The sequence below is a fragment of the Pleurodeles waltl genome, chromosome 7 (assembly GCF_031143425.1).
Source record: "Pleurodeles waltl isolate 20211129_DDA chromosome 7, aPleWal1.hap1.20221129, whole genome shotgun sequence".
Taxonomy (NCBI): Eukaryota; Metazoa; Chordata; class Amphibia; order Caudata; family Salamandridae; genus Pleurodeles; species Pleurodeles waltl.
The window spans coordinates 252,018,189-252,090,277 of record NC_090446.1 but is presented as its reverse complement, the minus strand read 5'-3'; the positions used below and the strand labels follow the sequence as shown (position 1 = coordinate 252,090,277).

Genomic DNA, 72,089 nt, shown 5'->3' with positions numbered 1-72,089 from the left:
ATTCAGGGCCTCTTTAGCTCTGGGCAGGCAAAATGGCATCTTACTTCTTATGGTGACCCCAGGGTCCTGGCCCACCCAGAAGTGTTTGGAACAACTGGGCAGTAGAGCTCCACATGCACCGATAGCACTGGGATCAAAAGTCAAATTCTTCTGCTTACATCTCGAGCCCTGTTGGACCGTTTTGCATGTCTTGGAATTATTTTGCTCCTGGTGGCAAGCCGTTGCCCTGGAACACTTTTGCAAGCCTCGTAGCCTCCATGGAGGTGAACTTTTCAGGCAGCAGGTTCCACTGGCTCCCTGTGCCAGCCTATCCCCTTTTTCTTTCTCTGGGGTTTCTCTCCTTCCTGCTGCAGAAGCCCAGTTCTTTTCCTCCAACTAGTCCTTAGGGAGTGTAAGGGGACCAGCTTCCCTGGTCCTGTGGAAAGCCCCACTGGCCCTGGGGGCATCTGTAGACAGAGTCCTTAGTCCGGGTGGATATCAGGAAGTTCCCCCTTCCAGTTGTTAATGGCTGCCAACTCTGTCAGAAAAACAAAATCAAGAGAGAGCGATCTCCCCCTTGTGCAAGACCTTTTAAATGGGTGCAGAAGGTTCCAGAAGTGAGGCACCTCTTGCCTATCCTGTCCTGCCACATCACCCCTCTGCCCCTGTTCCAATCCTCTTGCACAGCATGCTTGGACAATTCAAAATGACATCACCCAGGATTCACTGGTCACATCTCCTCTGGGGGCCTCAGTTCCACCCCTCGCTGACATCACTGACAGGTCCTTTCCCACTAAGACTTTAAAGGTAAGCCCCTACTGAGTTAACTCCAATTATCTGGGTTTCCTCCTTTGTTCAGTGGTCTTGGACTGGCCCATCCCTGGTACAGTGTGAGAGCTGACTGATAGATGCAGAACCTTTATCCCCACCCCTTTCCTCCTCAGAGCTGAGTCAAGCAATGTTAATTGCTCCCTTTTTTGTGGGGTGGCCTTTTTTCTTCCTGCTGGAGAGAAATGTAAATACCTGGGACAGTAGATTGACTAAAGGCCTGGGCTCTTGTCCTGAGCTGAGGCAGAGAAGTATGCCAATCCTGGATGACCCATAAGCTGCACAGATATAATTTTTGAACTCACATATACGGGGTTGGCATACAGATTCCACCCCAGTTTGATATGTCATTGGCTTCTGCGCCTAGCTACCTATGCGTAGTTGCTGGGCTGAGCACAACAGGAACCTCCCACGTGCAGCTCTCACACATGTGCATCCATGTTTGTATGTAACCAGCCAAGTGCCCTTTACCTTTGCTGTATCGCAGTGGCCTTTTCTTAAAAGACGGACACTGGCAGTTAACACATTGAGTACGTTTACCAGGAGTTTACCATGATTTTACTGTGGTGGAGCTCACCTACAGAAGAAAGACCACATACCAGGTGGTCAAAAAGGAAAGAAATCCATGTGGATTTGATGGGCAGAACCCATACCCATACCCTTATATAACGTACAGGCAATGTGTAAAGTATTTATGCAGCACACACTAATAAAGTGAAAACACAGCACAAGAAAGACCCACACCAATTTAGAAAAATAGAGTCAAATTTAGTAAATTATTTGACAACAAAATGACAAGGATGCAGCACACATAGAAAGAGCAAAAAACAAGGAGAAATAAAAGTATTTCTACTTGTTGCACCAGGGGGTGTAGTTAGTTTTTAGCGCTGCCTCAGGTTTACAGTTAATTGTAAATCTGGGACAGCGTCATAAAGCAATGGGTGTTCTGTGGGTACGCCCACAGCAACACCCTTTGCCGCAGAAAACTGCATGTGGCGGCCCACATTTACAAGGCTGCATTAAGCCACGTAAAGTGGCTTAACGCCACCTTCTAGATGTGGGGCAGGGCACAGAGCCACCGGAGCATCGCTAAAAGTGATGCACCCGTGGCACAAGGGCCTTGTGAATGAGGTCCATAGTCTAGCTAGACTGTGTACATGTCCCTCAGGGCCTGGTATTCATGTCCTGATTCACAAATTTAAGCATGTGTTGCAGGAGTGTCAGCGTGAGGGAAACCCAGATACTGGGTCATTTGGAAAGTGGAAGGAGTACATAAGTCGCTATTACCTACCGTGCCCCCGTCAGTCTCCCACTTCTCCTCCCAAAATCCTCGGTCTCGCTCCTTCATGCACCCTCCAGCTAGTCAAGTCCCTCTTCTGACCATAATAGGCACGTCATGTGTCTTGAAACATCTGTCTTTGAGTAAGGCGCCTACCTAGGTGGTGTCTAAAACACCATAGCAGTATTCCTTGCAAGATGCTTGCTTTTGTGCATATTGCTAAATGAAAACAGAAAAATAGAAAACTTTTACCGGTTGATATACCGTTTAATGGTCGCTTTTCTCTTTGGTCCCTTTAGAAAAGACTTTTCCATCAGAGCTCCCCGATGTCCCTTTGCTGGCTTATTAGGAGGTATGCTAGGCGACCTAGTTGATCAATCAATCAGTCAGTAAAAGAGCCAAAAGCTTTCAATGATTCAGTGTCATTTTCCCGCTCTAAAAAGAACTGGTCCGGAAGCATTGACAGTCAGGTGAATGGGGTAATGGTTTTTAAGTGCTCATAAACTACTGTAACTTTTATAAGTGTTTTCACAACACGGAATAAAAAATGAACTTGTTGACGTGCTCCTTGTTTAATGATACCTCGAGGCATACCGGTGTTTTCCACATGGAAAACATATCTCCCCAAAGAATGCATTAACACAGTGCTTGACTAAATTGTACAACAAAAATGTGAATTAGTTCATTGTAGCTTCCAAAGAAACAAATACGGTCCGTTTGGTTCTGTCAGCAACTAAAGGACATATTTATCAATATATCAAGCAGCGCAGTGTCAACTTGCTGTGCTGCGCTGTGTGACAGGGAAAGAGCAGAAATGTAACTAACAATGTAAGGACAACTTCCTGCAAAAACATCAATCCTGAGAGGTATATTCCTCTTTCTATGTGCACTGCAGAATGCAGCACACATAGAAAGAGGAAGTAATGAGGAAAAATAAAGATATTTCTCCTCCTTACACCTCAGCTGGGGAGGCATAGGTTTTTGGTGCATTCCCAGGTCTACCAGTAATGGTAAATCTGGAAATGTGCCAAAATCCATGGGTGGATGTGTGGGAACTCCTATGCTCCACCAATGGAATGCCTTCCCAGTGCAGAGTAATGCAGAGCAGCAATTTGCACTGTGTTGCATTACTCTAGATTTATCAAGCCAATTAGGGCCATGCAAGGTTGCCTTGTATGGCTTGATGAATCTAACTTAAGAGTTCCGTGGCCCTTGCACCACATTGCATGATGCACGAATGACACAACTCTTTGATAAATATGGCTCTTAAGTTATAAATTAATTTAATTTCCAAGCATTTTTAGATTTTAAAAGTGAATGCTCATCTCAGCGCTAGTGCAGCTACTGAAACTAAGGGGCTGATTTATTAAGAATATATGCAATGCACAGCACAAGGCAAGTTAAGGCTGCCTAGAAGCAAAACGAATGCTGATTTCACTACGAGTGGAGGCACTGAAACTAAGGGGCTGATTTATGAAGAATTCATGCAACGCACTGCAGCAAGGCAAGTTAAGGCTGCCTAGAAGCAACACTGACACCATTGCACCAAGGCTAGTTTTAGGGCTGGTTGCTCCTAGTGTGATAATTGTTTTTTTTTAAAGCCCCCCCCAATTGATTCCATCAATACCACCCTCCAACAGTACCCCTCATCTCTCTGTAGCCCCTTTGTCACATGCGTTTCATTTGTTTTAAAGCACTGGTTGAAGTTGACTTTACTAATAAGAATGTGAACTCTTTTTAGCAACATTAAAAATAGATAATGAAAGACAGGGGAAAAATGTAACATCTTTCTGTAACCAGTTTGCTTAAAGGCTTTTTTTGTGGTATTGATATCCAGAACTCCACCTGTCTGTGACCAACAACACTGTGTAAACCTCCAGAGGGTCAAAGCTTGCTCATGATTAGCTGACTATTCTATCAATCTTACTTTCCTGCATTTTTCTGGTGGCTTTCTTTCCTCTTCTGTGTTTGCCGCTTGTTTGGACCAAAGCTCTATTACCTTTGTCATCGCTGAAGCCTTCCACTGCTGACATCATGGAACTATTTAACACTCCATGGGGGTGCAAGTCCTACTTATAGTTCCTCCCTGTCATTGTCTCTGAAGATAGAGTGTGCTTTATCTGCAGAGTAGACTTGGGATTGTGGCGACCTTCTAAAGTAAATAAGACCCAAAGCATTTTTTTATTTCTTCCAACTAGCAAAACATCAAATGCAAATGCCCTAGTGAGGGCCAAATAACTGCATATTGTATTTTGTGCTGCTCCAGAGAGGGCTGGGGCACCAACAACAAATATCAACATGCTCTGGGAGCTGCCAGAAGTGTGGGAGCTCACATAGGAACCTTTCTTTTAAAATATAGGCCTAGTTTACAAGAATCTGACACATCATCTCCATGATCTCTCCATGACTCAACAAATCATCCTCCTGCTTCTACACCCTTCGCAAGCTATGCAAGACTTTCAAATGGATTCCCTTAGAAACAAGAAGAACGGTCACCCACGCCCTCATAAGCAGCAGACTGGACTATGGCAACGCCCTCTACGCAGGGACCATAGCCAAGCTTCAGAGAAAACTCCAGCGCATCCAGAACGCAGCCGCACGTCTCATCCTAAACCTCCCTCGCCACGAACACATCTCCGCCCACCTCAGATCCCTACACTGGCTGCCCATCAACAAAAGGATCATTTTCAAAATCCTTGTCCACGCTCACAAAGCCCTCCACGACACCGGACCGGCCTACCTCAACGAACGAATCAACTTCCAAAGACCAACTCAACAGCTCCGCTCCGCCGACCTCGCCCTCGCTACAGTTCCCCACATCCAATGCACCACCTCTGGCAGCAGATCCTTCTCCCACCTCGCTGCCAAAACCTGGAACTCCCACCCCACCAACCTACGCAAGACCCAGGACCTCCTAACCTTCAGAAACCACCTCAAAACATGGCTTTTCGACCCCCGAGCGCCTTGGGACCCTACCGGGTGAGTAGTGCGCTTAAGAAATTTAGTTTGATTGATTGATCAGCTCACAGAGCTGCATGGCGCACTATTCACAGATGAGTCAGAGATGTTTATGCATCTATGGTGCTCAAGTCACACATTGCTGGACCAGCATCAATAAAATGACACTACTCCTGTAATGACAGGAAGGCTCCCATGTTAAAAAGCCCTGTGTCACTTTAAAGCCTGATCAGAGCAGGCTTTAAAATTCTGACGCAGTGAAGTTGCAGAAAGACGCAGTGAAATGTTGTAAATTTCACTGCTCCAGTTCTGCATGGCCTTTTATGTGGGAACGCCAACATGCATACATTATATCTGGCATATGCATAATGTGGCGTAAGACATTACAAACTGGTGCCATGGTTCCATTGGGCCAGTTTGTAAATGTGGCGAACTGTAGGGGTCTGCTTAACACCCCTACAGCATAAAAAAAAAGACACAACGGTGGTGGTAGGGGCTTGTAAATGAGCCTCATAGTTTGGCCTGTTATGTCTCCCAGGTAATTATAATCATGACCGTTGGAGAAGTACGCATTTTTCAAGGTGGGACTTTAACCTTATGGTTTCAGGGTGCAGGGGATCTTATTACTGGGGCCAAATGCTAATTAGCATCAAGTGGTAAGATAAATAAAATACTTATCTCTACAGCAGTGAACAAATACTGTAGTTGTGCTAACTGGGCAGTAAGTGCTTTTGTAGAAATGTTTGAGACAGATTACAGTTGAGCCAAATTTTATGTATTTTGTTGGTGCTTTTCCCATGGCAGTGTTCCTCTTCTCAAAGTTTGTTGGGGCGATTATAGTGGAGCCATGTCCTTTAAACTATATTGGTGGCTTTCATTCCTTTGTTCAAAAATAGTGCTGCAAGTGATCAGCTGGGGTGAGGGAGCACCCTACAAGGCCCTGCAAGGGACAACAAAAATGCATATCATGTTTTGTGGTGCAGTAGAGAAGACAGGGGAATTTCTAATAAATTTGAACTTGCTTTGAGAGATGCAAGGCGCACAGCACCCTCAGAGGAACCTTTATTTTAATGCATGGTTTGCTGCCCTATGTTTACCAGTGGGTTACATTTATGACCATGGAAGAAGTTGATCAAACTTCCAAGTGTTTCTGAAGTTATTGTTTTTGGTTTTACAGTTGTAGGCTGTTTTTCTTGGATTAAAAGATTATTTGGCAGCTTGTATGAAAACAGAAATGAACGTATGCCAAAGAGTCATAGTAAGGCACAAAGACTGCAGTTACTTTAACCAGATAACTGATGTCTTGACAGGAGGCATTGGTGGTGGAGATTAGAATGAAGGCAATAGGTTGCAATTGCACTAGACAAGCAACATATGTCCTTGCAGGAGGCTTCGGGTATACATATGAAGCAGTGGATCCCAAAGTCTGCATTTGCACTAACTGAACAACAGATGTTTTTGTAGGAAACTTGACAGAAACCTATTCAGTGGCGACCAAAGGCCAAAGCTGTGATTTGGATGGGACACTATCTCAATTGGCAACAAGCACTGGAAAAGCCAAAAAGTTGTCTAACGCCTTTTAAAAGAAATATCTATTCCTTTTTTTGTTGTTATTCACCATCCCTGTTGTGTATATACCATTCGTGATTGAAACTGTTTTTTTTTTTTACTTTTATTATTTGTTGATCTTTAACTGTGCTTGGTACTTTCTTTGATTTGTAGATTTTATTTCGTTGCTGTGCCAATATTAACATCTTCAAAGTCCTTGCTTACTAATATAATGCAATTTATATACAGTTACAAATAATTTGTACTATTACTAATAAACAAATTTAAAAAGGGCTCTACTATATTCTCAAGCAGTTCCTTTCCTTTATAGGTAAGTGAGTCCGATTGGCATTGCCAATGCTTTTTCTACCACGCTGTTTGCCCTTCCTGAATTGTCTTCTATTTTTTAGATCTTGTTCACTTTGTATTGCAATAATTTACAATGAATATCAATTGAACAGATATCTAGGGGCATATTAACTAATGTTTCACAGACACAGGGCAGCAAACAAATTTGCTGCACTGTGTTGCGTGAAACATAGCGAGTAGAAATGCTCCATATTTGCATAAATATAGAGCATTTCTGCTCTGTCCTTGGGCTGGTGCACATTGTGCTGCAAAGCACCAACACAGGCGCTATTACACCATAGTGTAAGGGTGCCTGCATTACAGCCAGGATTGCTGGATTGTTTTGTGTAGAAAGGCATAACTTGCTCCATAAAACAATCCTATACAATCCTATTTAGAGGCATTTCCCTCTTTCTATGTGTGATGTATAATGCATCACGTAAGCAAAGAGAAAATAACGAGGAGAATTTTTTTTTCTCCTCATTATGTCATCCTTTGGAAGGTGTACCAATATGACACAATCTCAGGATTAGAAACCTTTGTAAATCTAAAATAAAGTTGGCTCCATGGGTGGATGTACAGAAACACCCATGCTCCACTGATAAAACACCTACCCAGCTCCATGTGTGATTTAATGCAGCACAAGCCGCTGTGTTGCCTTACGTTTCTTTAAATCGCCTCTTGTTAGGGTCGAGCCTGCGTTGCATGCGCTCGCGCATGCATCTCACAGCGAGACTCTTTAGTGTTTAGAAAAGGGCTCGGAGCCCTGTCAACATCACGTCAGTGTTTTTTATTGGTTCGTGGGCTTGCCTAATAAAATCTGCTTTCTTTCGTTAGTCGAAGGCACGCATACGGCATGCCTTTTCCGGTGGCTAGCCCTCCTCGAGCGCAGCGACCAAGTACAGAAAACATGCGAGGCTCGCTGTTTTCCATCGGGCTCGTGGACTTCTTTTTCTCTAATTTACGAGCGCGATCTCGCTTGGCAGAAGTCGAGCGCTTTACATAGTTAATTGCACTTTTTCGTATAAATGCACTTTTGCCCGATAGGTGAAAAGTCGGGTTAGGAGTTTCAACGCTATCAGCTCTAAAATGAGCAAACGCGAGACCCGTTGCATTGCAAATGCTTGTGTATCTTTGTGTTGTCCTTGAGTTGCAAAGGCAAAACACAGGCGGAGTAAATTTGGGTCCATGTTGTAAACATTTGTGAAGTATTTCGCTATTCTAAATATGTCAAATGTTATATCACTGTGAAATGCCAATATTTGCATTTCAATTAATGTAAAGTTCTCTATTGCTATCCAGTGAAGTGGGTAGTATGTATACATGCTAATTCTACGCTAACAACTCTGCTAGATAAAGTCAGTTGAGGTGAGCAGATTTAGAGTGTCAGTGTTGCTGCAGAGTGTGCCAAATAAAAAGGCTGCTCTCCATCTAAAACTTGGGAACTTCTGAGAGTTCACTGCTTCCTTTTCTGCGTGTATTTATGTATGTATCAATACTTACACAAGATGCTCTCCTTGTTTATTACTTCCTTCAGGTTGCCTGATGCAAATCAGTTCAGCGTTCTGCTGATAGAGAACATTTCAATAAACTGATTTCCTACACTTCAAATCCTTCATTTCATTCCTCCTGTCTTTTTAATTAAGTAAATCTCAGGAACATATTAGAAGTGCTCCATACATACTTATCGTGTCCTTTGGTAAATACTGGAGAAATGTACTTGCAATTAGGGAACATCTGGAGCAATTCAGATACACTACAGATGTGTTACACCGTAATCCAAAATATTTGCACTGGTGCTTACCTGGAAATATCTGTAAAATCTTTGAGGCGATCAGTTCTCCAGAGAAAATATTTGTGAATCACCTCCACAATCGTTATTTACTTTTTCTTGCATAGGGGCAGGTAACACAGAAATATGACACTATACTTTAGCTATTTTTATATACTAAAGCAATGGTTCCCATACTTTCTAAAACCACAACCCACCTTTTATTAAGAAAAACTTTTACGACCCACCTACCTTTAATGGACATGACGAGGGGCAATTTTTTAATGTAACTAAAGCATTGTGTGGTACCGCATTGTAATTTATAGACAACACATTTTCCATTAAAATTGTCACTAACTTTGCACAGGCATACAGTATTACTGACAAAACTACATAGCAGTCAAATGATGATTTGCTGAAATCAGGTGTCTGTGAATATGTATCATTTGTGCATCACCAGCTAATTTTCTTGGTTTGTTGTGGTCCTATTAAAATCTCTGTTTCCAGCACACTTCAACATTACAGAAAATGTGCTTCATTTTAGCTCTACTAACTGCTGAATGCATACAGTTGATTTACAGGTATGTAAATTTGTTGTGTGTTGCAAAAAAACATCCTACAGCCTTTCCTTTCACACTCCCTGTACCCCAGAAAGATTGTTACAAAGTTCACTTTATAAACTCCTCTCACTTTGCAGTCAGAGAATAAATAGTAAACACCAATCCCATGTTAAAAGAATAAGCAGTAATTTGGCAGACAACATAGCATGATATTAGACTTCTGTCTTTGAAGAACTGCAAGTGTGAAAAGATAGGTACAGAATTTAAAGGCATTTTTATTTATTGCTCTGACTTTCCTGACCCATCAAAAATCAGCTTGCGGCATAACAGACAGTTTGAGAAAGGTTGTACTAAAGATTTGCCCTGTATATTTTAAGAAACTGTCAGGTCCAGCCCCTGGACCTAATGGCGCAGCCCTAGATAGTTGTTAAGTGCTTGGGTGCTGCGGGCGAGCTGGTCTCGTCCATGCACACGGTTCCCATGAGCCTCGGATGAGACTAGATCGTCCTGCATCCGGCCCACACACCCCAGTCGGGGATGAAGGGGCATCACTTCCCCTTCCAACACACCCGACCCCCCCCCCCCCAGTAACGTCTGATGACGTCAGCGAGCAAATCGCGCGCTGGCCTCATCAGAGGTCACCTCGGATCGCGCTGGAAGCATGCTTTCAGCGCGATCCTGGAAGAGAAATGCATTTCTTCTGCCCGATCGCGATACCAGGGACTTTTTTTTATACTTACGTATAATGGGAGCGGCCCCTTGGGCAAGGGCCGCTCCCAATGGGGGAGGCAATTATTGTTAGGCCTTATCTGCCCCCCCAGAAGCAGATCGGCCTAATAAAATTAGGCCGATCTGCCCCCGGAGGGGGGCAGAAACCTCTGGACACCAGGGGTACATATATTTTTTAATTTACTTTATGTTTTTATGTATGGGAAGTGACCCCTTAGGCAAGCGTCGCTAGCCTGGAGGGGAAATTGTATTTAGGCCATTTCTGCCCCCCTTGGGGGTAGATCGGCCTATTTTAGTTAGGCCAATCTGCCCCCAAGGGGGGCAGAAACCACTAGACACCAGGGATTGGTGTGTGCGTATGTGTGTGTTTTGTTTGGGGGGGCAGCCCCTTGTGCAAGGGTTTCCTCCCCAAGGGGTTACATTACTGTTGGCCATATCTGCCCCCCTTGGGAGCAGATCGGCCTATTTTTGGAAGGCCCATAAGCCCACCAGAGACCAGGGAAGATTTGTTTTTCAAAATAAGAGGGTGGGTATATGGCCATACCCCACCCCAAATAAATGGGGCCAAAGTTGTTCTGCCTACCAGTGGGCAGATTGGGCAACTACCCCCAAGCCACACCCCCAGGGGGCAGAAAGTCTACTAGATGCCAGGAAATAAAAAAATATATAATAGTGGGGTGGTGGCTAAAAACCAGTATGGGCCTGGTTATGCCCCCACCCCAACTGAAGGGGGTAACAGTCTTTCAGCTCTCCCCCGCACACTAAACTATCTTATCCATTGGCAAGCAAGAGGAGATTTGATTATTTGGGGTTTTGGCTTTACATTTGGGCCATGAGAACTTGGTAACTCTCAAAATCGTCCCACTTGGAATGGTGAGGGCTGCAAATTTTTTACTTTGGGACGCGGCCATATAGAAAAATCCACAAGACCTAGACACATCTGAAAACTAAACATCTGGTTGATTCCAGGGTGGTGTGCTTCACATGCACCCGCACCATTTTCTTACCCACAATGCCCTGCAAATCTCCAACTTTGCTGGAAATCACACATTTTTCTGACATTTATGTGATGGAACCTTCCAGAATCTGCAGGAATCCACTAAATTCACCGATAAAAATTCTGCTGCACTTGTCAGCCTAAAAATGTTTTTTTTCAAACTGCCCTTTTGGACTCGCTTTGGTTCCCCCTCAATTTCGACATGTCTTTGGCTCTTCCCTGTCACAGGCACTTGGCCCACCTACACAAGTGAGGTATCATTTTCACCGTTAGAATGAGAGGAACGTTGGGTGGTATGTCTCGGTTCGGTGACCCCAAACAGAAATGTGGGAAAAATGTGATTTTTTTAGCTACATTTGAAGTTTGCTGGGGATTCTGGGTAAGAAAACATTGGGGGATCCACGCAAGTCACACCTCCCTGGACTCCCTCGGGTGTCTAGTTTTCAGAAATGTCTGGGTTTGGTAGGTTTCCCTAGATGGCTGGTGCCCCCACCCCCAAACAAAACAGGCAGTTTTGTATTTGAAAATTATGATGTGTCCAGATAGTGTTTTGGGGCATTTCCTGTCACAAACACTAGGCCTACCCACACAAGTGAGGTACCATTTTTATTGGGAGACTTGGGGGAGTGCTGGGTGGAAGGAAATTTGTGGCTCCTCTCAGATTCCAGAACTTTCTGTCACCGAAATGTGAGAAAAAAGTGGTATTTTTGGCCAAAGTTTGAGGTTTGCAAAGGCCACAATCCAAAGCTAGTCACTTTGCAAAACACAGCACTGTTTTCTTTGGGAAAATGTGATGTGTCCACGTTGTGTTTTGGGGCTTTTCCTGTTGCAGGGCAAAGGCCTACCCACACAAGTGAGGTACCATTTTTATACAGACACTTGGGGGAACGCTGGGTGCAAGGAAATTTGTGCCTCCTCTCAGATTCCAGAACTTTATGTCACCGAAATGAGAGGAAAACGTTTTTTTTTTCAAATTTTGAGGTTTGCAAAGGATTCTTGGTAACAGAACCTGGTGAGAGCCCCACAAGTCACCCTATCGTGGATTCTCCTCGCTGTCTAGTTTTCAAAAATGCGCAGGTTTGGTAGGTTTCCCTAGGTGCCAGCTGAGCTAGAGGCCAAATCTACAGCTAGGCACTTTGCAAAAAATATGTTAGATTTCAATGTAAAAATGTGATGTATCCATGTTGCGTTTCCTGTCGCGAGCATTAGGCCTACCCACGCAAGTGAGGTACCATTTTTATCGGGAGACTTGGGGACACACAGAATAACCAAACAAGTGTTATTGCCCCTTGTCTTTCTCTAAATTTTTTCCTTCCAAGTGTAGGACAGTGTGTAAAAAAGACATGTATTTGAGAAATGGCCTGTAATTCACATGCTAGTATGGGCACCCCGGAATTCAGAGATGTGAAAATAACCACTGCTTCTCAACACCTTATCTTGTGCCCATTTTGGAAATACAAAGGTTTTCTTGATACCTATTTTTCACTCTTTATATTTCATCAAATGAATTGCTGTATACCCGGTATAGAATGAAAACCCATTGCAATGGCAGCTCAATTATTGGCTCTGGGTACCTAGGGTTCTTGATGAACCTACAAGCCCTATATATCCCCGCAATCAGAAGAGGCCAGCAGACGTAACAGTATATTGCTTTAAAAAAATTGACATCACAGGGAAAAGTTACAGAGTAAAACGTGGAGAAAAATGGCTGTTTTTTCACCTCAATTTCAATATTTTTTCATTTCAGCTGTTATTTTCTGTAGGAAGCCCTTGTAGGATCTACACAAGTTACTCCGTGCTAAATTCAGAATGTTGTCTACTTTTCAGAAATGTTTAGCTTTCCAGGATCCAGCATTGGTTTCTCACCCATTTCTGTCACTAACTGGAAGGCACAAAAAATCCTAAAAATGGGTTATGTCCCAGTAAAATGCCAAAATTGTGTTGAAAAATTGAGTTTTCTGATTCAAATCTTCCTGTTCCTGAAAGCTGCGAAGATGGTGATTTTAGCACTGAAAACCCTTTGTTGATGCCATTTTCAGGGATAAAAAAACACAAGCCTTCTTCTGCAGCCTTTTTTCCCCTATTTTTTAAAACAAAAACAACATTTTCGCTGTATTTTGGCTAATTTCTTGGTCTTTTTCTGGGGACTCCACAAACTCTGGGTACCTCAAGAATCCTCAGGATGCTGGAAAAATAGGACACAAATTTGGTGTGGGTAGCTTACTTGGACAAAATGTTATTAGGGCCTACACGCGAACTGCCCCAAATAGCCAAAAAAGGCCTGCCACCTGAGGAGGAAAAGGCCTGGCAGCGAAGGGGTTAAAACACTATCTGATGTTTTACTGACATAAATAAATGGGTGGTCCCAGAAATGCAAACAGAGGCAATTACATTTTCTGCTTATTTATTAATTTTTTTGTTGCTTGGGCTTGGTTTGGCAGGGCTAGGTTGTATATTATGTGATTTGGTTCCTGGTCCTGGAGGCCAACTAATGGCAATATATTTCAGAGTGTTCGAGAATAATACCTATTTTCCCGAAATATTAGTCTTCTGTAAATCATTGGAGAAAAATAGACCCTACAAAAATACAACAAATATTTTCATATACTAAAGCTTTTCATATTTTGGTAAAATTTTTCTCTTCAAAACCAGTTCTTTTAGAAATTGTCTTTTAAATTAGACCCGGGAGAACCAAATGATTTATTGGTTTGTTACCACAACCATTATGAGGACAAGAAGATTCCTTATGAAGAAAATGAATTGCCCTGTCTTCTCTATATTGGCCCATATTTATGTAAAATGATTCACAATTGCGCTAGCGCCGTTGTGCGTCAAAATAGTTAACACCACATAACGAAGTTTCTCAGTGGCATGGCTACGCCATATTTATTAAATGGCATATCACAGCACTGAGAAAAGGCTAGCATCATTAAAATGATGCTAGCCGGTGATGGACGGTGATACAAAAAATGGAGCTAGTGGGCCAAAAATGACGATAAACTGATTAGTGGCAAAAGTTCTGCCACTAGTCAGCCTACAATCAATTTTCGGTCACACAAGCAGCCAAAAAAATAGTCCTGTTCAAGAATAGACAGGAGACCATACAACAACCACAAAGTCCAACACAGGGGACCAGTGTCCCCAGGACAACCCCATCAGCACCAGGGCAATCCAAGGGGGATCATGTAAGAAGCCCAAGTGGCACGCTACAGCCAAGGATGTATACTTATGGAGGATGGGCTCCCTGCACTTGCGTTGTCTCTGTGGTGTGGGTGGTGATGATGCTGACGGTTGGGGTGGGCCTCTCGGTTCCCAAAATAGTGACAACATTGTGGAATCCAAGGTGTTTGCAATGTTTCCCCCATATAACTGTGCTTAATGTCACTTTAACAACTGGTCTGACCAGGCAATGAATTTTTGACGCAAGCCAGTGTTAGCGCCATTTTTCCTAGGTACTCGGATTTTATCGCCTGGCTCATAAATATCGTGCTAGCGACCTAACATCATTTTTTCGGAGGGAATGTCCTCCTTGAATATCATTGGTGTTAAATGATGCAAGGTTGGGTGACACGCCCAAAAAAATACGCAAATGCTAGATTTTTGTCACTAGACTGGTCTAGCGACAGAATATAAATTAGGTGCTAGTTTAGTGCCGCTTTTGCATAAAAAATAATGGCGCAAAGGCAGCGCTAAATTTTCTTAAATATGGGCCACTGTTTCTCATGCTATGAAATGCCTTTTGCTTAATTTATTTGCATAACACGGGTAGAAAATACAAAATCAAACCACAGAAAAATAATTAGCTTAGACATTATTAATTGAAAACCTTTGGGGATGAAGTTATATTTGTCAGTCGCATGGAACCAAATGTTGGAATTATGAATGACTGATTAAAAAAAAGACCAGTAATCAAAGAGGAATAGTTCAGTAATTGTTTAATATACACCTATGAAACAGTAGCTCAAGTTAAATGTGCTTTTTTTAAGATACATTGTAATATAGTTTTGTATTTTTAATTTCAGGATACAGGATACCAATTTGGCCCTCATTATTTGTTTGTCGTAATAGGATGGACACGCTTATCCCAGTGTGACTTATTTACCACTTGTGTTACATACCTCCTATTCCACGTTAACAGGAAAATGAGGCACAACATGTGGAATAGGTATTAAATACCAGAATTCCACATGTTTTGCCTTTATCAGGGGCCTTTTCCCCCTATAAATTTCGACAGCTTTGACCTGTAGGATTTATTAGGGGGAAACAGCGACTGTGGGATAATTATCACACAACTCGTGATTCTGATTACTGTGTTTGCACAGGGATTGGAAATGAGCCCTGAATTCATAACTAGGCCTTTATATTTTGCAAACAGGATATACAAGTATTTACATTCAACTTATTTAATACATAGATGTTTGAAATACCCTATTATTTATAGTTAAATTATAGGTCTATTACAAAACAGTATTAAGCAATTGTGCAGTCCTTTGTCCCAAAATATAGGATTATTGTCAGAGAAAGACGTAAAAACATGACAAAAGAAACAAAACATATTTGTATTTGTAGAGCATTACGTTCAACCAAAATTACTTCTCTTGGTGCCATTGACAGATAACAGATGTTTACATTTGTTTGATCCATACCGTGATGAACTCTCAGGGGGATTACCCTAAAATGTGAAATCATCATTGGCATTTTGTCACTGCCACCTCTGCTGCCACAGCCTTTGCAAAATGGAGATTACAAATGAAGAGGTCACAGTGCAGTGGAGCATGAGGCTGGAGAAAGGGTGGGAAGGATGTTTAAGATGATGGTGGACCATAAAATGGACTAGACAACCAGGACGAAAGGGATGACCAGTGAAGAACTAAAAAGTGAGAAGTACAATAAACCAGGCAATTACACAAACTGATAAGTGGGAGATCAGATTGGGTGGGTGAATGAATAAATAGACAGAAGGTGGCGAACACAGAAAAGGTATTAAAAAAGACACATTAATGTAGAGGAGGGGATCACTGTCAAGACACAAATTTGGGGTTGTAAATAAAACAGTTCATACATGCTTGACAAAAGCTGTGCTGTACTTTCCCTGTTCAACTTCTTACTACCCAAAGGGTTTTCTGCATTAGACTTAATCTCAGAGTCCCCTGGAAATGTTCCATAATTTTGTTATAGTTTATGTTGCCCGTGAGAAAAACTTATAGTAAGAATAGTGCCCCTTTATAGCAGAATGTGTGGTGATGTATGACTGGTGGCAACCAGTAATTTTTACAAAGGCAAGAGCCTTGTACTTTAAACCATTCAAGCGAGGCAGCATACCAGTCTGTTGAAGGTGTTGAATCAGGTTGGCTTTAGTATTACTTGTGAACTTATAAGTCTGTATATTTTTGAGTGATTAGCCATGGAGAGACTCTATATGTCTAGCAGTTTAGGCAATACACATTTGCTTCGCTGCCTGTCAGTTTATGTGCGCCACATTAACTGAGCTCCTCTTTCTCTTTGGTATTGTGCTGAGCACTGGTTAAACACAGACCATCCTGACTGATGGAGTACAACCCACACTTCTTTTTAGGTCTGGGCTTGAAAGCATATCTGGTTAATTAGACCTAATGTTTCCAATATAGATACAATTGGCTCTGCCGCGACACCCCTTTTGAGCCATTTTCTTCTGTTTGTAATCAGTCTCTTTCAGCCATTGCCTAGAGACTTCGTCAAACACCTCTTGGCTGAACCCAGAGAAATATTTCACTCTTACCTAATGTGTCGGACTATTTGGGGGTATCCTTCCACCCCTGAAGAAGTGCATTCATTGCAGTGCACTATAGACTGCACTATGCATCTCCGCCTCTCCCTCTTCCTGTTCCTAATCCATGCACAAATTTATTTTTATATGCCTGTCTTTATATTGTTTAGCACATTAAACTCAGGACTATGTGCTTTGCCAGTGCTTGTTCCTGCTTCCAGCATTCTTCTACTGCGTTCTGCAACGCACAGAAAGAAGCGCTCTCCTCCATGAATGTTTACATTTTGAACCAAGTTTGTAAATTAATTACCCTGCCTACCAATAATTGCCGTCAAAGTAGGAAACATAGCACGCAGCCAGTGGCTGTACTTAACTTGAACTTTTAAAGAGTGATCTATGCCCCAGCGAAGAGACATCAACAAATACCTTGATATATGCTGTTTCCTATCTTCAGAGAAACAGCAGAAATAGCCCTGCAGCTCCCGATCTGTGGTGGAAGAATAGAATGCTGTGTACGAACAGAGGAATAGGCTCCTTTCTAGGCGGACACAGGGGAAAAACCACTTAACAAAAAGTAATATTAATTCACCTTGCTGTTGAAAACGACCCACTGGCCTAAAATACCCTTCTGTCCATCTGGCTAGAGGCAACATAGAAAGCATCTGAATTTTCCCAGACCAGCCAAGGTTCCTTCCTGATATTGTGAGAGCCACATTCTATTATTTTCTACCACAACAGCAATGTAGGAATTTTGTAATGTCTGTCTTGTCTGTTTTCAGTGAATTCTTTGTGCTTTCCTACGGTATTGGCTCATTTGCTGTGGCTCACCATAAAACAGTGCTCCATCTGCCGAGGCTTTAAATCTCCATTCCCCCATTCTCAACTGGTGAGGTTATGGTTCCGGTCAATGCCCCCATTTCATGGGTACCCCTGTCAAGTGCAAATCTCGACGTTGACTATCCACATTCTTGATGTAATTCACTAAACTCTTGTTGCGTCTAGGAAACACTTTGGGTGCTTCAACTATAGCACCAGTAGTGCCTGTGAGCCAAGTTTCTATCAAGAAGAAGTTTAGGAATCAAGGGCCTCATTTACGAGGCCCGTGATGCAGGGTGGTGCAGCAAGTGCCTTGCTGTGCCACGCTGTTCCACTGGGAAAGGGCAGAAATGTGCTGTATCTTCAAGATAAAGCAAATTTCTGTCCTCTTTCCCTGCGCTGGCACACAAATTGCTGCCTAGAGCCAATGCAGACACCCTTGTATCATGGTGCAAGGAGGCCTGTGTTACAAGGATGATTGTTTTCATGCAAGACACCTTCCTGCACAAAACCAGTTACAAGGGGTTTTGCTCTTTCTATGTGTGCTGCATAATGACATATACGCTTTAAGAATTTCCATCTGCTGAAAATTTTGGCATATGGAAATGCAATTGGAATTCAAACTTGAAATTAACAGAAATTCCAGTATCATAACACAATATCTTTATCAACAAATTGACCCTTTGCAAGGGTACCATTATGCCAAATTGGATTCACGTAATTAGAATTGATAATTTGCTCCCACTCATTGATTGTTTTGAACACCTAAATTTCACTTAGATGCAAAAAATATTTTTGACTCAGATCAAAGATCTTGTAAACAGACCCTCTATTCAGCAGCATGGTTCTAAATGTGCATTAGCACATCTACATGGCCTTGAGTGGACAATGCTGACCTTTATTAAGAATAACAAATTGCCATAAACTGGTCAAACTAAATTAAATATGAACACGTGTTGACTGTTGACCAAACTGTAGTCTGCGTTCCTCAAGGAGAATAGAGGAAAAGTTTGTTTTCAGTGCTGCATTGTCCTTTTTATTTCGAAACTCATTATTTCGAAAATAATCTAAAATTACAGTTTTGTAGCATTAATGTACATCTGAAACAATAAATATTAATCTGAACGTATTTACATAGTTACAGTAGTAGCAGCTGCAAACATAGTGCTATGTTTGGTCATTGAGGACTCCAATGTCAAGGTTGTACACACCAACACACAGTTGCTGACTCCACCACAACTTCTTGGTGTAAAAGTTAGTCCCCTTCACATCTTCTTTTCCGTATCATTGCCGAGTTGCTTAACTCCGATGGTCAACTGGCATTCTCTTCTTGATTACCACAGACTTGACATGTGTGATGTCCTCAAGAAACACACCGACTTGGTGAACTTTGTTCCAGTCTTTCAAGACCTAGGAAAAAGAAGACAGTACGAGACCATTAGCATTTGCCCAGCTGAAAGAGGTGTTCAATGGATGTGACTGGTGAGAGAATAACAGGCTGCAGCTGACTTCAGGAATCCACACTCAACAAGAATGTGGCCAACCACTCTGACAAAATATAGCAGCAGGAACAAGAGAGGGTTTAAGCGGTGAAGCAACAGACAGATACCAAATACAGGTTACAACTAGTCTAAGTGCATCTGGTAGATATATAGTCCACTTCCATGTTTCCACAGCCTCTATCACTATTGCAACTATCAGCACTTCTCCCTGTTTCAGAGATTTACTCTGGGTAATCATCCCTTTGTACCTATACACCTAGGACCATCAAGGCAGCCCACAGTTCTGAAAAAGAAAATGTGGGAATACCCATTCTTCAATGCTCTTAGTTGGGGGTGGAGACATTCACGTCGGGAGTACTACCCTATTGGTGTAGAGGACATGAAGGTCTTGTTCTCTGCTGACAGTGCGGGGAAGCCTTCTCTGCTTGAACTGGAGACTTTCCCCATTTTAGTAAATGCAGAGGGTGCTGTGTCAGGCCCCTGGCCCACCCAACTCAGTCAATGTCACATCGACTCCCCCTTAAATGACATGATTGCCAGCAGTAGGCAAATATTGTGGTGCAAGTCTGGTGGGCCAACTCCTAAGATGGGCAGAAATTTACATGGGAGGCACGTGGAAAAGAGGGGAGTGTCCCATTTCTAACAGTACTTCTCCCAAATTGATTCCTGCTTGAAGATCGCCAAAGCACCATAATCTCTCAGTTGGATTTGCTCATTAAGCCACCAGGATTTTGTTTTTTGGGCTTTTGCCCCTAGGCACGGAAGTGATGACGCAGAAATAGAAGGTCCGACATATATTCATGTATACCGTGTAATCGAAAACACATAATGAAGTGTGATTTTAGTAAAAGAAATAATGTACGAGGGAAATTGTGCCCTCGTGGTAGTTCGCCATCATTATAAACGAGCTTTATTAATCATGAAGTATTAAAAATGTACTAATCTGTCATAATCGCAAATGTATGCCATGATTTCTTGTTTGAAAACTGTTTTGCTTAGCTTAAATTTAGTACAGGCTTTGGCCTAGTTGCTTGGTTTCAAATTCTAACTGCGTGATTTTCCTTGAACTAATGAAACATATATTCTTGCTTGAAGTTGTATTTTTCCAGTAGAAACTGGCTGGTACACTTATCTCCAAGGTTTCGTGCTAGGCCGGTTACATCCCCTTTGATACAAGGTCAGTCTCTGCAGGTGTGGACAATGAAGGTACAGATAGTAAAATAATTGGCAAACCATGATACAATTTGTGTTCCAAGGCTCCAAGGACAGTGTATGCATAAATGGGCGCTAGTAAAAGACAATTTTTGATTGGACAATTTGAAGCCAACCTATGAACCCTCCAATGGAAGACCCTACAGAATTTGGAATGTTTCTTACTTAAACCCACCGGACAAAGAGAAGTCAGCCATTTTCCTTGATGCCAGTTTGAAGCCTGATGCCAGACTCCATTTTGGACGACACCCTGATGCCCTTTTCTCTATCTGAGAGAAAGAGACTTTAAGAATTCTCACCCTAGAGACTTTAACTTTGATTTGCCCCCGTCTTGCCCATGCAGTAACTTTGCCCCATTCTCCTTGCCGCTGCAAGGGAGCTTGCCCTTAACTTTGCCCCCTTTGAAACTTGCCCCATGCTGATCAACCGGTACCTGAAGGACGAAGACTTTTCTTGAATGCTGATTGTATTTGGTAAATATGAAAGGATAAATGTATTATGCATTGTGTTTTTTCCTTTTAGGTACCAACTGCTATTTTGATAGGATCCTAGCTAGAAGTTTTCCAAATTTGTGTTGACTAAATTCGTTTTGCATGAAGTCCCACATGCCAATGCTAATTAGAGGTTAGTCGAGGTATTCATTCAATGTATCATGAAGAATTGAAATCTTGTTATGCTGACCGAATGTATGCAATTAGTCAAACACAGTTAGTCACATTGGTGATTTGCATTGCTATAACAGAGTGTATCATTATTCAGATTTTGCGTAGATTGCGTTTCTTCCGCCGTTATGGACAGCTAGTAATGTTCATATACATATATCAATTGGTCTTGAGACATATATATATCGTGCTAGCTTTGTTAATATAGGGAAATAAATTCACTAACTTTTAATAAACTGGTGTGGTTATTCATGACTGAAAGGTCATGGTGCGCCGAAATACCAACTGTTATTGATTTCTGATGTGTTGTATTGATCTATTAATTGAATACTGATTACCGATTACAACAGTTAGTGATTATTGATTTGAGTGACCCGACTATTTAGGACGAGGAGAGCCCGACTCGGTTAAAAGATTCACCGACTTCCAACGTGTCCAGGTACACGTAATTTATAAGGGCTGGACGCGTTATCAGAAGCCAACTTAGAAACATTATTTTTTATTTGAACATCTTCATTTCCCTAGTGGGCAGGGGTTAATTGAAAGCTGGAAGTCCTTCCCAACCCTACATAGGGTGGGAAGACTGTTGGTTTGACAGACATGGTACTCTATCACCTTTGTGACAGACTACCCTATCTATCAAACTCTCAATCTGTCCCTTTGTATGTGATTTTATAAGGGTAGGCACAGATACAAAGATGGCCCATTACTTGACTCGCCTATGCAGCCTTTCAAATTGTTCCATAGAATTTGGAAAAAACATCCAATAGTTCTTACTCAAAGATTTGCTAAGCCTAAGTGAAATTTGCATAATTTCCTTTGCAGAAATGACACAAAATACCGCAAAAATTTTAAAAAATTGACGTGTTGTTATGCAAAAAGCTGGCCTGGACGTTTTGCACTATTTGCTAGTGTGAAATGCATACATGCATCCACTTTTAGAAGGATGAACACATTTGTGCTAAAACAATTACACAAAATCATGTGCTATACAAACATCAACCACTCCTGTTTGGTCCCTTCACATTCTTCCTTTGTTCCCATGATAGCATTTATAACCAAATGAAGAATCAATTATTTGGAGTTGCATAATACATAATCTCGAGCATTTTTCATAACAGTCAGAAAGTTAAATGCTAGAAATTATGCAAGGTTAGACCAGCATGAGTGAATTTTTACCCAGGGCTAAGAATTATCATTACCTATAACTGTTCTTGTTCCTAAAATCGATTTAAGCCACTGTCTTTTCACTGACTTCACTAAATGGGCACACACTGTCCATATGTTTGACCTGGCTGTCGCCTGTATCCTCTGTCAAAATGTGGGGAATGTTCTGTCCATCATATCCAAGTCCATTACTGTCAATGCATTGCACTTACCTGCAAATGGATTTCTGCCATGATTTGAAGGAGTACTTAGTCTGACAAGCACTATGGTCCTTAGTCATTCCGGAAATGCGTATAAGGAACTTAGTAGAGTCTGCCCCAGAATGTTTGCCCCACTTTTCAAATGTAGATATGCTCATACTGTGCTCGAATAAGGGCACAAGACATCCTTGAACACCCCTACTTAGCAATAGACAGCTTGGTAACATGTAGTGAAAGGAGTTTGATTTAGTGCAGTGGATGTACTAAAGGTGAAAGGAAGACAAATCCTCCTCAGTCTAAGCAGGCTGCCATTGAATGAGTTTAGTAAAGGTTCATCTGGCACCTGTCTGTATTAATCAGGACTTTGGGCATGACAGAGACACGAAGAGATTGTCAAAGATTTTTTTTCGTAGAGATTGTGTGTAGAAAGAAGGCAGATGGTGAAAGAAGAAATGACACAGATCACTGCACTCATCCCAACTCATGTACATCCTACCACAACCACACACCTCTATAACCGCACATAGATGTCTTCATATAGACTCTGCAAACCTGTGACACTGTGCACTATACAAGTTCCAGACAACTCAAAATGAAGATCCGGAGTACTGGAAGGGATGATACAATGATGAAGCAGCCACATAATGTGGGTGATGGTCTACTTTTCCATACAATTTTTTAACCCACATTAGAGAGAATAATGTAACACACAAAAATAAGTTTCAAAATGTAAGGACTACTCCACTAGAGGAATTTTGGTATCTGTGATGTACATGTTTATTTTCATTGAGGAATATTACACCATTTATCCTTCACAAGCTTCTACCATCTACAGTTATACTGTCAAGTATGTATGGACATTCACTATGCGAGATGAAAAGTTTGACACTGTACAAAAAGGCTGTCAATGCTGACTTCACATAGGGTGTGACTCGAGGTTTTTGCTCCATGGTAACCCCGTATCTATAGAACTGTACCAAACCCAGATATTTCTGAAAAGTAGTCATCCAGTGGATCCCAGGGTCTTGTGACATGTGTGGATTCACCCTACATTTTCTTATCCAGAAGGCCTTGTGAGTGTCAAGTCTTGGCTAAAATAATGAATTTTGCTCTCGTTTCTGTGACGGAAAGTTGCAAAATCTGCAGAGATCAACAAAATTAATATGTCCCAGTGTTCCAAACATTTTCTCCTGGCAAAAAATATATTCCACAGTGAAAGTTTTCATCTGTTCTTGTCACGATACTGAGTGAAATATTTTGTCACTACTGCTTCTGCTTTCTTATAAGAAAATGGAATTAACTGACTTTTCCTTGAACTTTGATCGTAGGTAATATTTTACAATATAATGGAAACAAGGTAAAGGGAGAAGTTGGTTTGTTCTTGAATCTACCCTGATACAATATAGACATTTATTGTCTATTTCTTCCATTTGTGTTCTCTGTGATGTTCCAGTTATGCGCAGGGAAGAGCAATGTGTGTGTTCTTTCTTGTACATAAAAGTCATAATTGAACATGCATAGGGGATAGTCATTTGTCTCCATTAAAACTTACCAGGCATTCTGAAACTTGAAAATCAAAGGGTTCGCCCATGAGCTTGGTTGCATCAATAGTAGCAAACTATTCTACAGGAAAACTGAAGCCACTAAACTGTCATATTTTGTTTAGCCTTAGTTCCATCACATGGGGGATTAGGGGTGTAGACAACTTGCATGGGGAATTAGGGAAAGTGTATGTTTTGTGGAAATTCTGTAGATTTACTGAAAAATAACATTTATTTATTTTCATTCATTAAGATCTTTATTGGACATTGGCGTGGCAGCAGAGACAAGATGGCGGCCAACTGACCAGCTGATTCGGATCTACGCCTCCACTCAGCTCACCTCTCGGATTGAGGAATGCTACCGCCTCCCACTGTGTGCTTCCTAGGGATGAAGGAAAGCGTTATTGCAGCTGCGGTTTTTGTGGTCCTGGATATCTCGGCGCTGCGCAGCACGGAGCTGGGGAATAGCTGCAAAGAGCAGAGTGAGCAGCGCGACCTGGCTCACAGGCGTGCGGTGTGTATCTCAGGAACTGCTTCTTGGCACCTGCGGCGAGCCGGACTTGTGGCGGCACTCCGCTGGCTTGTAATGGCCTCTAACGCGGCGAGAGCACCTAAGGCTCCCCGAGTGTCATGGGGGAAGCCTGGTCTGGTGACAAGTATGGAAAGGAGGGAACAGAAACATCTCCCCTGTTCCCAAACAACCCGAGTCAGTGAGCAGCAAACAAGAGGGCAGAGTGGCTTGCCTATGGAGAAACAGCCACTGCAGGCAAGTGGACTGTCACAGGGGGATGGTAGCAAAGACGTTTCTGCAGAGTATGTGGGACCACAGATCCCTGAGATGTTCAAACAGCCCTTGAGGACAAAGTGTGTGACTCGCCAAGTATCTGGAAACGAGTTAGCGCAAAACGCCCGGACTCTAGCACATGATGGGAATGTACAAGACAGTATAATGAGCACAGCTCGGGTGGCGCAAAACCAGGAAGGAACAGGTATGACTTTGTTGCTAGGGGATCTTTGGATTAGCGATTCTGACCCCCTGCAGAGTAGTCGGCCGGCAGCTTCTCCACAGGCTGTGGCTGGCAAAAGAGTTGATTTGGGGGGAGTAGCCGGCGAAGCTGGATTTAGCCGTTTAAGCCAACAGGATGCGCTGCATGAGGTTACAACTGGGGGCAGAAAGGCATCCCCGGTAGCTAAAATAGCTACGCATTTTATTAGTCGGGAGGGGGATGATGACAACCCGCAGGTTATCTCGGGAAATCCAAGGGTGCTTTCTACGGGAGCAAATGCGACAAGAGGTGGGGAGACAGGACAAATGGAGATAGCAGAGAACTTTTTCTCCTTATCTGATCAGTTGAAAGAGTCAGATGAAGATACTTCATCGATAGAAATAGATTCGGCAGAAAGTTACACCGTTAGTATATGGGGTTCGAGCAAGCTAAACTGCAGAAGCAAACTGAAGCATCCACAGCTCAGTGATGCACGCAGCCAGAGGGGAGCCAACAGGTAAATGAACTTGGATAATAGGAGAGGAGCAGGGGAGATGCAATGGGATTATACGGCGACCCAGCAGATATATCTGAATACAGACAAAGTTGTTAATCTCCATGTAAATCCAACGGCTGATCCCCCAAAGCACTTAGAACCACCATCTCTTGAGCTTATTTATCGTACAATGGTGCATCATCATGAGCAAGCACAAAGAGACAGCAGGAAAGCTAAGATAGCAAACAAACTTCAATCAAAAGAGTTACGAAATCCTGTCTTGATATAAGTGTGTGCATTACTATAATGGAGACCCGTACTGACGTACTGGAAACGGAAGCTAAGGCTGCAGTTAAGCAGTCAGCTGTGCAGGAATCGCAGATTTCAGACATTCAATGAAAACTGGAAGATGCAGAAAATCGCCAACACCGTAATAATCTTCAAATTTTGGGCATAAAGGAAGGGATGGAAGGGCAGGATACAAGGGCCTATATAGTATCATTGTTCAAAAAGGCCTTTCCGGACTTTGTTGGTTGGAATTGGGATGCGGAGATACAGAGAGCGCATTGGTTTCCACTTTTCAGGAAGAAACAGGAGGCAGGGGGTAGTGATGGTCACAGATATCCCAGGGCCATCAATATCTACTTTGGTAACTTCTTGCTTTGTCAAGCGGTTTTTTAAAAAGCCTGCCTGGACTAAATGATAAGTGTGGATGGGGTATTTTTTTTTTTTTCCTGCCCAGATTTTGCGCATGCCACAGTAGAGAGGCGTTAGCGGCTGAGGCAATTGATTGCACCATTTCAGGAGAAAGGGGCAGAGGCATTTCTCCTAAGCCCTGCCCGCCTAAAGATTATATCTAAGGGTGCAGTGCGCACTTTTACCTCAGAAATTAGGGTCAGGGAATATCTGGTGCAGCTGAAAGACAGGAGTATTGGTGGAGGGTGAACTCTGGAATTATGGAACCAGGAAGAAAAAGACACTTGTAGCTTAGGGGGTTGGTTGAGGTCTATATTGGGGTTGTGTGTGGATGGGTATCAGCAGTAGCTTTGAGGATGATTTTTTCAAAGAGTAGCCATGTAGCGAGCTGGGTGGGGATTAGGACGACTTACATTTTATGGACCTTGTGGTCTGGCAGTTCCACCTAGTAGGATGGCGGGTGGTTAGGATAGGGCTGTGTTGTGGTGGAGGGGTTCTGGCCTACAGTCAAGGAAGTGGGGGGAGGTTTCTTAAGGGGACACACAGTGGGGTAATGGCTCTTAATAGCAGATCTCAGGCAGGTGCAGGGTGTGGAAAGGATAAACCAGTGATACAGTCAAGGAGCAGCTTAAAATGGAGAACATGGGTCAGAAAAGCAAAGTGTGTATAGTAACAGTAAATATTTGAAGGCTTAATGATGGTAAAAAACGGCAACTGGTAAGGGAAGGGCTAAAATCTTTTAAGGCTGACATAGTGTGTATGCAAAAGACACATATTGCAGGTTCACAGAAACGTTTGCTGGAATTTCCTGGATGGAGGCTGGTGGCGTATACTAGCCAAGGCACAACTACTAGCGGGGTAGCCATAATCACACGTATTAGGTCACTGAAGGTTTTAAAACGTTTTATGGACAAAGCCGGCCGATTGGTGTTGTTGGAGTGTTTAATTGCAGGGTTGAAATTCACTATCTGCTCCATCTACTGTTCGAATGTAGATGATCCCGAAGTGCTGGACCTTGTTAACAGGGAGCTTGCGTCCTGGTCGGCTCCGGTGATAGTATGTGGCGATTTAAATATACATCTAGACAATGAATACCCTATTCAAGAGCAAACAATGTGTCAGGGGAAGAAATCCAAAGTTTTTGCCACACTACAGACACTAACATTGAACTACGGAATGGTTGATGCCTGGCAGAATTGTTGATTTTTATAATTTGGCCATATGTTTTTTTCCTTCCTGCATAAGAAATCAGTGAGGTTGGACTATTTTTTTTGTGTCAGCCACTTTGCGAGAGGGCTTATGGATCGAGAGGTATCCAAGAATAATGTCGGACCATAGCCCTCTAGTTCTGGAAGTATGTTTGGGGACTGATGAACCTCAGGCCAGGACCTGGTCATTTGATAGAGGGTTGCTAGGAGATCCAGCGTATGTCCAACACATAAGGGCTTGGATCCCTGAGTTTTTGGAGATAAATCGGGGTACCGCTCCCAGCCATATAGTATGGGACACGCTCAAAGCTGCTATTAGAGGAGCAACGCTCAGATACGCTGTTAGCAAGGAGAGGGCGCGCTCTATAGAGCTGGAGGCAGCGCAAGCAAAACTGGCTTTAGTTGAACGGAAGTTAGGGGAAGCGGCCACAAATGACTCCGCGATGTTGGATATTTTAAACGAAAATACAGTGGTAAAAGCTGAGAATATGAAAACATATATGGAAACAGCAGCGGCTGAGTTCCTGGTACACCGATAAGAATGTTATGAATATAGTGAAAAAGTCAGTAAGCTGCTGGCTTTAAAAATAAGTCAGAAAGCAACTTATGGTAGCATCACCACACTTGAAGATGAAGATGGTCAATTGGTCAGCGATAACCTAGAAGTCTTAAGAGTGCTTAGGGAATTTTATCAGAAACTGTATTCACAAGAAATCTACCCACAAGAGGATGAGATATTTCAGTATATGGCTAATATTTTGGTGGGATAGTTGCAGGAAGGGGAAAAAAATGAGCTAGAGGCCCCTCTGTCAGATAAGGAGATCAGAGTAGCTGTTAATGCTCTTTCGAGTGGCAAGACTGCAGGCCCAGATAAGATCCCCTTGATTTTTTAAAGTTTTTTGGGGGGAGTTGAGGAAAGAGCTCCTCATCCTATTTTTGGAGGTGCAAGCAGGGTCTCAACCACCTGCATCCTGGGCGGAGGTGAATATGATAGTCTTTTTGAAAAAAGAAAGGATCCGCGTCTGCCGGGCTCATACCGCCCTATCTCATTAATAAACAGCGATGCCAAAATGTATGCCAAGGTTCTAGCTACTCGGTTAAGCTCAGTGATTATTAATTTAGTCACTCCCTGGCAACATGGGTTTATCCCAGGGAAAAGTACGGCTGATCATGTTAGACGAGTAATTACACTATTGGATGCCCTGGAAGTGGCAAAGTTGCTGATGGCGGTGATATTGCTCGATGCGGAGAAAGCCTTCGACCAGGTGCATTGTACATTTTTATGGGCAGTTTTGCATAAAAATAACATCGGCCCCGGATTCATCAGGGCTATTCAGAATTTATATCTAAACCCCACGGCCACTATGCAAGTGGCGGGATCAAAATCAGATCGTATTTTTATTTTGAGGGGTATTTGCCTAATCTGATGACATCGCAGTTGTAACATCTGATCCAGTGACTGCTATAACAGAGATAGAGCAAGAGATGGTACAATTTGGGAGGGTCTCTGGATATTTGTTAAATAAGACTAAGGCCCTCATTACAACCAAAGACCGCCAGGGTTGTTTTGGCAATTGCCCCGGCAACAGGCTGGCGGTGCAATTCTGCCTATTTCGACCGCTGCAGAAGCGCCGCGGTCGCACTGCCGGGACCGGCGGTTTTCTGCCACGGTGGTCCCGGCAGTTTTAATTCGCAGGGCAGCGCTGCTTGCAGCGCTGCCCAGGGGATTACGAGTCCCCTTCCCGCCAGCCTTTCCATGGCGGTAGGAACCGCCATGAAAAGGCCGGCGGAAAGGGGAGTCGCGGGGGCCCTTTGGCATGGGCAGTGCAGGGGGCCCCCTGGCACAGCCCCACACAGGTTTTCACTGTCTGCACAGCAGACAGTGAAAAGCGCGACGGGTGCCGCCCGCCAATGTTGTAATGACCCCCTAAATGTCAAATCCTGACTAATGCCTGGATAAACATAGAGGACGAGCGCAAGGTGACACAGGTTAAGTATTTAGGGGTCATGGCTGTCATCCAACTTGGATGAAGTAGTCAGAATAATTTTGGCTCCGGTTCTTGTGAATGCCAAGAGAGAACTGCACTGTATTAATAATTTACAGGTCTCACTTGTAGGGCAATGTAATGTGATCAAAATTATCCTCTTACCTAGGGTGCTGTATTTTTTTAGGACTATACCATTAGAAATAGAACAGGATTGGTTTAAACAGGTGGAGGATTTGACTAACAGCTTTAAATGGTCCTTTTCTAAAACACGCCGGGCTCTTTGTTACTTAACATTACCAAGAGAGAGGGGGGGTGCTCCCCAGTTTTAATTTATATTACTTGGTGGCTGTCTTACAATATGCTCAGAAGTTATGTTCAACACGAAATCTCGGCAGAGTTCTGCGAGATACCCCTCCCTCCGTATACACACTGATCTGGGGTGATGACGCCGATGCAGCCTTTTTAAGAATAGTGAAACCTAGTTACTTCAAGAAAGTTAAATTTAAGACGATTAGGGCTGCTTTTCAAGTCTGGGTTCAGACGAAATGGAGGATGGGCATTGGGCGGGTTTGCTACTATACACCGCTCTGGAATACTCCAATGCTCCCGGGGATTTTTAAGGATAAGTATTGTTTAAAATGGACTAATCATGAGGTTCAGAAACTGGGAAATTTTTTCATAAGGGTGGCCATTTAAAGGCATTTGAGGACCTGAAAGAGGAGTTTACCCTGGATATTAAGGATTTTTTTAACATTTCTACAGATCAGGAACTTCTTACTGACCATTTCCAAGGACAACTCATGTGAGGGAAAGATCAGGCTAAAGGATGTTTTGGGAAATGTAACATGCTGTATCATTAGCAACCTCTACCCGCTTTTGGTAGACTCAATGCAACAAGATTTGGGACACCGTGTCACGAATTGGGACCGCTAGCTAGGGGCCAGTGAAGCTGTGCTCCTAGATTCTTTAGATATGGCTCAGTGTGTGTTGTTGTCGGCTGGACTGCAAGCCCAGCACTATAAAGTATTATTTAGTTTATATTACACACCTGCCAAGATTGCTAGATGGGAGAGGTCTGAAGGTACTTCTTGCCCCCGTTCTAGAAGCCTGATGGCTGATCTATGTCATATGTTTGTTAACTGTGAAAAACTATCAGGCGTTGTTAGTGGTATTTCAGAATTCTTGAAAAAACTTTTGAGACAGCACGTAAGCCTAACACCTCAATTGGTGTTGCTAGAGGTTGATGAGACAGTCTGTAGGAACGAATTGCGATGCTGTCTTTTTCTGGCAATGTCAGAGATGGGCAGTTGTGTCGCATTTGATTGGCTGAAACCTTAACCCCCTTCTTGGAACCAATGGCTAATGCGGGTCTTGTCTGTATACCATTTGGAAACATGCTTATATATGATCAAGGGCACCACCTCTAGGAATAGGGGTTTGAAAATGTGTGCCCCACTGTCATCATGGCTCAAAATGTTTTAGAGGATAGCTTGTTAGCTGTATGATAAATGAATTTGCACCTGCTTTATTTATTATTGATCAAATATTAATTGTTTGTTGTAACTGATGAAGTTTTATGATGAGATGTGTACCCTGCTGTGTGTCTTAAAAAAAAAAGTTATTTATTGAACAGTGACATCAGCAGATGCATCCACAGAGAGACCTTTTTAAACAATGGCTTATCATGGTCTGCCTTAAATGAAGGTTATGCAGTATAAGGAATATAACTAGCAGGTTATGTGAGAAGGGGCTTACAATCTTCGTCCGAGGTTGGTCTGTGACTTAGCTGCCACAACAAATACAAAGAAGTACAAAGCCAACTATCTCTCAGTGCATCATTATTCTCATGTGCTCTCTCCTTGTGGCACTGTGTTCTGTGCCTTACCAACTTAGGCACCTGCTATTGAAGACACACTTTCGATGTTTAAGCGTTGCATTATGGTTGATTACACACCTTGTCCCTGCCTAAATTATGAATGATTGGTTCATTTTTTACATTTTATCTTGAGGTAATTCTCTTATTTGGCCTTTTCCTAGATACAGATATGGGTGCAGGTTTGATCTTGATTATGTGTATACCTATGACTTTACTGATACACATAATTTGTTGGATTTGCAGCCTTGAAAAAGTCACCTAGAAAGATGAAACATGTATCGACTGCTTTCTATATCGGACGTTGCGTTTCATGTTGTGAAACGTTGCTACGTAATCAGGAATAAATGGACCTGTTTTATATACTGACCTATTTGAATTGTGTAGGTGCTTCGGGTTGCATTGTTATGATTTTTCATGTAGGATGTCCCAACGTATGTTGCACACTATATAGCCAGCACAGTGGCGTTTACCTGTAGAGCACCTTTGATTTGACTGTGTGACATTGTTACTTACCTTGGGCCTTGGGAGGTGCATAGAGTTTGTAAACCAGTGCTACCTGGATTGTTATTTTTTTCAACTTAAATATATTGCCCTGTGTAGCAAGCTGACATCAAGACGTATTTGTGCAAGATGTTAGTTGTGACTATACCAACAAAACATAAATGAAAAGGAAGCAATAAAATCTTAATAATGTCCAGATCAAGATAGAATACAAAGATAAACATATAATTAAAATGCTACAAAACGTTTTTAAAAAGTGTCTCACGAGTTATTAAAGAAAACATGGCAATTCTATAAGAAACAGTGGTAAACATTGTTGCAAAACAAATTAAGTACAGATGAAAAAACTTCAAAAACGTGAATTTCATTTATTATCATTGTCAGTAATTCAGCTGGATCAGGGAGCCTGTTAGGCCAGACTGAAAATGAATGCATACGGTTGGATGTTGAGCCTTTTGTTTTGCATTCTTTCAATTTCACGTTAACTCCTCCTTCACAGAAGCCATGATGGCAAATGAATATGAAGGTCTCTACAAGACCAATATCGTGTTGCAGGCAAAAGGGGAGCGAACATACACTTACCATAAGAAGGGAATGGAGTTGACTATTTTTCTTATCTCTCTCCCTACGCTGAAGTGTTCTTCTTTTTTTATTGTATGAATGGCACAGCTTTCACAATGTGGCATGAACTATTTGGTGAATGCAAAAGCGATCATGGAAAGCAGGTTTCACCCTCTAAAAACAACAAGTACTGGACTAAAAGCAAATACTTACATGAAGTATGAACTAAAGCAAGACATTACACAAATTTCGGCTTAACCAATAATGTAGTTTCTCCAGAAGGAATGAGTATTAACCCAAATCCAAACATCTGCAGAGGAGAGTCATAGCTTTAGCAATAGTTGAGTTACCACTCTGGTGGCAGAGGAGTAACCCACACGGGCGCATTCGTTGCAAGTAGCCTGATCAAAGATACCCAGGATAGATAAGAGAGCAACACATATGCATGTACATGTTACAGCAATCCCACATTGATGCCATGTACAGTCCACCCTGGGGGGACAGAGGAGCAGCTCCACTCTATGGACTGAATAGCAGCAGGCACCCTAAACATTCTAAAGAGTTTACAGTATGGAAGGAGGCAGAGTAAGTGAATGGTAGATATAGGAAAAATGCTATCAAGGTAAATCTTCTTTTTATTACACCCAGGATTGATAACAATGGAATATGCAGCTGTGTGCTTCTTACAGACGGGGTCCTAAGCTCACAATCAGGTACGCAGGCAACCCAGATAAGTGATCTATGAAGTATAGAGTCCCCCGGGAGTGAAAGAGCAGAGGTCAACATGACGTGCACATTACAGGGACAGAATAGGCACACCTAGGAGTTACAGAAGAGCAGAAAATTATATGGCTGAGTACAGGCAGAAAGATTCGATCCCCTACTGCAGTGGATCCCAACCTTTTGACTTCTGCCTCTTGACCCCCACCTTATCATTACTGGAACTAAGGGACTCCGCCTGAATCATTATTGGAATCCGGGGCACCTACTAAGTCATTAATGGAAGCCGGGGACCCCGGTCTAAAGTTTGTTCATGTTTAAACCACAAAACAATACGCAAAAAATACAGAGCCAAGCACTCATCAAACACACACATCTATATATATATTTTAATAGCAAGGTTGGAGCTTTTCTAAATTTAATTAAAGCCACACACCGCCCATAATATATTTTGTTTGATGCCAGTGACGTAACAAAGGCCCCTGCGGCCCCCGCGGTGTGGGTGGCTCCCAAAGTCCATTACTCCCCCTCAATACAGCACCTGGCCTGAGTGAGTCCATAGGGCGGGCCCCCTCCATGTTCTTTGCAGCCCCCCCTTCAGCGTTCTTACGCCACTGTGTGATGCACTTGCACTGCTCCCACAAATTATTCTGAGGATACTAATTTTATTTTTAGCCTTCAATTTCAAATTCCTCAACATTTGCAGTACGTTTAAAAAATGTCAATTGTACATCCAGCTACTTTATTAATTTGTGAATATTTTTTAATTTTCTAAGCAGTTGCTGACCCCCTGAGGAGGCTTTGCGGACCCCCAGGGGTCCCCGGACCACAATTTGGGAACCACTGCCCTACAGGCTCTACAGACAGACAAGGAGTCCACCGATTACACACAGCTAGAGCATGTGCTCTTTGAATTTACTTGATGGCAACAACTGAACAAAATGTCTCTTTTCTTCAACCTATTCTAAACTACCAATTTAAATTCAATGAAGTTTTTTTTAAATCGCTTTTTCATTAAATGCAAACAATTTGCGCTCAGTACTGATTTTCAACATACTGTAATATATTGGCAGTAATTATACATGTATATTGGTAGACACTTTTCCATTCCTAAGTTGCAAACAGAAAGCATCATATCTTTCTTGCAAGCCAAAGTATACTCGCTTCCAGTGCATGACTCACGGAGCACAGTCACACTCGATGTTCATTCCTTTTCCTGGCAGAACATCGTGCTCAGCCAAAATGAAAGTGGTAGACCACGTTACTCACAAGTTAGAGAGTTCATTTTTAAATCCCTGTGTTATGAAATTATTTATCAACGCGCTCTCTCTTGGAACAAGTACAAAGGTAACCTCACAAAAAGGTTGTCGCTCTCTCTGCCCTACTTGGCATTAAGAAGGAAAGAATGTGCCCTTTGCGTTCTGCTTGAGTGATGATGCGTGTTTGTACAGCAGGAACTCAGCTACTTCAGAGGCTTTAGGGCACTAATTATCTCGAAGGGACACGGATGAGAGGAGAAAAATAGGAAGACCAAATGGCCAGCTCGTTTGTCAAGAGGCCCGTCCCTGGAGCCCTGAGAGACACAGGGAATTTGTTACACAAATGTGGACTAAGCTGGTGGTATGAAACCGGGTCTTGTGAGCTGTCAAAGGCTTCACCCTTCCCGCTTCGTTGTCCCTTATTTTTATGTAACAGCAAAAATATGTCGCATGAGAAGCGGTGAGAGCTGCTACCAAAATGCAACCTTTCAGAAGTGTCAAAAGTGGAAGACATAATGTAAATATGCCTAAATATTTGAAACACCCGGAAACATGCATACAAAAACAACTCGATCAGCCAAACGGGTACTGGAGAAATGGGTATTGTTATACTTAAAATTCACTTCAATGCACCCACAAATCCCCCATGCCCTTCTCCCTTTCAGAGGTGAAACAAATAAAGTGTTCTCCTCTGTACACTATCGGCAAGGACAGCTGCTAGAGGAGCTGCATTGTATCCAATGTGCAAGTGCCACTTGTCGAGCTGCACCTGTCATTCTCTTCTCCTACGATTTCGCCCCACAAAAATGTACATACACCAACAATATCTCCTCACCTGGTGCCATGTTCTCTCCAGTCCTATGCCCTCTCCTGGTGCTTCTCGTCACAAACTACTGACAATCATCACAAATAGAACATATATATCCATTTAGATAACGTTGGGGTAACGAATGACGTTACAGAGAATTGCAGCTCCACCCACATTAGGTACCACTCAGAAACTATCAATGAATAAAGTCCATTATTCACAGTTACACGTCTATAATTCCATATGTTAATCAACTCGAATGAGACTTGCTATATCAACCTGAGATGTAGAGTAAGTAGAACTCACTCTGATTCAAACCCGTCACTATGCATCATCCAGCATGTACCCATCTCTTGGGCTACCTTACAAGCTCTCAGACAATGTCCTTTTCTTCTTGTGCTTCTGATACTCCCGATCTGATATTGACGCTGCCCTGACTCCCATGCAGGCAGGACAAACAACAAACTGGACCTCCCACACAGCACCGCACCACAAGGAGCTCCACTGGCTCCTCATTCACAAACGCAGCCAATTCAAACTCCTCATTCACACTTACAAAGCCTAACACAACATTGAACCAGCATACCTTACTAGCCTCGTACACATTCACCAGCCACCTAGACACCTATGCTCTTCCTCAATCTCACTTACACACACCCCTCACATTCACAGCAACAAGGCAGGATTGCTCATTGTCTTACGTCACACCAAAAACATGGAACAGCCTAGCCTCCCTCAGCCCACAAGGGACTCCTCCTCACTTCTTGAGTTTGGCGACCAAATGAAGATTTGGCTCTTTAATAACTCTGCAGTGACCACAGGCCCACTCACCTGCTCAAGCTCCTAGATACCTTCATGAGTGGTTAGTGCACTCCCCAAATCTACATAACATATCATTCGCAGCCCTGGAAATTCCCAGAATAAATGTTAATGCCCCTTAAAGTGATAACTTGCATAGCAAGGACCTTTTAGTAAAACACTTTATTGTTGGTGCTGGTGTGCCTTGTCTGCTTGGCATCAGTACCATAAAGATGTGTGCAGTCAGTTTGTAGGTCCTGTGGTTTCCTAAGTGCTGGGCAGGGATTTTAGCAAATTGTTACTAGGCAAGCCCTTTTAAATCCATAAGTCCACGTAAATATTATAGAGAGCAATTTCACTAAAAAATTGTGTCTGTGTGGTCTGCCTAATGATTTATTTTCAAGCTCTTTTCTGGTGTGACTCAACAAGGTTATCATTTCCCTTACCTTCACTTTCACGCTTATGAAATGCGACAGGGATTTCTCTGCAGGGCACCAAAGTTCCAGAATGTATTGTTTCTACTGGGTCATCATCAGTTGCCACAATTCTGTACTTCCTCACAAGCTAAAAATCAGAGATGAGTATCAAATAAGTGCACGTAAAACCATATGCGATATGTTAGGTTACATTATCAGTTTTGAAAGTACACATTATGGGGGTCATTCTGACCCTGGCGGCCGGTGACCGCCAGGGTCACCGACCACGGGAGCACCGCCAACAGGCTGGCGGTGCTCCCGAGGGCATTCTGACCGCGGCGGTTCAGCCGCGGCCAGAAAGGGTAAACCGGCGGTCTCCCGCCGGTTTACCACTGCCCTTGTGAATCCTCCATGGCTGCGGAGCGCGCTCCGCAGCCATGGGGATTCTGACACCCCCTACCGCCATCCTGTTCCTGGCGGGTCTCCCGCCAGGAACAGGATGGCGGTAGGGGGTGCCGCGGGGCCCCTGGGGGCCCCTGCAGTGCCCATGCCCATGGCATGGGCACTGCAGGGGGCCCCGTAAGAGGGCCCCGCAAAGTATTTCAGTGTCTGCTAAGCAGACACTGAAATACGCGACGGGTGCAACTGCACCCGTCGCACCCCTGCAACTACGCCGGCTCAATTCTGAGCCGGCGTCCTCGTTGCAGGGGCATTTCCTCTGGGCCGGCGGGCGCTCTTTTGGAGAGCGCCCGCCGGCCCAGAGGAAATGTCTGAATGGCCGCCGCGGTCTTTTGACCGCGGTGCGGTCATTCAGCGGCGGTACCTTGGCGGACGGCCTCCGCCGTCCGCCAAGGTCAAAATGACCCCCTATGTCACTTGTTTTCACACAAAAAAAAAAAACACTAACATTCACCGTTTTCCAAGTAGGACTTTCATACATTTAATACTTTTTTTCCTGAAGTTGCAAAAGCGTATGGTCCGAAAGTAGTGGGCTTTATGAGATTTCCCCTTTTCCCACAAATATTTTTAAAGATTGAGTCAGGCAAATAATACACCTATTAGGGTTGGTGGATTGTGGCACTGTGCATAACTCCCACTTCTTTCTCAACATGAAAAATAGTTTTCCATATGAGGGAATCGCTCCATTATATTCCCACAATATATGGTGGTATTTTGGGCCAGTCTTTCAAGTCCCTAATGCACAGTTAGTAACCACTTATTGTAGGTGAAAATGACATTGACATTTAGGATGTGAAACTATCTGCAGAATTATTTGATTACTCAAAAAGCTCCAAATTTATTTCTAGATTTTCTAATGGCTAATCTTCTGACTTTCCACTGGGATCATCCAATTTTCCTACCATAAATTTATGGCAACACGAAATCTACCCAATTCGAGGACGTTCCACTAACTGGAGTGTGGAGTAGAGTTTTGAGGTTGAATTTATGGCTAGAAAATTTTTGAATCCTTCTGTAAAGTAGCGTTCCAGCTATCAGAAATGTTTTGTGAATCAGCCACCAAGAAGAATATTTCCTTCTTCTCTGTAAGGTGCCATAAAGACCATAGACACAATTCTATCTTTAAATCAAAATGTCAGCACATTATCACCATCAACGGTGCTTAGTGTACATTGTGCTAGAGAACTATATATGTGTTTGCTGACCATCTTTTAGTGCTATCTCTCTCTCTAGTTAATAAATTCATATTTATTCCGACACTATCAATAGTGGCTGCCAGCATTAGGAGTTTTGCTCAGGATTGCTGAAGTAAATAGTTGTGCTTTTCCAATTAGTACCCACATCTTCTTCATGTGCTTTGGTTCAGGGTTCAAATCGCTTCAGAAAAGGCCACCTGGATGTGATCTGTGCTGGGTAGACTGTCAGGAGGAGTGTGTCTTCACTAATAAATTTGTGTGTGTTGTATACAGATAGTGATTGTTGTTTGTGCTTTCTCCTGGAGAGCCAGATGGGACGTGAAGTTCGGAGGCCGTGTAGGAGGCCCTACAACAGATCTCTGGTGCTGAAGGAAGGAAAAGAGAAGATGGTGACTAATTCTGCAGAATGAGTGGCATTAATGTCTGTGTTATGATTGGGGTGTCCCTGCATGTTTTGGACTGGTGAGAGTGTGTAAGTCAGGTCTGGAAGTTTCGGCAGCATTGGTTCTTGGAAATGTCTTAGTGGCGATGGTAAGAAAAAACTTTGGCCATAGCTCACTACCTAGGTGAACAATTGAGGAAGGTGAGAGTGTTTTCTCTTATGCCTATTCACGAGTCACCTCATTACAACACTTACGCTTTATGGACCACCGGGTGGGAGTAAGTGTACCAACCTTGAATGATGATAATTCATTAACATTACTACACATGTGTGAATGTGAACCACAAGGAGTCGCATGGAAGATACATAATGGTTATGAGATTTCTACAAATGGGTGCATATATGTTTGCATGGCTAGTGTAGAAATCTGTCAGATGTACATAAGCAGCACCACTTATATCCAGTAGCAACCAGGCGGTCGTCTGTAAATAAACCTAACGAGTATGACACCTACCAAACTATGCACATAGTGTCATTGCTCCTGTACAGATCTTATGATTTTAGCTGTCTACATAATGTGAAGGATGTAGAAAGATTATATAGTTTTACAATATATTTTCAGGATATTAATAATACTAGGACATTAATACCCCTCAAATGGTAGTGCGAATTCCACATATATATTTGTGTACAGTAAAAGTGGCAATTTCATATTTACCCAACAAAGGGTTAACTGCAACTGTAGCTCTGCTAGGCGCCGCCCAATGCACATCCTCTTTCCGATACCAAACGGCACATGAGCAAAAGGGTTAATGTTGCTCTTCTCCTTAAGCCAACGATCCGGCTTAAAATGGCTCCAGTCATCGAAGCTGTCTTCATTCGACCCCAGTGCATGGCTGTTTATCGTCAGCACTGTCTGCAAAAGCGAATAGTGTATGTAATTAGGGATTTTGCTTCCACCACACCTGAATAGCATTGAAATACTATACTGTCATTTTAGTTTTTTTTAAAGATAAATATATACATCTATGTATTATACAGTAATGGCGATACCCTGCAAGATACTTAAAGATTAAAATGTGTTCAGTATTTCAAATGTCAACATTTGTAAGTCCACAGCGAGAGACAACTTCATTATTACGAAGTACGCATATTTCCGGTACTAATCAAGGAAGTTACAAACTAAACTAATTAATTGCATGTTTGTTATAATCTTACTTCATGCATGTTGTATAAATCTCATTAACTCTTATCAAGCCATTTCTTAATTTGTGCCTGAGGTTATGGGTGGATGATACCAGCACTCATTCTTGAGGACCTTGATTTCTACTTTGTCATCAGAAGTTGAACCAGAGTGTGACAAAAAGGTAGAAAAGAGAGAAAGAGAATGATAGGGATGCGGGAATAAGAGAAAAAACAAGGATAAAAGGAACCTGTATGACTGAAAAAGAGACAGGTAGTGTGGGTTGGTGGCAGAAGGAGCCCTGGTGAGGAACAGAGACTGGGCAGCGTTGACATTCGAAACTCCAGGATTGGACTCCTAGGAAAAACTTTTGGCTCCTGCACTTATTATTTTTATAAACCGAGCACTGTCTTAAGTCCCAAATTATAGATACATTTTTCAAACATTGCATGTATTTTACCTGGGGCACATTAAAACTATATGCTATTTTACCTGGCTTAAACAGAAGTGTCCAAAAATGCTTAGATATGGAGAAAACGACATTAACAGTTTTCATTATGTAGTAACTGAAGCACAGTGAACATTTTAATAACTGTTCATAGTGTAGATTTTTGGCATGCACTAATCGGGGAAGTCTGTTAAATTCATTGTGCTGTACATCAAATCTAGTATAATAAGGATGATTGTGAATATACTTCTGTCACACTAAGATTTGCCAAATGGGACACTTAGGGCCTGATTTATGAAAAGTTAGTGCCGCCTTTACATCATTTTTGTTCCGTAAAAATGGTGCAAAAATAAAAAATATAATTATATTTTGTATGTTTGCGCCTCTTTTCCATCAAAAAATGAGTAAAGCGACACTAACTTTTCACAAATCAGGATCTTAAATAGGGAAGAAGACGCAACCATACTCTTTCCAAAATTAATATTCTGTTACTTCTTTTTGTTTCCCTTTGCCTGCACATGAAGTTTTTCGAAGTAATACATTTTGCATTTAAAATATTGTCCTTTTGTAATAGAGGTTCTGGGAGCACACCTCTCATTAGAAAACCCTCTGCTCTCTTATTGTAAGGAAAATGCTTTTTCAGATTTTCCCCATGTTTTGCCCCATTTGGAGTACTAGATGCTGGTTTTTCGACTCGGAAAGTGCATTGAGGCTGCTAACCAGACCTCAGTGCCAGTGTTCTAACCCCTTACAAAGTGTACGGCGAATTAATACCACCAATTGGCAAGTACTGACTTATAAGCCCCCAGTATATGGTGCCCAGAGTACCAAGGGTATATAAGATAGAATGTCCGCCCAGAGCTGCAGCTCTAATTGTTCCACCCTGTGTGTGATAAAATACAAAATGGCTCCCAGCCTGCCACTGTAGGCTGGAAAAGCAGTGGTTACATTGTTAGCTCGCCTTAGCTATTCAAATTAATGGCAAAGCCACCACTTTCCTTAATGAAATATGCAAGTCTCCCCTAAGGAAGCCCTATTGAACCCTGAGGCAGGGATGTGTATATTATACAGTAGGACATGTATGTTTATTTGTGTCTTAGGAGCAAAACTCCTAAACTTGTGACTTTGCCTGGGAAAGGTTAGTAGCCCCATTGGCTAACACAGGGTTGCAGGCTGACAAGTCAGCCTGGCTAACTTCTGAATGGGACTGCCAACTGGGCACTGTAAGGTAGCAAAATCATGGAATTAACCGTGAACCAATGCCAAGGATGAATTTAATGTCACTATTAAAGTAATGCAACTTTTAGAAACTTGCCAGTCTGTGAACTAGTGTGTCCAGTCGCCACACACGGGTACTGGCCCTCAGCCAAGTTTCTGCCGGCCTGGGGAGTTTCTACCCATTCAGGGTGTTAGCCAAGAAATTGAGCTTCAAAGGTGACGCTGCCTCTGGTAGGCAAATGGAGATAACACTCTCAAGAGAGTTGTCTTTTGTTCAGGTAGACAGGCTGGAGATAGTGACAGAGATGGATGAACTGTGCCCAAACCAGTTTTCCTGTGGGCATGTAGGGTGGGCTACCAAGCTCCTCACAGTTGAGGAAAAGTTCAGCATTCTTCGGAGTGGCCAGAATAGTGCACAGTGGGATTGCGATATGCCACCCATAACTGAAAAGTCATCACCAAAAGGAAAGAGACCTGGAAGTTCATTGGCTAGTGACCATGTTGTCCCTTCAAGGCACTTTCCCAGAATAAATAGCACACCCTTTGCACCATGAACCTCAGATCATGTCGAAACTGGAACAAGAGCCAAAGAAGGACTGCCTTGCAGACCCCTGTTCTACACAAAGAGAGGCTGTGCCGTCTTCTGGACTCTACCTGTGGCACCTTGGGCTAGTGAAGTTACGATTGTGCCTGTGGCTCCTGGCTCGGGGTAAAGTAATTCCCCAGACCAAAGCAGTGACTTTAAGAGTCTGTTAGCTGGCCCCCAGGAACAGCCCCAGGGACCTAAAGGCTGAAGAAGCCCAAACTGGCAATTTAGTAGCTACTTCAGAGGAATCGCTGCTGACTGCCACTGGGCATCCAAGGAGAACAATCCTTGATGGCCAAAAGTGGCACCCAATCAGCTAGACCCAGGAGTGTCATCAACCTCCTAATAGGTCTACCAAGACGGACACTAGTCTCCAACAAATGATTTCATTGTGTGCCCTGTGTTCAGAGACTGGTAGTCCAGCCGCCACTAGCATTCTACTGTCTCAAAGAGGACTTTTTCGGATCCTGATCTCTGTGGCCAAAGTCACCCTCACACAGCCCATGGACTGAGGAATCACCACAAAGGCACCACCGTCAACAGCTGAGCATCCAGAGCATCTTTGAGCATCTTTTCATCCTGCATCCCCAGAACCAGGACCACTCCAATGAAATCTATGGTGGTCGTATCCTAAAGGCTGGAACTGAACTAGAAAACACTCTGGTTGCCAGACAACTATCCAGAGTTTGCTTACTGGCCCCATTAACCTTCATCCTGTTGGATTTGGTTGCCCAAGCCAGACTGGAGAAGCAGAACTAACCTGTTACAAATTTTTCCAAAGTGTGCATACCTTAAATTGGCCAGTTGCTTGTTTGCGGTTGAATTAAAAAGTGTAAATCTTAAAAATGTGTATCTCCTGAATCCTCAGGTGGATTTTGCTCATCTTGGACACTAAAAATTCATACAAATATAATCTACATTTATAAATGAGTGTTGTTTCTTACATGTTGTGTGACTTTCTTATTTTGTTGTTTGTTACTGTTAAATGCTTTACCCTATGTTGCTTTGTGCAAGCCTTGCTGCTCGAAGCCATGGCTCCCAGGGTTAAGCGTAAGGTTGTTCAAATGAGCTTGACTGGAACCAAGACAGTTTTTGTGAGTGTATTACACAGTAAGGCTACACAGTCATACCAAATAAAACACCAAAATCCTCACACTTATGATTTACCACCATGGAGCCCCATTTAGATCCAGAAGGGACTAAACCAAACCACATTTTGCTGAAAGCAACTGGCTATGTAATCAATCTAATTAAGATCATCACATCTAAATGTCTTATACATGGAAATCCTGGAACTACATTGGACACCCTGATTTAATCAGATGGTTCTAAAATCGTAAATAAAGATCACCATTATCACGTCACAGCTCCATGAGAATAAGTGATGGTTTGGGATGTTGACTAAACATTCATCTAGCCATCATACTTGGCACAGTATGGTCCAGATTTTAGCAGCTTTAGCGCCACGTTAGTGACATTTTTTTTACGCTAATGTGGCATTACGCATCAAAAATTGCTGCACCGTACTTACAAAATGGTGCAATGCATGCATTGCACCACTTTGTAAACCCTTGCGCCACATTATGAATGCGCCAGGCATAATGTATGCAAGGGGGATGTTCTCCCGTTAGGGGTGCTGAAAAAATGGCACAAAGAAATCTAAAAGATTTATTTACGCCATTTTTAGTGGCATTTATTTATTCCTTCTCTGAGCAGGCATGAAAAAAGGAGGCACACCATATATTAAAATGGGCCTCTGTGTACCTTGCAGGACTAGCGCCAATATTTGTGCCGCTAGTCCTGCAAAGTACATCAATAGCGACACACATTTTGATGCTATTGGCCTACTCTACACCACGGTGTGCCTTATATTAAATATGATGCACATGTAGTGGCGGTAGGGGGGCAGTAAGAAACCTGAGAAAAGTGGTGCTGTATTGGATGCAGTGCCGGTTTTCTTAAATATTCCCCTATGCCACATGTAAGGTATGCCCAGATGCTAATAGATTATTTGAGGGGATCTTGGAGCAGTACCGTGCTGGTGTCTCCCTACCCGGTTGTCACACAATAAGCCTAGCTCCTCTGACCATTTTACACCCAATACCATAGGCAATCACATGATGGAGCCATAGATTCACATACACTCATGATTTGCAGATTCAGATCAAACTCCGATTGCCCGATTTCCACAGTGGCCAATGGCTGTGACACTTTCCATACAACTGACTAAAACACCCCTTTGTGGACCACAACATTCCTCAATATAGCACCTCTGTGCTTCTAATGTGATGCTCTAATGCTCTTTCATTTTCTCTTTTCATTTTTTTCCAAGCCACTACCAAAATGTCCCTCAGTGCAAAACAAAATAACGAATCTTCATTTTCACCAAAAAGTACACTTCTTACCTCCACGAGGCTCCTTAATATATTTTAGAATACTACCAAACTAGTTTCAGGGGGCTAGGCTTGTCAGACGTCAGTGTGATATGGGGCCAACATTTAATGCAGGGCCCTGTGGGTGTTGCTTCTGTTTTGGTACGTGCAATAAGCAGCACCAGTTTCTAAATAATGAAATAAAAGTACTTGAGGGACTTAGAAAACCTGGTAGTTTATGTTACCTAGTGGTTCTGGCTGCACAAATTGCCTCAATACTTAGCAAAAATGACAGGATTGTTTGCAATTAAACAAATCTATAAATTAATGTTGCTGAGAGAGAGTAGGGCCCTGGAAAGCTTGTGGCCCGATGTATAATACCACCTTGCATCACCCCTGTGAAGGTCCTGCATGGGGCTCCTTTCTGTTTTATAAAAAAGTAACATATTTGCTCCCCTAGATGCTTAAGTCACTTTATGTATTTATTTCAGTGTATTGTGTCTTCGAAAACGGACATAAGAAAAGAAAATCTGAGTCAATATTTAATTAGTTCACATTTCACTGCTCACATTGCTCAACCCTTTATGCTCTCATTTCCTTTTTCTTTCTCTCTCTTTCTGTCCTGCCTTCCCCTTCTCGAGCCACTTTTTTGACCCGCCCCCGGTCCTTGTTCTAGATGTGTTCCAACCAGCCTCAGATCTCCACTATCACAGACATCTCTAGACCTCCTTCACTTCAGAGATTGCCCACAAAGTAGACTACATCATTTAGGGATATGAAAGTCAATCCCACATTGCTCTCAACAGTGTATAATGGGTGACAATCATTGCTTCCTAAGTAAAACAACACTCACTTTGTGTAAGCTAGATATGTAAAGGTATATTTGATGCCACTGTTTTTTAAAGGAAAAGCCAATAAGCTTCCACAACGTGTTGCACCAACTGTGGGGAAGAGGACGCCATTCTACTTTGCCTTGCAATAGCATATTTTCTGCCTTCAAGTATCACCCCATGCCAACCAACCACAGAGTTGTTAATGTGTACGATAAATCACAAGGGCAAGTTATCACTAGGCTGAAGCCACTAAAAATGAACACTTGGTTCAAATCATAGTCAGCCACTCTGCCCTGTGCTTAGAAACCCTTTGGAAAAGCCAATATCATCGTGGAATTCATCTGAAAAAAATATACTCACTCCTTTTGGCAGCAGATATTCTCCCAGTCTGGTCTCTTTATCGAGAGTGCGGGTTGTAAACGGCACTGATGGACTTATCCTGAATGGAAAAAAAGACAAATATTCCTATTTGGATGATATTGCCTCGGCCCAGGACTTAGAAATTACTCCTTGCAGACTACTGCTCAGCCTATGGCATAAACCTGCAAATACTCCCACCATGCTGTATTGTTGTTTTAATTTCAGGGAACACCAGAGATGTATGGTACACCAATTAACAGACATTTTTCCAGTCCTCACCACCACTGTCGTGGTCTAACTGAGATGGTATGACACATTTTAAAATGATCTTTACCGTGATGTCTACGAGAGCATACATTTATTAGTCCCCCTTTCCTAGATGCACAATTTTATCGTGCCTCCTTTTTCTGTAGCCAGCGATGCTTTCCCATTTTATCGCTTGCTCTTGGTATCCTTTTTCTTATTTTCCTCATGTTACATTTTAGCTAACTACTTAGGTTGGAGTGTGTTGAAATATACAAATACAAGTAGTAAAAACATTGATTTATGTTACCTCATCGATTCTTTTAGGCAGGCTTTCAGGTACGGCATATTTTTTAGGTCATCGGCACTTGGAATCTGATCAGGGCACAAGGCCCTATGGATTTCTTCCAGTAGTTTATCTTGTACACGTGGATTGCGAGAAATGTTGAATATAGCCCAGAGTAAGCTGTTTGCAGTCTGAAAGAAGAATCAATATTCACTATATAACTAAGCAACTCTGTGTTCAAAATCGGAAAGCCTGCATCAGTGGCAAAAGTCCAAATAAAATAATCGTTAGTACCAGCGCAGGGAACATTGGAATATTATTTTCATTCTCACAAACTGGAGTTACATGTAGGGTAAAAGCTTTACCTCTGTTTACCTGGGTGACTAGTTAGTCTTAACTCATACACTGACCGCCTTTTGAAGACTACTGTCTCTTGATGACCTGCCAAACCTACAAAGCCATTCACCCAACCACACCTAGTCGACAGAGTCCAACTCTCAAGAGACTCGCGAGCACTGTACATCAATAAAGATTCATGTCTGGACAGTCCAAGCTTCAGACGACAACCGTGTGAAATCTGGCTCATGCTGCCTACCCCGCTGCGTTTGGTTTCCGTCGCCGGACAACAATTTACAATAAGCATTGGCAAAGGCAATAGATATGAGTTTAATGTGTAAACACATGCAGTGTTAGAAAATTAGACCCTCAGGGATCCAGTAGTAGCAGCCACAGAAGGATATAGCTGTAAAGCAGCCCCTCATGTAATTCAATGCAAGCACTGGAGAGGAGATGGATGGATACGGTCAAACAGCCAAACACATTAGTTTACAGATGAATACTCCACTGGGCTGAGGAAAGACGTGATCTCTAAAGTCTTCAGCCATTGACTGAAAGATAGTTGTTTAAAAAGCCACTGGCTGAAAGGGGCAGACCCAAAAAGCACAGTCTATTTGTATTATTAACAATAGGTCTGTGTGACAGATAAAAAGTAATGGTTTAGGAATAAACATTACGAAAACAGAAATTGTGCATGACTCGCATAGCCTAATAAATACTCTTGGGTGAAAAATGTATACAAAGCCCTATTCTCTGATAAACGTGTATACCAAAAAGTGTCTACTGTCAGCCTTAGCGTCATTTTTTGGGTCCCCTTTCTAGGTGTGCGTGGTTTTAGCATAGGAGTTAAATATGGTGCTAGGGGGCTAGAGTCATTTTCAAGAAGGGAACGACTCCCTTGCATCTCATTGTCGCAATGAGATGCTAGGTGGATTGGCGCTCTCTAAAAATGGCGCTAACTCTGATAATTTGACGCTAGACAGTTCTAGCATCAAAATATAAATATGGAGTTAGGTTTGCACAGCTCTAGCGTAAAAAACAAAATTATGCTAAGGCAGTGCAAACATCTCATAAAAATTGGCCTAAATCTTGTCACCTACTGCAACCCCGTCAATGTTCTCAACAAATTCTGAGGCTATGTACTGAATATTAAATGCTTGATTTTGGAACTAGAGAGAATAATAATTGCAGGCATTTTCTTGCCCATCAAGCAATTTAAATTGATCAGATTTTCCATTCCAAGATCACCACCTCTATTTCTCAGAAACCAGTAAAAACGCCTCAAGTTCTCACCACCCAGTAAATATTGTGCTTTTCTGCACTCATTATACCAGCCATGGAAGGAGTGGGGTGCTCATACCGTTTCCACAGCTCCAATCTGCATCTCAGTTATAGCAGCGTACATCTCCTTCTTTGATAGTTTACTGTCAGCATAAATCGCGCACAGAAAATCATCAGTGGCCTTCGCAGAATCCTTCTTCAGACGCCTGTCTATGAGACTTTTTGCTGTTAAAAAAAACGGAAATTGCACTATTATAAAGATACAGAATCTCCGGTCTGAAACACGATTGTACTCCCACTGACGATTTCTTAAACCGAAAGCGGGGACAACAGAAAATAATTTCAACATGTGATTTTATGTTTGGAACTGACTGAATCCTCAAAATAAAGCAACAAACATAAAGGCCCGGATTTATGGGGGCCCAGCGGCATTCCAATGCCACATTAGCATCATATTTTTTTACGCTAATGTGGCGTTGGAAGGCCAAAAACGCCACGCCATATTTACAAAGTGCTGCAATGCTTGCATTGCGTCACTTTATAATCCCTTGCGCCACATTATGCCTTTGCCAGGCATAATGTATGGAAGAGGGGCATTCCGGTGCTGGGGGGGCCGAACAAATGGTACAAAGAAATCTAAGAGATTTATTTGCCCCATTTTTATCAGCTTCTTTTAATGCCTGCTAAGAGCAGGCATTAAAAAGAGCCTGCCCTTTTTTTCAATGAGCTCCTGGGTGCTTTGCAGTGTTAGCGTCAAAATTTTGATGCTAATCCTGCAAAGTGTTGGACTATCTTAAAAAATTACGGCGCTAGTCCCCCTGACTACTGCCATGGTGCAACGTATTTTAAATACGCTAAGAGGGGTGCTAAGGGGCGCAAGAAAAGTTGTGCTGCACTAGGTGCAGCACCACTTTTCATAAATCTGCCCCAAAATGTTCTGAAGATGACTGAATCTCATTTAAGTTAAAAAAAATAATGAATTTCAATTATCTACAGCCAATACATTGGGTATAACGTATTTGGCCCTCACAATTTAAAATTTTGTGTGCTGAATCTCAGCATTGGCCAAAGCTTTCACCAACCATAATGGACCAGGAGCTGTTGAACCAGGTTTTGTGATGCAAATAAAATGGACTTAATTTCCCCTCTGGTGATTTAACCTCGGCTGTTGAAATATGAGGAGTGGATATTAATGATTGGTTGTACCCATATCAGCAGTGGTCACGCTCAAGCAAATCCAGAAAGTCATCTGACCTCTTACATTCCCCTCTCCAGAACGATCACAGATTGCTATGGTTGTCCCTCAAAACCACAATGTTTGTGGTCCTCAAAATATGCTATCAAAGCAGCCTAATGACTTTTGGCCACAACTTCCTAAGGTTCCTTCAGGTGGCCTACCAGAGGGGATGCAGTTATGCACTGCAGGCTTGTGGCTGTGTGTTCACTCTTCATAGACAGACTGTGCGATGTTCTGGTTTCAACATAAAGATATTCCGCTTCACACTCCACTTTATGACAGTGGCATGAGCTGATAAAAAAACATCCAAGGACAACAGGTCCTTGTAAACGTCTAGCCACAGAAGTGTGATGTGAATTGTGTTGTGAGAACATTAATATATACAGTGCCAAAACACTGCATCAATTTACAAAATTTGGCCCAGAAGGGAAACTATGAAAAACAAGTTTGCTTTGTATTTTGAATTTAATTTGCATTTTAGAAGCAGAGGTCTGAAATGTTAGCAAACAACTAAACATGCACTGAGTAAGTGCCTACCATTTAAGTTTTCTTTACATTCCATAATATTTATATTTGTTTTTTGAAAATGTGATCTTCCACATATTTAGAAACAAAAAAATAATAATAAAAGCAAGTATTTACAATGCAATGGGTCTCACATTTGCTTGAGTTAGAGCTATTGGCAATGCACATTCATAACTGGAATTTTCTTGTCACATAAAATGGTCAACCCTCCCTCATAATTTCATCTTTTCCTGTCATATAATTCCAGTGGCCCTGCATATAACTGAAGCACTCCCATTTACCTTATTCCACCATGTGCTGCACAAAATGAAAATATTGCCATCTTGCATCTTATTTTAAATCTGCAATGCTAATACCAATAGAATACCATTTTCACCACCCCACCATCAGAGGTGCTGGCTGGCTAACACAATTCCCCAAGAAAAGACACAAGACAGCCAAAGAGGAGAAATTAACCAGAAGGGTCGCCCAAACATATCAAGAGTGTTCAAACAGGCATAATGTAATGAGGATGTTAAATTGGTCTGGATTATGGTCATAATTGTAATAAGGAGAGGTTATTAGAACACATACAATTACCACATAAACCTTTATCAGAAATAAACTTTTGGCATTAGATTGTAATGCTCAAAACAGCCTCTACAGAGCACCATAACAAAAATATAATTTGTAAGAAACATGGTCACGTTACCATATTGTTATCTCCTACAGGTGATAACCCCATGAAAAAACAGGAGAAAATAATGCAGAATAACATTATACTTTGCCCCTAGAGGACATGTGTAGAACTAGCAGGGCTATTGCAATGATACTACAAACAAGGCCCTTAAAACAAAACTTCTCTCAGCTGTAAAAGAAAAGATAACAGCCATGAAAAGGTTTATAAGACACTAAATGGTGGGAGGAGTTATTATTTTGGAGTGCCCACTGACCTAGTGTGGGGTCCCAGAGATGATGTAGACAGAAAGAGCAGTTTGAGGGTGGTCCCATCCTCCTAGGGCCACCACAGGCTGAGATATAAGCAAAAATGTTTTGTAAAAGTAATGACCTGCAAATAATTATGGGGTGCGTTTTTGATGCCACAAAAACTATAGTACGTAGACAGCATTCCTCAGAACATCCCCTAGAAAACACCACAGTAAAAACAGCATTTGAAAAAACATGGTCATGTAACCACCCAGTCAGCCCTTAGAAAACATTACCACATGACAAAAAAGTGGAAATGAGTAATGCAGTGTAACCATATATGTAACCCCTAGAGAAACTAGTGCATTACACATTTTTAAGACTAGCAGGACTAGTGCAATGATATGGCAAATCAGGCCCACAAAACATAACTTCTCCCAGCTATAACCCAAAAGTTGCAACCATGAGAAAGCCTAAAAAGATAATGAATGGTGGTAGGGGTTATTTTTTGAGTCTCCTCTAACATAGTGTGGGGACCCGGGGATGATGTAGACAGAAAGAGCACATTGTGGTCAATGTTTTGAAGGTGGTCCCATTGTCCCAGGACCACCACGGGCTGAATTATGAGCAAAAATGTTTTGTAAAAGTAATTCCCTGCAAAGCACTATGGGACACGTTTCCGTGCCACGAATATTAAAATATGTGGATATCACTATAATTCTTAGAACAAACTCTAGAGAACATCACAATAAAAATGCATTTACAAGAAGTATGGTCATGTAACTATATAGTTAGCCTCAAGAGAACATAACAATAGAAAAAGAAAATGGCAATAAATAATGCAGTGTAACCATCTATTTAACCCCTAGAGAGCATTGTGCACTACATATATTCAGGAGTAGCTAACTTATAACAATGATATTAGAAATAAGGCCCTTAAAACACAAGCAACTCCTCACTGTCAAACAAAAGTTCCAACCTTGAGACAGCTTAAACAGGCACGGAATGGTGTAAGCGGTTATTATTTTGGGGTCCCCAGTAACCTAGTGTGCAGACCCAAAGATGATGTAGAGCACCTTGTCATGAACATTTTGGTGGTGGTCCCATTGTCCTAGGTTCACCATAGGCTGAGTTGTGAGCAAAAATGCTTTGTAAATGTAATGTCCTGCAAAGCATTATGGGTCAAGTTTTCCAGAGTGCCGTGAATATTGCTATATTCTGAGTGCCGTGAACACTGTTATATCAGCTCTAACCATGTGCCAGGAGAGCCACTTACACTTTGAGGATTTCTGTTTTACATAAAGCATTCACCAATTTCAAGTGTTTTAAGGGGAGAGCCACAAGAAATTACACTGATTAGGTAATTGTGAACAATGTGACCAGCGCTCCAATACTGCCAATCAAGTTCACGGTGTTGTGACTGTTCGTCCTGTGAGAGCCATGGCCACCATGCAGCACGAAGGGGAGAGTCAAAAGAAATAGTTCACCCACGCTTAAGTATATCGGCAGTTGTGCAATAATCCATGTAACAGGGGCAGTCTTCAAGGCGTGACAAAAAGAGCCTCAAGGCAGGACAAAGGTAAAGCATTTACCAATCAAGTGATTTTTAAAAGGCAAGCCCACGAACGAGTGAAAGTGATGGACATGCCATGGTTAAAAGCCCACAATACTTACAGCAGGTCAAAGGGCTTGTGCGCTTGACCTAACAAGGAACTGAATGCACAAAGGTTATCTCCACTGACAGACCCAAAATACAAACCATATGCTTTAGGAATGTCAATGACACCTTGTAGATGTGTGCGAAATTGCAAACCTTTTCAACCAACCTTCATGCAAATATCTCTCTTAAGGTGAGAAATGTGGCTTACCATAGCCTGTATGACATTTCCTTCATGAAGGCATACTTCATATAAAAAGGTTCACGCTAGATAGCAGTCGGAATTGGTTAGAGAAAAAATGTTTCTCGGCCAGACGTTTTCTGCTAGAACCTGTCTCCCATAGGTAAAAACTATGCAAAAATTGAATAATAAACAATTATTTCGCTTAAAACATATTTTTTAAATTACATGTATTTCACTACAAAATTTTAATTTCACTAAAGTCTGACTGAAATTCCAGCATACCCAAATGTAATCAATATTCTAGTCGCAAGTGTCTTACTATTTGGACACTACATGGAAATTCAGTTACTTCTTTACATAATATGTAATGGTTCGAACTGTTTTGCTCCTTCTTTATTTTATTTTTATGTAGCTGTTAGTTGAAACTAACCAAAAGCATTTTTTAACATTCACAGTTTTAATACTTGTAATTAGGCTGTTTATACATGGCCCACACTGATCCTGCTTCATGTAAGCATCTATATATAAGTATTTAGTGCAAATCTAGGTAGGAGGCAGCTGAGAGATGAACAGAGAATACCGAACAATTCAGAAATGTTCACATATAAGAGGACACCAAACAGGAGAGGAGGAGTTAGAAGAATGAAGGTATCTGGGTTTATGTCGTTGAACTAGAAGAACTGCATATCTTAACAACTATTGATCAAGTGTCCCTTATTTCAGAACAGAGTTCAACCGAGCAGACTATTTTCTAGTTCAGTGGAGTTCGAATTTACATTTCCTGGTTCACTGATGTCAGTCAGGCAACACAGTTCATGAGCCTATTACTATGTGATCACAGACATGTAGTTTATATGCATCACAGCACAGTAATTAAACGCAATACCCTCTGTGAGAGTACACACTATGACAAGATCTTAACAAATACTCCTTGAATAAAGAAAAATTACCAACTTTACACACTCATGAAACCTACATACCCTGTATTACCTGGGTGAGGGTGGTGCACAGCTCTTTAAGAAACACATAGGCATATTTAAAAGCCCAGAGTGTCGCAAGTGCATCACTTTTTGTGAATCACCAGTGGCACATAGTGCACACCCATATCGAAGAGGCCATGCAAAGCCACTTTGCGTGGCTTTTCCTGGCCTTGTAGATATGGTGTAAGGCAATGCAGCGTAAGTCACCTTACACTGCGTCAGGGAGGCGTACCAAGGGCATTGCTGTGGGTGTTACCACACAATATCCATGGGTTTTGACGCATTTCCAGATTTACAAGAATTTCTAACCTGGGAATGCGTCAAAACTGTACGCCTCCCATGGCAGGCGCAATGAGAATAAATAACTTTGTTTCTCTTTGTTGTTTCCTCTTTCCATGAAAGAGGAAAATGCCTCTATGGATTGTTTTGTGCAGTAAGGTGTCCCTTCCTACACAAAAAGAACCCTACTGACAATCCAGACACCCTTGCACCATGGTGCAAGGGTGCCTGCATTGACGCTAGGCAGTCATTTTTGCACCAGTGCATGGGGAAAGGAATGATATGCATTGTATCTTGTAAATTTGGTGCATTTCTGCCCTTTCTCTGTGGCACAGGGCAGCGCAACAAGGTCACTTGCTGTGCTGTCCCGCATCAAAGGGCTTGTAAATAATCCCCAGTTTATAAATGAGAGAAGGTTTGTGTTAGATATTATAGGAAACTGACAACTTTGGTACCTTGGACCACTACCTTTGTGATGTTGTATCTCATTAAATCCTAAAGCTGCGCAGTTGCTAGGCCTGCTATTGTTACAAAAGGACTTTGTTTATAAAAGCACAACTAGTCAATTTGATTAGTGCTTACAAACTGAACACACCTGCACCACAGTGTTTACAAATGACCAGAATAGATATGTTCATCTCTCCTCACCTTTCAAGTTCCTGTAACAAATATTGTATAGAACTCCAGCTAGCATCACTTCAAATGTAACCCCCTACTTAAGCCCCTCCATTAAATGAGATTAATATATGTAAACCTCCGCATTTTATCTCAATTTATATCTTGCCGAGTTCTGTATTGCACTGTGTGACAATGTAAGACACTAAAGGGTGCAGCATGTGAGAAGGATCCTGGAAGTTGTGATGGTGGAGGCATTAAAGCTGAATCAGCACAAAGAGGGGAGTAGTTAGATATTGTTTAAATGCTGCCCCCATCTGTGAAGAGTTCAGTTTTATGTATCTGATGCATTTCATCACTATGGACCCTGCTTTTCCAGGCATTTTCCTCAATGTTTCAGTCCTTCTTCAAAACTATTTTCATTGTTTTTTTTGTTGTGTATAACCAAACAAAGATCAGAAAGATTGGTGATGATCCTTGCCTTCTTCACACGGATTACTTAGATAAGGCAAGCGATGAGTAATGTTTCCTCAATATTAGCAGGCCACACTTATTGGTCAAGCAAGGGTTTCCCATGGTCTATCTCCCCACTTTGGTTCTTTGTCTTCTTGGAATAACAGAAAATCATATTGGAGCACTTAGTGGTCTGTAAGAAATCTACTAAAGATCACAAGATTTTGAACCATTGACAACTTTAAAAGTTTATATGGTTCAGTATATAAACACCATACCACTGACACACACAGAGCTTAGAGAATATACCACAGAAACGGGTAATAGTAGAACCTGTTATTTTCGGAGCTTAGAAATGGCTACTGAAAGGGTACGAGTTATTAATTAAGAAGTTATTATTATTATCACCATCACCATCATCATCATCAGAAGGATACCAGCTTTATCTAAATTATGCTTTGATTGGTCAAACTGCCTTTTCTAGTATTTTGTATGTTCATGAATTTTCTTTAATTCTTAGATATGAGGAAGAAGCCTGGATTCTTCTGTGCTTAAGTCCTGTGTCAGTCTCAGCAGGCAGTAAACTCTAACCAACACAGAAGCAAGAACATATCTGACTCCATGAAAAGATGGGTGATTGTGCATTGAAAGAATAACTTCAAGACATTGTTTACCAGCATCAACGTCATCATTCCATATATCACTTTTGTAGTACTTGCAAACATCTCTGTTGATGCTCCTTTAAGATGTAACAGATGTCATGGAGATGTGATTGGCCTAAACCTAGGATCCCTCTCTTCTACAGTGAAAAAAGCTCTTGAAAAGTCACAAAGACAGAACCAGCTGAGAGAAGCTGTCCATCCATCCACAATCTAGCCTTGAGAATCTGTCATCAAGGCCCACCAGATTCCTGGAGCTTTATTGACTTTGAATTACGTCTTCAGTGTGATGACGCAAACTGCATATTCAAACCTCATGAGGCCATTTTTACATAGAGATTTGAGGCCCATCCTCTTATGACTCGTTCAGAAATCAGATCAAGTCTAAAAGAAACAATGCTCCCTAGAAAGCACCATGTCTAACCAAATTCATGCATTGAATCCTAACCTTGATTGACAAGCTCGAAGTCAGTAGTCCCATGCACACCTGTCCATGGTGCATAATTGTATTTTTCCCCATGGAATTGCACTGAATTTTAGAAGCGCCCCATTAGCTATTGCTCTCATCGACTTTCATGACAGCTGAACCCATTTTTTGGCAACTTTCACTTAATTGTTTTCCCCGAATTATTTGTGGTCTCTAGTTAATCTTTGTTTTGGTTTGGAACTTGAATTCTTCGTTCTTTTACTGTATTACTACTTCAGTGGTATCTCTCTCACCCCCAACACCTCAAGGACACCTAGGGTTATTTAGAGTTTGGCGTATGTGGGAGCAGATGTCAGAAATTGGGAGATATACCATCAGTCCTACATGGTGCATATATACATGGTGTATACCAATGCACACAGCAAATAGGGGGGCAGGACACCTACCAATATGTGCAAATGTGCCCCCCATCTACCAACTGTAAATTTCTCCCTTACATCTTGACCTCTGCACAAGAGAAAGGATTATTTTGTTTTCCTGCCTGGGTCACCCTGGCTAGGGTATTTTGGGCCATTATTCTTAGTACAATAGCATAGCTGGGACACTCAGTACCCCCAAACCCCAGAGATGCTTCCAGGAGGATTTCGTGTACAGATAAAGATGGATATTCAATTACCTGTTTCAAATATATCGTCCCAGGCCTGTGTGTGGTCTTTCCAAATTTTGGTATTGAGACTTTTATGAAGTTCCACTGGTGTCACCATCATCATGCCAAATGTACTCATCATCTGTAAACAAACAAAGGAAGTTTTGTCATGGCAATTTTGAATTACAAAACTTGAATGTCAGCTATGAATTAGTATTTATAGAGAACAAGGTTGCCTAATGAGAAGAGATATGCTCATTATTACCAAGAGGACATTTTAATGACAGATAATCAAGCAAATAATAAATAATTTTCAGTTTTTGGTGTTGGTGAGAAAAACGTGCTGGATGCTCAGATGGGAAATTGTTTAATCACCTTGAAACAGAATGGCGTTTTAGCCCTGGAATCCCGGGTTATCCTAGAACATGCACCTTGGATTTTTCAGTCTCCTTGGAATTCCGGTCATTAATACACTCTCAGCTAGCCGTTTTTTTTATTTTTTTTAATGTGACACACACATTAGTATGTTCATATTTGTGTATCAGATATAGTTTTTTGTTATGTGACCCTATATAACAGTAAATACCTGCTAGATTTCATAAATCACAAAAGTTGACATTTTCTTTGTTGGTGCTGCTTGTCTCAGCTTTCTTGTTTTGCGAGGTTGTTGCTTCCTCAAACCTTTCCCTTTGGATTTTTAGTTTCTGTTATGGGTTACAGCTGTAAATAGGAAGGGGGTAATATTATTGCCCTGTTCAGCACAGTTTCCAGGGCCAGGACAGACTCAGCTATCCCACATCGCATGAGGTCATGTTCAAACTGCCAAGCTGACTGTGCGGAAGGGGTACAGCGAGTCTCACTTTGTTTAGGAGATATCTGGATAGCTATTCCACGAAGTACTTAGTGTGTATATGTCTGAATCCTTGGCATAATTGTTGAGTATTCAGATCACAAATTTAAATCTCACATCTATCCTGCTGCAACTTGTGCCTGTTCTAAGGATGTCAAATAAAGACTTTTGAGTACCCACAAAAGGAGGCCATTGTGAATCCCAGGGGAAAAAATAAGAGTGAGAAAAGTTGAGCTGGAAGTGAAGCAGTATAGTTGTGCATGTCACTTCGGAGCTCAGATTCAGAAACAGGGTGCAAATTAACATCACACTGGTGGAATAATGACATGATCGTAGCGGTGCTTAGCTGCAAGTACTCGCAATCGAATTTGTATTAGGATGTCTGCGAATACTGCAATAACCTCCCTCCAAGGTTTACCCATATTATTCAACACTTTAATGTGACTGTCTACGTTCAGATCACACACTAAATGATTTTTGGAAGCTTCATTGGAGGACACTCTGAGTGCTTTGGCCCAAACAAATCGAAGCTCGAATTGGCCACTAGCTTCTAATTTTAGAAGTCAAATGGTGTTTTGTTTACACCAGGAAATCGTTTTGCTAACAAAAATTTAGGGGCATATTTATACTGGGTTGCACGATTTTAGCCTCATTTATTTTTATGCTAAAACAGAGCTGGCCTAACTCCATATCTATATTTTGTCGTGAGACAAGTCTAGAGTCTAAATATTGGAGTTAGCGTCATGTTGTGGATGCAGCAAACTACCTTGCACTAAAAAGATGCAAAGTAGGTGATCCTGTCCACAACATGACACTAACCTCCTAGCACCATATTTATCCTCTGGTGAAGAAATGGCGTGCACTGAGGTGGCAGACCCAAATAATGGTTGTAAGCCTGCTTAGCACCATTATTTAGTGCCTGGGTCAGACCAGGCATTAGGGTACCTGTGGACCCATTTCCATGGCCAAACGCCATGGAATGGGTCCAGAGAGGCCAACCCCAAATCCCAGCAACACCCCCACCTACACCAGAGAGACACCACAGGATGGGAGACTCCATCCTGGGTAAGTATAGGTATTTCTTTTTGGTGTACTATTGGGGGCCCCTGATATGGGACCCCCTGCCTTGTACTGGGTATTATGGCCTTGCCAGGCGACACTGATCCCCTATGCTGACCATTAGGTGAAATACTTAGACAGGAGTCATATTTGGGTGCTAGTGCGTCAGGAAAGAATGCTAGGGTGGTTAGCAGCATATTTATTGCCGCTACCCAGTCTAGTATCATGTCTGACCCACTAGCCCCTTTTTCCCTTCTGCCATCCTCCCCGCCACCCCCACCCCGGATAGCATCTTCTTGTTTTAACGCTATCCATTCCTTAGCACCAGCGTGAGTCAATCCATAGAAATGGAGCACGGCTGCCGCTATGAATGGCACTAGCAGGTGCTAAGGAATTTGACACAAAACTGCATTACCACAGTTTTGCATCAAAAAGGAACATGGTACTTAAAGAGCTATAAACAAATAACCTTCATAAGGTGTGTGCAGGCATGTATGCTATTCTACCTCTGGCTGTGGTGTTACACCTTTTTAAAATGTTGAGGATCATCAGTTACAGAGCGTCTCAAACTACCAGCGATGTCAGTGAAGATCAATAATTTGGGCCAATTTTGAAAATTTCAAGGCACTATCAAGATGCTGTACACCAAGGGTCGATACAGCTTTCTACGTTACTTTTAGATCAAACAAAACAAGAGGAATGTTTTCAATGACACCGTGAATACACTTTAGAGTCAAAAATAAACATTTTTTTAGAAACAAGCTTGCAGTGTTTCATATGAATTAATTTAAATAAGAGCAAACATAACTCTCTAATAGGACACATTAGTACATGGGAAACTTTTTGCAGCCTTACTGTTTTTATGGCTTTTATGAAGTTCATTGCTTCATCTCCAATATTTGGCTCCAGGAGTCCAAATCTTTTATCATACAATACCAAGCATATACCTGCACAAAACACATTAGTGTTACTGCTGCAAACAGAGTGTATGGGAAAGCAGTTTTATTTTTTACAAACGACATATATACATTTCAGGCATACCGGTGGCTCTTGTTGGCCAGATAAGAACACTCACTTGCTTCAAATATATAATGGCACACATATATGATCGCTATAGGCATTGTTGCAAACAAGAGTGCACTTAGATATTTAGAAATTATTTGTCCATTACCTCTGGTCTAATACTTAGGGCGCTCATGCTGGAGCATAATTCTAGAACCAAATGTATCTTGTTATAATCACAAACGTTTCACTACCTGAAGAATAGAGTTTTAGTGGGACAGAGGATTTGAGAGTTTGGAATATCTGATATTTCTGTTGCAAGTGTGCATCCTCTGAAGTGTGGGTGAGGGTTATCCCTCAGCAGGAACATGCAGATATTGCAAACTTTCAACTTAATCCACATGAGTATGGTCCATGCAGTGAGTTTTCCCAGTGAGGGTTAAAGCCTCTTTGTGTACAATTCCTCTTCGCCAGCTACAGCAGTGTGACACGTTGTTGATGGATGAAGCTGTCACTGTAGATATGGCAGATTGTGGATTCTGGCTTGTATTGTATATGTGTATATTGTAATTACATTCATATAGTGATTTCTACCCCTGGGCAAAGTGGTGGTTATCAAAATGTAATTTTACAGGGGTACTTGACCTTGGTTTAATTGAGCCCATCTATACTCACATTTCGCTTTGTGGTTGCATCCCTTTTTGGGTCAGCCGCGACACAAAATGCTTGTTGAGATTTACAAAGCCACACAAGTGCTGTTTTGAGCCACCGAATGTGGCACTGTAAAAAAAAGTAACCCAATACAGCTCTTTGTGCTGCGCTGTGTTATACTGCATGGGGAAGGCGTTACATTGGAGGAGCTTGGCCACTCCCATATATCTCCTATGCATTTTGACACAACCTCAGATGTAAGTGGTGTACCTAACTTCGAGAGGGGTAACTAGGAGAAATATCTTCATGTCTCCTTGTTAATGTCTCTCTGCATTCTGCAGCACAAATGGAAAGAAGAATATTCTTCTGATGATGTTTTTTGTGCAGCAAGGCAGCCTTTCCTTCACACAAACAATCCTGAACACTAAGCAGGCACCCTTGCAATAAAATGAAAGGCTAACTGCTTTGGTGCAAGGCAGCAGAAAGTGTGACACTGCAAGAATAGAGCAAATCTTTGTCAATATGGAGCTGTTCGCCTCTCTCCCCTGTTCTCTCGGTGCAGCACCTTGCCCTGCTAAGTTGAATGACCTTTTAGAAAATCCACCCCTTAGTATCTGTGTCACCGTGTTTTTTGTTGGTCCTGTATTGTACATCTTGGGTATAACCCATCCTCAACTTTTTGTTTTAACTAGAGTTCTAGAGTCTTACGTCCAAGCAGCCTTGTGTCTGATGTTCCTAGTGACAAGGGGTTGCTTGCTATCCAAGACTCTCTGTCTCTTAATGGTACTTGTCTTGATATCTCATCCTGTCCATTGACATTATATGGTACACATCAGATGCCTAGATACACTAATTACAATTACAATAGTACCTGCAACCAAAAACATCCACTGCTAACTGAACTACTGAGAAGAGTCAAGGACAACCTCGAAGAACATTTTTGAATCTCAGACAATGCAGACATCTTCCTAGTCAGTAAGGAATGCATGCGGACTCATTGTCAACTGCGCAATATTGGCCCTCCCTTCCTTCCTCACCACTCTGGGAATACAATACAGGCCAGCAATGCCAGAATCAGGCGTTTCAAATCAGGTGTTTCTTCACCTGAAGCTACCCACACATGTTCCTAAGTAGAGTATGTTAAGAATGATATCTTACTTTCAAGTGACCATTTGTTCAGTTCACAATACAAATCATGAATCCTTCCTTTTTCATCGGAAAGAGCATCCATCCTTTGCATAAGATCTACAAGAACCTGGAAGAAAAAAGGAGAATTGTTCATAAGTGATTACGTCTTCTATACAAATAGTATTGTTGTTGCTTTTAATCTAATATGTAGGTCGCTGTAGCTTATGCGGAGTGATACTTCTTGTTAGACTGGCTAAATGTGTACAATGATAGGAAAGCAAATCATCTCTGAAGCCCTCCAGGTCCCATCTAATGAAAAAACTTATCACCTCCTTTTGAGTTTGGTGGGAGCTGCAGCTCTCCATTTTCTAAAGGAAACTCTAAATACAGAGTAGAATGCTCCGCACTGCATTTTCTCGACAATATCACCCACAGTGGAGGAGGAATTTCAGCCAATGAAAAGACAGTGATACAGAAAAATAATTGGCTTCTAAATACAACTGCTTGCCCTATCCTCCATGTTTTATGTTCTCTCCCCAACTCTTGTAGGATCATCGTGATCAATTGTGCATCACTCAGAATCAGGCATATTATATATAGGCTATTTGCCCCACCCAGTAAATAGTGATTCTCTGGGGAGAAGTGTTTACTGCATATGGTAACTCCTGCATATTCCACGTTTTCCTCTGGAAAACGAAGGACTGCATGTGGGATTGGTGTTTGTATTACTGAACTCTGCATGTATATGATTTTACTGCATGCTTTTCCTGCTGTATAGTTCCACAGATTGGACCTGAAGAAATGTGTCTGAGGTATATTGTGGGGGTATGGTACATGGTGCAAATTCTGGAATTCCAGTCACTGCACAGAAGAAATATGTGCGCCATGGATCAGCATTTACCTTCAATGTCGGAATCAAGCCTTTCAAAATGGAAGTCAATAATTCACAAATAAATTACATAAATAAATAAAAAAATACCAACAGTGTTAGAAAATGTTCCTTTTTGTGTTACCCCCTCCTTTTGCTAATTGTTGTTGTTAGCCTGTAGACGCTAGACACTGGGCGACTGGTGGCCAATGTCCTGTGCATGTGCTTTGGCCTCTAAAATATGTCACAATTAGCTAATCCCTGATTTGCATTTTTAGCTTTCTTATAAGGTCATAAAATATGGTGCCTAAGTACACCCATGGTGTGATAAGTTAAATGTCACTATTGGACTCCAGCACTAGTGTGACAGGCCATTATAAGCTGGCTGCTGCAGTTTTAAAACCGCAAACAGACCTGTCAAAATCAAACAATTTGCCAGGAGAAGCCCTCCCTTTTAAACATGAGTAAGTCACCCTTGAATAGGACTTGGAGCCCACAAGGCAGGGTGCATGGTATTAAAAAGTTGAATGTAATGTTAAAATGTCCTTACAGTGACTAGCCTCAAAAGCCGGAGAAAGGCTACATGGCTGTAGATAAACACCAGCAGCAATGTTAAATATTAATTATGTTACCTGGGCTACGGAGCAGATAGAAAAACGATTAAATAACTTTTTAAATATGTATTGAAAGCCAACCTAATCATAAAGTCAGATTTTTTATAAATATTAAGGAACAGGGGCATTTAAAAATACATTTCCCTGCCTGAAGTCCTGGGGGATAATTTGCATCAGTCCCCAACTGTTAGCCAGCTTATGTATGGCCATGATGAGGTGTGAAAACTGCTGACAGAGCAAAGACAAAGGCTAGGGTGTGGGAGGTGCTTTTGTTCCACTGGCAGAGGAACAGCTTGGCTGTGCACAAGTACTAAATTTACTTCAAAGAGGAACTACCCTGTTATAAGCAAATATTGACACCTGGACTGGTCCCTTCGTTTGTCCTCCCAGTCAGATAGGTACCAAACCCAATGTGGAGAAACTGGCTTCAGAACTGGTCTGCAGTGACCAATGAAGAGGGCACTACTAATTACCCTTGCCACACCTCTCAGTGGGCACACAGGCTCTGTACAAGGGAAGAAGTGTTTCTCCATCTTGGATATAGTGTGTGATGGACCTCTGTGGGATTGTTTACAGTAGAACACAGAAGAACTGCTGTAAATGTGGGTAGGATTACCCCAGGGAACATTTGAACTATTGGTTAGGGAGAGGCCAAGAGTTACCCCTTCCCTCAGGCTACTTTTAGGCATAAATGTGGCACCCTAAAACTCCTTCTTCGGAACATTACTAGATCTGCAAAAGAACATAAGAAGAGTTGCACCTGCAGATTGAGATCTGTGAAGAGACTTTAAGGGCTGAACCTGCTCCCGCTTGTACCCAGGACAAAGAAGTGGACTCCAGTGGTCAGCTGACATCCTATGTAAGTTAAAGGGCCACAACAAGCTGTGTTAGGCTTTTCCTGAAGTGCCCAGCTGACCGGTATCTGCTGGACCCAACCTGAACCCTCCTGGTGCCCTCTACCAGAGTCATCCTTGACCTTCAACTGCTGTTCCTAAGTTACTGGGACAGTTGGCTGACTCTTCATGGACTTCTCCTACCACTACACATACCTAGAAAATAGATTGTTTTGGACTTCATGACCTCTGGAGGACTGAGACAAACCATGCAAGCTGATCTCCCTAAGATGCAACATTGATGGGCTGAAGAGACAGGTTTCACCCCGTTGATGCTTCTCCCCAGCAGCAAATGCTATTTATTGGGACCTAGGTGAGAAAAAAAACTATCTTGTTGCGCTCTCATAGAACACATCCCTTGGCCTTGCCCCACTAGAGGATTTTGAGTTCCTAAAACAGATGAAGCCTAAAGGTAAGAATCTTGACTCTGTGAAGGCACCAAACATACCTTGCCAGGTAGAGGACTTCCCTGAGAGTGAAACTTGAATTTTCCCTCTCAAACCTTTTCCCTCAACCCCAACAGCTTCATCGAGACCACGTCCAATGCCTAACCAACATCATGGAGTCAACATAAGATACATTCTGCTGCTTTGCACTCCTGAAGTATTTTGACTTCCAGAAAAATCAGAAAGTTAAACCACTAACAAGGTGGAACCTGGCCTGTTTATTGACTCATACTCCATGCCATTTAGCCTGAAATGTAATCTATGTGTTGGTCTACCACTGATGCATTGAGTTTTTTGGTGCTCTTTTACATAAATCTTTAAACATTAATTTCTCCAGCTCCTCTTATTGGATTTTGTACATTTTGTGTCATTTTGTTGATGAAATTACTCACTGTTTTATAAATTAGTAGGGCATTTTTATTGTGTTGTGTTTTGATTTATAACTGTTTGGGTATTTCTGAATATGTTACACATTTTCCCTAAATTTAACCTGCCCTCTCTTTGAAGGTTGAGCTCAGGTTTAGATTACTGAAATCTTTAACTGGACCTAACAAGATTGTGCTTTTATTACTTTTGGTGGACCTCAATACGCTCCAAAGAAAAAAAGCACTTTCTCACAAATAGGAAATAAGTATTTATCACCAAAGTTACTATAATACATAGTCTTTTGTATTCATTTCATCTGTCCTCTATATTGTGACACTATATACAACATGCAGAATATTGTCTCTGGCTGACATTTCAGGAAACGTCTTTTTGAGTAATATATCTGAAAAAGAAGTGAACAAATTTAAAAGACCTGATGCAGTCTATGAACATTTTTTTTGTGCTCTGAAGCTGCCCTAAGAATATGAGTAAAGTGCAGCAGAAACATATTGCACATAACCTGGGCAACACTTAAAGAGTTCAGCGCTTTCGCTCATTGTTAATAATGTTCTTGTTTGGATGGCTCAAATCAATCAGTCAGAAATATTGTATAAGAAACATGTTTCCTACCATAATCTTCCCTGTGTTTCTGAATTGCAGGGCCATCTTTGCAATAGAAAGGGGCGGCAGAAGTTGGATTCTTGCTGACATAATTAGGTGAAACAGACAATTTGTGCACCTTGGTGCACTCAGTGGCGTAGCGTGGGTTGTCAGCACCCGGGGCAAGGCAAGTAATTTGCGCCCCCTAACCCGGGGCAAGGCAAGTAATTTGCGCCCCCTAACCCGTGGATTTTAGCACTCGAGTCTCTTCCAAGAGGTTGCGCCCGGTGAGGCCGCCCCCCCCGCACCCCCCACGCTATGCCACTGGGTGCACTTCGCCCCTGACAATTAAATAGCATATTGAGTTTGTGATCATATCATTGTAATGGATTTGTGGCGACTCTCTGTGATAGACTGCTTTGCTGTATTGCCTGAGTGACTCTGAAGGTTAAAGATTTCTTTATTAACATGATCCTTGGTTAAGAAATGTATCAAGAGCATCTTTTTGACCCTGGTGCACAAATACCATAATGACAAAGCCCCTCATATTTCTGCAATAATGTGCAGGGGGGTTCTATCACCTCAAATTCTACAATTTAGGTCATCGGCACCCACTGACCATATTGAAACATCCCCCTCCCTACAAGAGAGTGCCTATTCTTCTATTAACGCGTTACTGGACTGTAGAAATACTCCTTATCACTGTAAAATGCCATCGATATCTATGAGATTAAAGATGATATATTGATAGTTCTCTTTCAGTGACTTGTTACAGGTTAGAAGGCACGCAGTTTTACCGAGACACTACTTATACCCAGACTGCAATTGCATACATTAATATCAAACATTATCATAACTTAAACAGATCCATGTTTGCCTTAAAGGGGTCTTGGATGTTATTTATCCAAGTGAAACACGTGGCAGCAGTTCTATTAAAAAGAATTCGGATACATTTCATTGTTGGTGGAACATTTGTTTCAAAAAGTGATTTTCAAAAAGAGTAGGGATTTTCTCTTTACCTTGTTGGCTTTTCCTCACCACCCCTACCTCCCCCTTTCGTTTTTCAATTAGAAGTGCCTAGTGGCAGCTTGGTATTTGGTGAGTTTGATATAAACGATACTCACTTACCCTTTTCAAGAGCAGATTTCATATTTTGCATATACGTGTCAATTCCCCTTGTAAGCACATACTGCAATTTATTTGTATATTAAATAAATACACCCCATACATTCAGAACTCAATTTAACCCTGTTCCAAACCTTCAAAAGTTTTGCATCCCTTATATTGCGGTACTCAATTTAACCCTGTTCCAAACCTTCAAAACATTTTGCTTCCCTTAAATTGCCAGGGTGACTTCCATAACATGACTTGTGCTACAAGCTTGTCAACAGTAAATACCTCGTTGATTTTTGTGTCCAGTTTCATAACTTCTGTGGGCTTCATTAATTTCTTCTGAAATGCGCTTCTTACCCTCTGCCATTCTTTTCCTTCCCTAGACATTGTGATAAGGGCAAGAGTTAAAATAATATGACACTTAATTTACTAGAGTAAACTGTAGTTGGTAAAACATAGCTACATTCTCAGTTCAACCTTTCTTAATGAAGCAGTCAAGATTTGACCAATTCAATAACACAGTGTTACTGCTGAGGAATATACTTGATGTTAAAGACCCTTCACTTCATTTGTACGCCCAAGCTACAGATCAGGGAATAGAACGAAGGGGGGGGGGGGGGGGGGGCGGGGGAATGAACGGTACAGTCCAATGCAGAAACGTGTAAAGCTATTACCTACGCCCCAACCACGGGTACAACCATATGAATTAAGCAGAGAGAAACAAAAAGATTAATGTTGGGTCGATGTATTTGCGCCCAGTGATGTTAACTAACTCCATTTGGGTGAGAATCAATCTAAGTCAGCGTACTGTCCCCCACTGACTGAGAGTCACTTCCAAGAAAAGAGAATGGTTCTCAGACTTTCTGATCATCCCTGTGAGTTAGACTCAATCTCAGTAAACGTGGCACTCTCCAAGTAAGTGAGATTAACTCGCATTGAGGAACTTTCTTCTACATTTACACCGAGTGAGTGGGATTCACTCACCGATTGAGACGCTGCCAATGCGTGACTATCTCGGTGTAACTCGCTCCAAGTGAAAGACTCACTTTCTGGTCCTGATTATCACTCCCAAAAAAGTGTTACCAATGAAGGTTACCGAACCTTTCTCTTACTGAATTTCTTTCGTATAGAATGAGACTTGTTCCGACCTTAACTCATTACAGAGAACAATAAGTTAACAGTAGTGAGACACACCTTCAATGGTACTGTAACCAATCTGCGGTCTGAGCGCCCCCTCTAAAGCAGTACATGTGAACTCCTTCATATCACGGACACTTGGAAAACTTCACACTTGAAAAGCGCCTTGAAAAGACACTTGAAACACGTTTATATCAAAGCAAATCGCTGTCTTTGGCTTTAGGTCTCTCGACGTGAGGAGTGAGTTTGCCAAAACAACAGTGAGCAAAATGCAGCTGTCGGTTGTGCAGCATGTGCAGTGGCACCAGGGCACAAGAGTGTGAGAGTCCCACATCATCCCAATTATGTCAGTCTCTTACAAGCAAACAGGGGGCGGGCAGCCCATTTTCCTAGCTTGCATCAGGGACCACGGCACCTTGCTACGACACTTGAAGGGATATTCATGGAAATACTTTGATTTTACGTTCTGCAAAGCAGGGTGTGATGGAAGATATCAGAGTGTACTTACAGTATCAGGAGACCGTATGCCTCGTCTCGGTAATCTCTGTAGGCTTTCCACGGCTTGATCTCCAGCCTCTGCGGGTAGTTGCCCTCTTCCCTGTAAAGCGCCTCGAGGAGGCAAGGAGCCCCGATGTGGACCGAATCGAAGGACCCCAGCTTTAGCCTGAAAATCTTTCCAAACTGCTTGTGGTATCCAGCCTGAAGCACGGGAAATCAAAAACACGCTGTCAGACACACCGGCTTCTCCAGGGCTGCGGTCACCTGGTCAGCAGTGAACACTTTCCAAAGGAGAATATTTGCAGTATGTGTGAGCAGCTCCACAACTTTACACCCACAATGCGAAGACATATTCTATAATATGCAGGGCATAATCTACAGATTGCTCGAGGCTTCACAAAATATTACAGTTATCACTTTATATCCTATGCCTTTTTCGAGTCTCATTAAGCGAAATACACGTGTTACTTATTGTTTTGCAATTGCGCATATACATCGCCTCCTACCCTGACAAGAAGACGAAGCTCTTTCTGTCGACGAATACAACGCAAATTGGTACATTTCTAATTGGTACATTTCGGACCATTGGTTGAGGGCTCCTTGACATGAACCCTGAATTACTGCCCAAGTCGCACGGCCAGAGATTTTCACTTTTGCACGGTTTCCACATCTCGCTGTTTCTCTCCAAGAAAGGACACGTGGTTAGCATTAACTCAATGCACCCATGTGTGCGAGGATAGACACAAAGGCGGTTCTTGGAAATACGTCTTTGAATACACAGAACAAACAAAACCTTTTAAACTACTCTCAGTTTCTACAACATTGTCAAAACAATGCATTTTTAGTATAACATGTTATAAACAAGAATATATCAACTTTCAAAGACACATGAGCTAAATAAACAAGCAGCAGCATAGCATCATAACTTGGTTGCCATTGTATAAAAAATACAATTTTACAAATTGTTTTTGTTATTTCAAATAAATGTATTTGAATTTTTTTTTTAACTATTTACCAGAATTTCGTGTTGCCTCTTAAGGCCCCCTTTGCATAAAATGTCCAGCAGGTTCCCCAGAAGTGGCAGCTTGGTGGGGCCGGGGATGGCAGACAGAGAGCCTGCACAGGGTGCCACCTGCTTGGGGTGGAAGGGGCATCCGGCAGAAGCTGTAAGGATTGACCCCTGCATGTCTACCAGCCTCTTTTTCAGGAACATCCATATCAAATCTTTTTTCACCCGAAAACTCATGTTTAAAAAAACACTGCAGGCACAAGGCAGGCACAATTTCTTGCTTTCTAAAATAATGCAGCATTTGTCACGATATTTATACTTTCTAGAAACTAGATGGGTTCATTGGGTTTTTATCTGTGACCAATCAGAATGCATGCCGAGCTGGTGTGTGGCCAGTGTTGTCTTGGGGAAAATAAAAGTAACGCACGCCACAAGTTCATGAAAGGGTGGCCTTGGTGCCAAAAATTCAGGAATGCGAGACAGTTCATGAAGGGAAGCAATGCGGCAGCCAATGACACCTTCGCGAGCCGTCTTTTGATTGGCTACAGATGGTTCAGTCTTGATTGGTCAGGCGTGTTCATGCCCAATTCTGTCTGTGATTTCGACTGCGTAGGTAGTGTAAGAAGGCTAATGATTTATTTTTTTCTCACGTTTTTTTCCTTCTGACTTTAGTTTCTTAACTTAACTCCTGTCACTGTCAGACAGCGACAGTGATTATCACGTGGGAAAATGTATTGTTGAACCTAAGCACAAGCTTTAGTATAGATTTTTTTTCTTGAAACTTTGTCAGAACATATTCTCTCTTACTATTGTCTGTCTAGGTTTACCGCGATTCCCCTGTTTCTGTCTTTCTCCCTCCCTGCCTCTTTGGATTCTCTCTCTCTCTCTCTCGTGTTTTTATCACAAGTAAGAAGACTGATTTCCACAGGTCTTAGACAAATTGAACCTTAGACACTTTGGCCCATATTTATACTTTTTGACGCAAAACTGCGCTAACGCAGTTTTGCGTAAAAAAAATTAGCGCAGGCTAACACCATTCTGAAGCGCCATGCGGGCGCCGTATTTATTGAATGACGTTAGCCGGCGTTAGCCGCCGGCGCCGTCTGGTGTGCGTTAAAAAAAACGACGTACACCAGGCAGCGCCGGCGTAGGGGGATATGGGGCTTGGGCGTCAAGAAATGGGGCAAGTCAGGTTGAGGCAATTTTTTCACCTCAACCCGATTTGCGCCATTTTTTTTTCACTCCCAACCCCCATAGAAATGACTCCTGTCTTAGCAAAGACAGGAGTCATGTCCCCTTGCCCAATGGCCATGCCCAGGGGACTTCTGTCCCCTGGGCATGGTCATTGGGCATAGTGGCATGTAGGGGGGCACAAATCAGGCCCCCCTATGCCACAATTTTTTTTTTTTTTTAAACTTACCTGAACTTACCTTAATGTCCCTGGGATGGGTCCCTCCAGCCTTGGGTGTCCTCCTGGGGTGGGCAAGGGTGACAGGGGGGGTCCCTGGGGGCATGGGAGGGCACCTCTGGGCTCCTTCAGAGCCCACAGGTCCCTTAACGCCTGCCTTTTGCAGGCGCTAAAAAACGGTGCAAAAGGGGCCGTACGTCATTTTTTTGACCCGCCAACTCCCGGGCGTGAATTTTGCCTGGGAGTATAAATCCGACGCACATGCCTCGGAGTCGATTTTTTAGATGGGAACGCCTACCTTGCATATAATTAACGCAAAGTAGGTTTCCACGCTAAAAAATGACGCTAACTCCATGGACTTTGGCGCTAGACGCGTCTAACGCCAAAGTATAAATATGTAGTTAGTTTTGCGTCGGAATTGCGTCAAAAAAACGACGCAATTCCGGCGCAAACGGAGTATAAATATGCCCCTTTGGCCCATATTTTTACTTTTTTTGCGCCGCGATTGCGTCACTTTTTGGCGCAAAGGAGGGGCTAACTTACAAAACACAATTGTATTTTGTAAATTAGCTCCGCTTTTGCGTCAAAGAATGACGCAAACGCGGTGCAAAAAAGTATAAATATGGGCCATTTTTATCTTGAACAGCTGTCAATGTGTCCCATGTCAAAAGGATGACTTTCAGCGAGTACCGTTTTTTTCAGTCAACAGTACTAAACATGCAGAGGTTGGTAGGCAGTGGCGGCTGCCATGTATTTAGAGTGGTGGGGTGAGCAAAATACAGGTGGCATTCAAATAATAAAAATAAATGGCACCTTTTTGACTTGCCACAACATACTCCTCGTTCAGGTGTCTTCTCTCTTCGAAGATCGAGACACATGAAAGTGCATTACCCAATCCTGGTGCTGTTAAACAGCATGAGAGAAGTGCCAGTATTGGTAGAAGCAGCCCATCTCAGTGCTCTTAAGAGCACTGGAGACCTGCACTTTATCTAACCCCGCTGTCTTAAGACAGCTAGCTTATAGAAATTTAAAATGGGCATGTCTGGCTGGCCGTCGCAAGACGGCCGTCCAAATGGATATGCGCACTTTAAACATAAGTGCAGAGCTTCCTGCTGACACTCAGCAGCAATTGCTCCACCCCATCCTGACTCTCGGATCAGGGAGGGTTGCTGAAAAGTAAAATAGTAATAAACTTTACCATTTTATTTTTCAGCTGCTCTGGGGCTTTTTTTTAAGCGGGGAGACGCTTCTCCGCTCTCATGGTAGCGTCAGCAGCGGGGAGAAGGGGGGAGTTTTCCCAATCCTAGGTTTCGGTACAGCCTGGTGTGCAGGCTCACAGTGTAGCATAACCCTATGGCCGCTGTAGTGTTACGCTGCCCACACAAGTACAGCCGCGACCCCCACTAAAGACAGACGTCCCCCTAAAAAAATGTCTGTGGGCACCCATATTGGTAGGGTCATATTTAAATTAGAAAGAAAAAAACACAAGTCCAAGCATGCTTAGAACCAGTGAAGGAAAAAACAGGAATGGACAAAAAACACCAAGTTTACATAAGTGATGTTCGCACCTCTTCAAGATAAAAAAAAAACAATTCTGTTGCCTCCTTTTGGTAAAGCTCCTTGTTTATTCGGTACCGAAGTAAATACGTGACACTATCCTCACCATTTATTTTGTAGAGTACTGTGAGAAATAGGGTTACTTGGGACAGGGTAACCCGACCAATTCAGTAAATGTACTCTGGTTAGGTCAAAATACAAGCTCTGATAGAACCTTTCTTCGTAGATATGCACAAGCAGGACTCAATAACCATATAATTGTGTGCTAAGTTCAAGTATTACTAACAATTTCAAAGTAAAGAACACAACACAGTAACATTCCCAACCCAACTTAGAAAAATAGAGAACAATTCAATAAGCACAAATACACTCAAATAGGTTAAGGGGAAATTAGAAATATGCATTTTTAAATTTTAAGGTAAAAATCTCCTAGAAAGAAGTGAAGGACTATGGAAAAACAACAGCTCTCAGTGGACCAGCAATTAAACTCAATTACAGGCTGTGACTAAATGGAGGTAGGATACACCAAATAGGTTATCCCAGTTAAAGTTTTTACCTTCTCGCTTAGGTCCTGATTTATATCTTGGTGGAGATGGGAAACATCCTGAACAACTAGGTCCAAACCACTACTTGCCTGAACCACTACTGCTAAACAACTAAAACGTCTCTACAACTAAGTACTGAACAACTACTGTCTAAACAACAATTGTGCCTGAATAACAATTGCCTGAACAACTTATTTTAAGGTAAGGTTTTCATTTAGTTTTTTACTGTTTATTAGCTGTTTAGAATATATATATATATATATATATATATATATATATATATATATATATATTAGTTGTTCAGGCAATTGTTATTCAGGCACAATTGTTGTTTAGACAGTAGTTGTTCAGTACTTAGTTGTAGAGACTTTTTAGTTGTTTAGCAGTAGTGGTTTAGGCTATAGTTGTTTAGGACCTAGTTGTTCTGTCACATATTCG

At 42.1% G+C, this 72,089-nt stretch overlaps 1 protein-coding gene across 1 annotated transcript; it reads right to left on the bottom strand.

Annotated features, from left to right (window-relative positions):
• Window positions 1–14,916: 14,916 nt before the first annotated feature.
• On the bottom strand, window positions 14,917–68,433 carry CYP24A1 (cytochrome P450 family 24 subfamily A member 1). Its single transcript, XM_069243617.1, has 12 exons — window positions 68,148–68,433; window positions 67,143–67,333; window positions 65,783–65,876; window positions 60,628–60,724; window positions 58,672–58,763; window positions 55,938–56,049; window positions 47,419–47,564; window positions 45,747–45,913; window positions 45,194–45,272; window positions 38,912–39,109; window positions 36,187–36,304; window positions 14,917–18,969 (listed from the first exon to the last, which is right to left on the bottom strand). Exons 1-12 carry the CDS (start codon window positions 68,376–68,378, stop codon window positions 18,923–18,925), a joined length of 1,572 nt encoding a protein of 523 aa, XP_069099718.1. The 5' UTR covers window positions 68,379–68,433; the 3' UTR covers window positions 14,917–18,922.
• Window positions 68,434–72,089: the final 3,656 nt, after the last annotated feature.

Excerpts from the sequence above, each read along its gene's own strand:
- CYP24A1 (XM_069243617.1), bottom strand. The coding sequence starts at position 68,378 with ATGAGTTTTCGGGTGAAAAAAGATTTGATATGGATGTTCCTGAAAAAG. Across the intron at positions 60,725-65,782 it reads TGGACACAAAAATCAACGAG|GTTCTTGTAGATCTTATGCA; the intron begins GTATTTACTGTT and ends TTTTTCTTCCAG. Across the intron at positions 45,273-45,746 it reads TGCCTAAAAGAATCGATGAG|GATAAGTCCATCAGTGCCGT; the intron begins GTAACATAAATC and ends TTTTCCATTCAG.